The 72,089-nt window shown below is 40.0% G+C and overlaps 1 protein-coding gene across 1 annotated transcript; it reads left to right on the top strand.

Moving 5' to 3' along the window:
- Positions 1-38,914: 38,914 nt before the first annotated feature.
- TM4SF18 (transmembrane 4 L six family member 18) lies at positions 38,915-60,344 on the top strand (the record flags this gene model as incomplete). The annotated part of the gene is made up of 5 exons (XM_079704436.1): positions 38,915-39,091; positions 41,898-41,987; positions 55,000-55,142; positions 59,024-59,204; positions 60,202-60,344. The coding sequence occupies 5 exons, from the start codon at positions 38,915-38,917 to the stop codon at positions 60,214-60,216; spliced, it is 606 nt and encodes a 201-aa protein (XP_079560562.1). The 3' UTR covers positions 60,217-60,344.
- Positions 60,345-72,089: the final 11,745 nt, after the last annotated feature.

The following is a 72,089-nucleotide window of genomic DNA, read 5'->3' as shown; positions in this document are numbered from 1 at the left end:
AAGAAACATTTCAGGAGAATTAGCTGCTGCCTGTTCAATGGACAGGAACTCTGATATGTACTCTGTTCATTTCTTCTGCTCTTGAATAGGTGTGCAGGGTACCACCTTTGTAGATCTTGCTCCAATTCTATAGGAAAATATTATGTGCCCTTTCAGCAATCCAGCTCCCTATGTTTTGGGGGAGTCCTAACTTCCAATGTCACAATTTTGGAGAAAAATTTTCTATTGTAGCTGTCTTAGTCTCCAAGTGGGAGACCTCTCTGAGTAGGAGAGACAGGAGAATTTCAGAGATATAAATAACCCAATCATAAGACATTTCATCCCTCCATAATTTAGGGTCAAGCCAGTTCTCCCACCAACTCCATTTCCGAGTCCAAATGTGTTTATCACGAGGTGGGCTTGTATGTGAGTATGGGCAGTGGTATATGAAACCTACAAAGCCCTGCAAAGGTTGAAAAACAACTTCCATCTGCATTTGCCAATACTTCCCCTTGTGCATGGGTTCAGAGGTACTAGGGGAAAGGTCATGTCATGGTTGTATGACAGGCAAAGCTGGAGGCTGGAAAGAGACAGAAATGAAATGACATTATTAGTAACCAGTTTCTGCAAAGGCAAGCTCGGTGAATCAGTCTTCAGCATCCATGGCCAGAGGGTAAGGGAGCCCTTTGAGTCAGGTAAACTGTGAACTCCTGGGTGTTTCTTTGGCCCAGGGAAGCGTCACCCTAGAGGCAATGGTGAGTCTCATCTTGTATAATGAGAGAAATATTCATGTCCACATCCTCAGGGCTCCCTATGCAGGAGAGAACATGAGTTTGATGGTTTGTGGAGATGTCCCAGAAGGGAGAATGGTGCTCAGGTATAGAATGTGTAACACCAAGGGTGAATTCTAATGTAAACAATGCACTTTGGATGATTATGATGTGTCTTGTAGGTTCATCAGTTGTAACAAATGTACCACTCTGGTGGAGGATGTTGATAATGGAGGAGGCTGTATCTGCATGGGGGCAGAGGGTATATGTGAGTCAAACTCTCTGTACTTTCTGTTCAATTTTGCTAAAATTAAACCTAAAACTGCTCTAAAAAAATTAAGTGTATAAAAAAAATTGCTGTGCTTTTGAAATTCCCAGTGTCTAGGCCACCCCCCCAGATCAATTAAATCAGGACATACAGGCTTGCAATCTAGACATCAATAAAGTTTTAATACAATCCATGTAATGCCAATGTACAGTCAAGGCTGAGAACTACTGCCCTAGAAAGTGATAATCTCACTTCAGTGGATCTCAGACCTGGATGTCAATTAGAATCACTTGGCACTTAAAAAATATCAATATATAGATATCCAGGCCTCACTCCCTGAAATTGATTTATTTGGTCTAGGATGAGGCCTGGGTACCAGTATTTTTTAAAAAGCCCTTCAACTGATTCCAATATGCAGCCCAGGTTGATCTGTAGCAAGAAGGGCAACTTCCTGGAACATATGCTTTACACTCTCCAGTCCTGTCCCCATGGCAGACATCACCAATCATTCCCCATGAGCCCAGACATGGCCTTAGGATCCTTCTATACTCAGCGTATCAGGCAATCACCAATAACTGATCAGAACTGCCAACGGAATCCCCTTTGGCAGCTCTGCTTGATAGATCTATTCCCTCTCCAAACCACAGATGGCTTTGTTGGTTCTGCCTCCCCCAATTCTGCCTCTATCTCCTCCAATTCTGCCTCTATCTCCATCACGTGGAAAGTCTGACATTTTCATAGAAGAGGTCTCCAAAGCTGTGACTCCACGACAACTCTTCAGACTTTAGAACAATGTTGTACCTTCATCCTGTGCCTATAGTCTTCCAATCTCAAGGACTTTTCTGCAAACATTAACTCATTTGTTTGAAAAGGTCTGGTGCTGTGAAGACTAATGAGATAACATTTACGAAACACTCTGTGTTCCCAAGATGAAAGACAGCATGCTCTTCATGTAAAAGGCTATTCAGAGACCACTGAAAACTCTCACAGGAATTGGCAGCCTTTTGTGCTTTGCTGTGAATATCACTTAAGGTCAGGAGAGAGGCCACACCACTGCTCTTTGGAAAAGGCCTAGTGATGTGGGAGACGTAGCAGTAAGAACAGCTTCCTAGAACCCCAGCCTTTGTCGCTTTCTAGTTTTGTTACCTTAAGCAAGTTTCTTAATGTGTCTTCCCTCATATGTCCAGTGGGAGTGACAATGTCTGGCTCAGATAAAGTAAGTGAGAATGCTGATGTGGACCCTCACGTCAGCTCTTCCAAGGAGCTGGGAGCTGCCTCGGGCTGGTGTTAAAGGGCCACATATGCAGTACATTTGCACATCACAAAGAGGAAATGTACGGGACAGCGTTGATTAAGAATCCAGAAAGGAACCTTCCTTTGACTAACATAAGAATTAGGAGAACTTATGTCTTTTAGAATTTTCCCATGTAGATCTATAATTAAGAACAAGATCTGTGCTGAGTCCAGCTTTGCCCTAGAGGTCATGTTGACCTCTTTAGTAAAAACAAAACCTCTTAACGGGTGTATACTAAGTAGCTACTCCACAGAAAGCTAAATAATGGAGATGAAGAGAAAGCTTTCATTTCCCCAGTGCATGAGAAGAAATTCCTGCCTTAAAAAGCAGATGATATGTGAGATGTAAAAATAAATAAGTAAATAAATCTGAAAGTAGGTAAAACATAAATTTAAAAAAAGCAGATAACATTATCAATTCTAAGATGCACATTTTTGTTACATATACCTGAAATTGGAGCACATCTTACAAGTGAAGGCATGTCATAGTCTAACAGCATTTCTTTCCTTTCTTAATGGTTCATTGAATAAATGGGGTATCTTGAAATCAATGGCGTCTTTTTTTTTTTTTTAGAGGAACGTTTATTTATTTATTTTTGGCTGCGTTGGGTCTTTGTTGCTGAGCGCGGGCTTTCTCTAGTTGCAGGAAGCAGGGGCTACTCTTCGTTGCAGTGGACAGACTTCTCCTTGCGGTGGCTTCTCTTGTTGCGGAGCATCGGCTCTAGGCACACGAGCTTCAGTAGTTGTGGCACGCGGGTTCAGTAGTTGTGACTCACAGCCTCTAGAGCGCAGGCTCAGTAGTGACGCACGGGCTTTGCTGCTCCACGGCATGTGGGACCTTCCCAGACCAGGGCTCGAACCCTGTATTGGCAGGTGGATTCTTAACCACTGCGCCACCAGGGAAGTCCTCAATGGCATCTTAGATTCAGTGAAATATGACAATAACAATCCTTCAGGGTTGTTAAAGGCTTAAGTGGGGTATCATTGGAAAAACACCTGTATTTATTATTAACTGTTGCATAACAGATTACCCCTAAACTTAGCAGCTTAAAGCCATAAACATTTTCTTTTCCTCACGGGGCCAGGAATCCAGGAGCAGATTAGCTCAGGTTCTAGCTAAGGATCGCTCAAGAGGCTGCAGTTACAGTGTTATTGGGGTCTGTTGTCATCTGAGGCTTGACTGGGGGGAGGAGAATCCACTTTCGAGATCACTCATGTGGCTTTCAGCAGGAAGCTTCAGTCCCTTGCAATGCGGCCCTTTCCACAGAGCTGCTTGCTACAAGGCAGCTGGCTCCTCCTAGAATGAGTCATAAGAGAGAGAGAAAGAGAGAGAGAGAAAGAGAGAGAGAGAGAACATGCCCGGGATGGAGGATGGAAGCTGCAGACTTTTATACCTAATCTCGGAAGTTACATGCCATCTCTTCTGCTGTATTCTATTGGTCACACAGGCCAACCCTGGTATAAGATAGGAGGGGACAACATAGGTGGCAGGGATCACTGAAGCCATCTTGGAGACTGGCTACCACAACACCCAACACATGGAGTGATGAAAAGAAAGTAAGAAAAAAATGTTAGATTTTCCCCCTTCTATAGCACTTTCCTTTTTACCTCATATGATTTTCATTGGAAGAGATTGAATCTGCACTTATGTTTGTACCACCATCAAACTCATAGTTTCAGTTTATTCAGTGGTATATCTGGAGTGGCAAATAGAATGAAGGTGAAAGGATGTTGCAAAGAACATTTTGTGTTTGACTATTTGGTGTGGCTGGAAATGAGAATCTTTCTTTCTGGCTTCTGTGAGCAAAATGGAGAATCTTAGGATTTCAGTAATCTCTCTTTTGAAAGAAATGCATCCAAACTCTAGGGGCTAGTCACCCAAGAGAACTGGGCCACCCTAGTTCTTCTGGCCTTTGTAGAGCAGTGGTTTGGCACCAGATGGGAGCTCTACATACAGCAAGAGCTCACAGGATCTCAGACCTAGGCTCTTCTGGTTGGGCACAAGGGGACCGGCTAAGCAAATTATCATCATTCAGCATAGCGAAAAGAATAGACAGTTGCATTATAAAATTCTGGAGCCATCGAATCCTGATTTTCACAATATTATTGGAAATAGAAGCCTGCTCATTATAAGATGAATTTATGGCACCCCTGGATATAACCCCGCATATCCTGAGTATAGGATTCTCAAAGTGTGGTCCTGACCCAGCATCATTAGCATCACTTGGGAACTGGTGTTTGAAATGCAAATTCTCAGTCCTCACTCCAGATGTAGTAAATCAGCCCACATGAGAGTGGAGCCCAGTGAACCATCTGTGTTTTAATGAACACTCTAGGTGATTCTGATGCTTATTCAAGCTTGAGAACCACTGCCCTGAAAAGCTTGAGAACCATTGCCCACTGTAAAACCCTCTTCCTTGGTATAAGACATAGTCTTTCTCCAACACCCAACCCCGACCCCCAAACACACACAAAGGCAAAAATAAATTTTAGTATTTGGAGATGCACCTGGGTGATAAAGCTGTAAAGAAAAGTAAAAAAATGATTACTCTCAAGTCAGGATGATGGTTATTTTTAGGGGAGAGGGAAGGAGATGTGGGCTGTGCAGGAAGGGGCACACAGAGGACTTCTGGGATGACTTCTGGGATGGGGGTGTTACCCACTTGAAGGAGTGTGGGAGCACCCATTATGTGTCTAGCATGGGTTTCAGGAAGACACAGTGGAAATACGGTGGCTAGGGATTTGACACACTCACGCCTCTGTTCCCAGCACAGAGTAGCTATGCAGCTCTCCTCATAAAATTAGAGTCTCAAACAAACGAAACCCAGTATATGTATATTTGACAAAATATGGGGTATTTTCCAACACCAACAGTTTTCCAATTCTTTGGACACCAATCAGGTGTCAAACAATTAAATTCAATTCTGATACTAAGTCCCTGGAGTTAGTGTCAGATTCTACAGATTTAAGGGTTCAATCCCCCAAGACTGCCCCTACTTGAGATACCAGTTGCAAATCCTGGCCACTCATACTTCTGACCAAATGGCTATAAGTTGCAGGTTCTCACCATCCCCTTCTTAGGCATGATAATTTGCTAGAATGACTCACAGAACTTGGGGCAAGAATTTACTTAATGTTTGCTAGTTTACTCTTAAGATATAACTCAGGAACAGCCAGATGGGCGAAGTGCTTAGGGCAAGGTCCAGGGGATGGGCACAGCTTCCACTCTGTCTCTGGCTGGACCACCCTTCCAGTACCTTGATGTTCTCACCAACCGAGATGCTCATCAAATCTTGTTATTCAAGAGTTTTTATAAAGCTTAATGTCCAGCCTTCCTCCTACTTCCTGGAGGTCAATGGGTGGGGCTAAATCTTCTAACCTTTGAATTGCTTCATCTTTCTGGTGACCAGCTCTATCCCGAGGCTCTCTAGGGGCCTCACCCTAAGTCACTGCATCAGCACAAGCTCAGGTGTGACCAAAAGTGGTTCATTATGAATAACAAAAACATTCCTATCACTCAGGAAATTCCAAGGGTTTTAGGCGCCCAGAAATCAGGGACAAAGACCAAATATATTTCTTATTATACCACACAGAGGAAAAATCTGAAAGGGGAAATATGTTAAATGTAACAGAAACTCGACTGGGATGACAATGAGTTCAAGGGACTCTGGGCCTCCCCCAAGGCTGTCTATACATTTTGTTCTCTTCCTCTCTTCCATCTCCTATCTCTGCATCACCTGGCGTGTTGACCTCATTTATTACAGAAGACAGTGTGTGGGCAGAATGCATAGTGTCAAATAATTCCTCAATTAAATGATTTATCATCCCAGCTTAGTGATTCCAGAGGAAAGACTCATCTCTCCCAGTGTCCATAAATAAAATCCCAGGGAAGAGCCATATTGCCTTGCTTGGGTCAAAAGACCAACTTGCTGTGGCTCTGGAGTTAGGGTATTTTGACTGTCTGGTGTGGAAGGAAAATAAAAATGGAGTCAATATTGCCAAGAGAACTCTCTACCATGGAGCCAGGAAGCCATTGAAAAAGTATGACTCGTGTCTGTCTCAATCTGTATGGAATTTGACCTTTTGACCATGCACTGTCCTACTGCAGATACTTCTCAGACACTTACTCTAAAATAACTCATGATGGCCTATCTACTTATTGAACCCCTACTCTAAAATTAGTTGTGATTCCTTAAGGACAAACATTTCCTGACTTGCATCAGAGTTGATCACAATCCTCTCTGGGCAAATTTAACCACCTTGTGGTTTTCGTCTTTATAAGCCCTTGACTTTTTCTCTTCCCTAGAACACTCTTTCGGTTTCATTTGAATCTGTGTCTTCTGAATTATAATTCTGAAGACCTCAGATGAGGCTGGTTGTTCTTTTCGGCCTTGATACTGGGCGTGGGTCATGTGTTTACACAGGGGTGGTTGGGACTAGCCAAACCCACCAGAATCACATGGAATGCTAGAGGGTAGTTCCCCAAGGAGAGAGAAGAGGAATTCCAGGGGGCCAAGACAATCATACATGTTTGCTAGAAGTTTGGATGGAAACCCCACATGGCGGTACTATATGCCTGGGATAGAGAGAGGGACATAGAAAGTAGAGGGCAGGGTGAGGCTTCTCCAAAGGTCAGGTGCAGTTTGAACTCATTGGTCCCTGGAAAAAGACATGTGTGTTGAGTGGAGGGATGCAGAAAACTAGAACAGATGCTGAGGGGTCTGCCTTGACCATCTACCTTGACTCATTTCCATCTCTCATCCAGCCTCTAGGAAAATCCTTGACCGTCCCAGCCTGGGAGTATTCTCCAGAGGCAGAGATGCAGAGCTTTGTGGCAGAAAAGAGCACTGGACTAGAAGTCAGGACCTTGAGTCCCAGGTTTGCCCCTGCCTTGATCAAGTTCATTCCCTTCTCAATAAACACAACGTTAGACCAGACCATAGTTAAGCAGAATATGGTAAAAAAAACAAGGACAGGGCTGGGGCTGGGGAGAAACAGAAGGAAAAACACCTCCAAGGAGTTGGATACATTTACTATCACAAAGTTATTGTATTATAAATCTATAACGTCATTGAAAAATAAAAACGATAGAATGGAAATATATTTCGTGTTTTTTTATCTTAGCCCTGTAAAAGGAGAATGATCTTCTCTTGTATCTCTTCGTTTCTTTAGTGAGAAAAGTACAAGCTACTTTCCCTTATGGACCAGGATGGAAAATAGCTTTATGGACTCCTGGGGGGAGTTTTCATTTAAGAGGATACATATCACTTAAGCCACACCAGACACATAAGTAAAGGGTGAGTAGCCTAGACTGCCTAGGGAAAGGCAATATAAAGAGACCCTTTATGTTTGGGAAGTTGGGGGGCAGGGGGCTGCCACCTTGCCCCTTGGCCATCACTAGAGAGAAAGGATGGGAGGGAGTTCTATGAACAGTGGAGTCCATTCTGATTCAGAGCTTCAGGAACCAAATCTGGGTATACAGAAACTAAAAGAGCTCGGTTGAAAGGGCAGCCACGTTGGGGTCCCTGGCAAAACGGATTGCTGAGGGAGGGCACTGTCTTCCGTGAATTGCCCCTGTGGCTCTTTCAGGGACTGGCATCCTGAGGGCTCCTCACAGAAAGAACACATTTTAAGGTGAACCAACTGGTCTTCAAGAGTGACACCATGTGGTCGAGAGAAGTAAAGACAGCATTGGACCAATCGTCTTGCCCCTGGGGTTGAGGTTGCCTGGTGAAACTGTGCCCAAACTTGAACGACTGGAGACAGTGTGAACTTCAAAAGGGAGACACTGACCCTCTTGTTCTTGGCCAGGTGGGGCTACAGCGATTTTTTTCAGTATTGATACTTTGAGTTGTTGGAGCAATTCATACTGGTTACATACATTCTAAAACAAAGGTTATAAATAGACTTTACTTACATTTCTGAAAATCTATAACCACGTCAGTTTGACTTTTGCAGGTTTTGCTGGAGCCCTGAGCATCGCACTCCAGGCCACTGAACACAAGCTTTGTTTGGTTTCCTCTTTCACCGCATGATGTGCCAACTTGTTTTCTGAAAAGGGGGAAGAGGGAAGAGTGGAAGGACTCAATTTTTGACTTTCAAGCGGGACTCCTCTGGGGTCATTACAGTTTCCTCTAAGTTAACTTTAGTGCAAGTGTCTACATTTTTATATGGAACTGTTTAATGTTTTAAGAATCTCCTGGGAAAGTTATTCATGCTACTCACTACAGGCTTCTAGTTAAGAAATGTTTCATTTGATTTCTAGCTGAACACCACCGTATCGATTTCTCAAAGCATTTATAGATTTATTAGGAATATGACTATGTAAACTAGTCAAATGGGTATAGACCATGTGGCTTGGAATGTCATACATTCAAACAATAGGGAGCGTGTGAGCCCCACCATGTGTCAGGTGGGGCTGGGCATGGAAGTCCCACTATGTTTCGGGGCTTGGAAGATAGATTGGTACAGAGCAAAACATAGCCTCTCCATCAAGGAGCCTGCTTGGCAGGAAGCAAGCACAGGAAGAGCAGAGAGGAGGAAGATCCGAGCCAGTGTCAGTTGCCACCGCTGATTTTGAAAGGCATAGATAGACAGATGCCGACAACCAAACACAGAACTAGCCCTTGAAATCAGTCATTCACACGGGAGGCAGTGTTGCTCTGAAGTTAGGTGTGTCAAGTGCTGGATTTGAATCTCAGTTCTACCACTTAGCAGCTGTGTGATCTCGGGCATGTCACTGAGCCCCAAGTGCCTCAGCTTCCTCGCCTGTGAATTGGAGAGAATACCCACCTCCAGGGAGGTTTTAATCAGAGAATACTGGCAAAGTGTAATGACGAGTAAAACTGCTCTATAAATTGAGCTTTACTGTAATAATGATAGTGGGTCAAAAATTTGTAGACCAATCAGACCTTCGATGTATTTTCGTTATCTTCAAATCAAGAGTTGATCCATTTAATAAAGAGGTGTGGTTTTAGACCAGATTAGATTCATCATATTTCTCTAACTCTTTGGATCTCAACCTTGGCTGCATATCAGACTCACCTGGGGGCTTTTAAACCTACGGATGCTCAGACTTCAACCCCACAGAGTCTGATGCAGTTGGTCTGGAGTGTGCCTTGGGCTTCAGGATTTTCAGTCATGAATTGATGTGCATCCAGGGTTGGGACCCGCTGGTCTAACTGAATATGAAGAGTGAGCAGATCTGTCCTTGGGTCACAGACAATCAGGGAAGTTGCTGATGTCTTTCTCCTTATATATCCACATTCTGAGCTAGGAGTTGTCTTGGAAACAAGCAGTGGGAGAGGGTGCTAAAACACTGGCACTAAAAATTGACTGAGGTACCAAATAATTCTATCCCCATGGGGCATTTGTGAGTCCTTTTGGAACTAGGGCATGTTCCTCAGCCAGTGGCTCTGGGATGCGTGGAACAGCTGGAGTTAGAAAGATGGATTCCGGGGCAAGCTCTGCCATAGCCCAGCCAAGAGAGTATGGGCAAGTCAGTATGCCTGTGCCATCTTGGCTTGGTTATCTATATGTTTACGAGATGAAAACGTTCTTCTGCAAACCCCACAGAGCTGTTCTTAGGTCACTGAGATGATGTCGAGAAAATACTTTGTAAATCATAAAATACTATATGAATGAAATCAAATACACAGTAGAGATTAGACACTGCATTTTATAAGACTGTAAAAAAATTGTAAATTATGGTTTCTGCTGTCCTGAGCTAAGTTTTCCACCACACTGTAGCAAAGTTGTGATAATTGAGACCATTTTACAAAGCAATTCTATATGCAGGATTTCACAAAAGCAATACTGCAGTGCACTCTATTTTCTATCCTAATCAGTAACATCATGATAAACCTTTTGCAAAACACTATCTAGGGAGTGGGCCTGCCTGGTAAAATGATTCCTTTTTGTGCAGAAAAATAATTACTGTAATGAGTTTCTGTTATGCAAATATAAAGCACAAGAGTCCATGCAATTTAACTGAGGATGAAAAGTAACCAGCATTCAAATTAAGGGGTCTAATTTGTTATGTAAATCGAGTGGGTTTTTTGTTTTGTTTTGGTTTTGGGTTTTTATGGTGACTTTAGAAAACATTTCTTTTGTTAAAGAACAAAATGTAACTGAACACATTTTAAAGATCTTACTGGCTTTTTTCAGTGATTCATGAATCTGGCAGTATCCTATCCAGCAGATAGAAAGGATCTCCAATTAGTTGTACAGTTCAAGGGGGTTTTATAGACCAATATGAGCAGGAACAAGGAGGTTACACTGGGCAAAAGCAGATTGGTTATTGCAAGGCTATTTCCTTACAGAGAGCAAAGGGAAGCCTCCGAGCAGGGCCAGGTACCTTGTGCCGAGCAGTCGAGCAGTGATTGGATGATGTAGACCTTCCTTTTCTGGGAGAGCCCAGCATAGAAACTTTAAAGTTTTGGTTTGCTGACATGGAAGCAAACTCCACCTTGGGCCCAATCTGGTTACTTTAACACTTTCCTAAGTCTGATTGGGACTGTCTAGCGTTTGCGTGTTATCGTGTGTTCTTATGGGGTTATGTGTGTTGTACTGAACAGCTGGATGCAGAGGTGGAGTTTGTCGTTAGGGACCATAGGGGAAACCTGCAGGCTGATCTCCATCTCACGCTGCAGAAAAAAGGTTATATGAAAAAGGCAGCTGCCCGCCTAAGGAAAGGTCAAACGTATATTGAGAGGCAGGCTAGAGAGAGCACAGACTCCTTCTAGAGTCACATTGCCTTGTTTGAATCCCGGTTTGAATTCTTACCTGCTGTGTGACTTCGGGCAAGTAATTTAACCTCTCTGTGCCTCAGTTTCCTCTTCCATCAAATAGAGATAATAAAAGTACCTAAAAATCATTAAATTTTTATGAGAATTAAATGAGTTAATATTGATAAAATGCTTAAAACAGCTGGAACATTGTAAGCATCCTATAAGTGCTAAATAAAATATACTTTTTAACCCACTATTATATCATCTGTAATTTACTTTAAGATGCATCAGCATAGGCAGACTCTCTGAGTTAACTTAACTTTAACTGACAGCTTAGTGGTGAGAAATGAACTATGAAATATCCAATTTGAGAGTCCACTCTCCAAGGGAGGTTAGAGCAGAGCTTCATTATGTAAATCAGTATCAGAAGGTAAGCTGTTTGATTTAGTGTTAAGAAGAAAAAAATAGCAAATGATGACAACAGCAAACAAGCAACTTATTGAATAATGTGCTATGTACAATGTCGTTTACTTAATGCATTCATTCATTCAAAAAATATTTATTAAGAATCAACTATGTGCCAAGCACAGTGAAAGGTACTGGATATATTACATTTGTCTAAGATGGATGGGAAGCCTGCACAGTGGGCTCTAAGGTGAGACCTGAAGGATGAGATGGTGCCCATGAGCCAGGACAGGTGAGGACAGAGTTCCAGGCAGTAGGAACAGCAAGGACAGGACCTGGGGGCAGGGCACACTCTGCAGTTTAGGGCAACTGGAAGGCAGTTTGGGTGGTTGGATAGTGGAAGGCAAGAGGATGGCCAGCAAGGGGTGCTTCTCTGGGCACGTTTCACTTGACCTCTCCAAGGCACTGGACCTACTGAACCTTGAAATTGTCTCCTCTTGATTTCCATGTTGCTTCTACTCCTTGGTTTTCTCCCAGCTTAGGTGGATTGAATAGTGTCCCCGCTACCACCCCAAATTCATGTTTACCTAGAACCTCAGAATGTGATCTTACTTGGAAATAGGGTCTTTGCAGATGTAATTAGTTAAGATGGTTAATTAGATGGATTAGGATAGGCCTTAATCCAATGATTAGTATTCTTATAAGAAGTCCGTGTGAAGACACACAGAGAGCTGAAGGCCATGTGATGACAGAAGCAGAGATTACAGTGATGCAGCTCAAACCAAGGATTGCCAATGACTGGCAGCAACCACCAAAGCTGGGAGATCCGCATGGAACAGATTCTGCCTCAGAAACTCCAAAGAACCAAACCTGCTGGCACTTTGATTTTGGACCTCCGGTCTCCTGAACTGTAAGACAATAAATTTCTGTTGTTTTAAGCCACCCAGTTTGTGGTAATTTGTTATGGTGGCCTTAGGAAACTAATATGCATCTCTTCAACTGTACATTCTCAGTCCTCTTCCTGGTTTCCTCTTCCTGTGCATCCTCTTGGTGTGATCCAGGGTTTCCATCCTTGGTTGATAGGCTCTTCTTACACCCTCTCCCTGGCACCTATTGACAAAAGGCTTTATTCCCCACTCAAGGCAGATAGGAAAGAAGTCTGGGAGTTAGCCTGGACACTTTCCTCTATTCCAACTTCCATATTCAATTAGTCACCAAGTCCATGGACATGGCACCTTTATAAAAAAATTATTTTCAAGAAGAATGAGGAGTAACATTTGCATATGATTTTTAAAAACATAGCATGAAGAGCTTGTATCTGTTAATCTTATACCCCTAATTTGTCACTCCCTCCTTCCGTCTCCCCTTTGGTAACCAGAAGTTTGCTTTCCATCCATTAATATTGTAAATCAACTAAACCTCAATTTAAAAAAGTATGATATGAATAGATAGATATACAGACCAATGGAATAGACTAGACATTCAAAAATAAACCCAAATATATATGAAATTTAGTAAATGATTGAGATAGTCACTAGTGAAAATATTAACTCTTTAAAAAATGGTGTAGGGACAACTGGATAGCCATTTCAAAAATGATCAAATTAGATCCCTATCTCGTGCCACCAGAATAAATTTCAAATGGATCAGTAATGTAAATGTAAAAAAGGCAAAGCATAAGTACTAAAAGAAAACATAACTGGGTTTGGAAAGAATGTCTCAAAGCTATAAAACAAGATCCAAAAGCAACAATAGAAAATCTTGATAAGTTTTATCATGTAAAAATAAAGGTTGTTTTATTTTGTTTCATCATAAGCAAAGTCAAAAAGCAAATTACAAATTAGTGGAAAATATTTGCAACTTATATTGCAGAAAAAGGACTGATCTCTTTAATATATAAAGAGTGCCTAAAAATAAAACAGAATAAAATCCGAAACATGATAGAAAAATCATCAAAAACATAAACAGACAATTCACAGAAGGAGACATAGATTAATCTCTTACATTTTAAAAATTTTTTTAATTTTTTAATTTAATTTAATTTTTTTTTATACAGCAGGTTCTATTAGTCATCAATTTTATACACATCAGTGTATACATGTCAATCCCAATCGCCCAATTCATCACACCCCCACCCCATCCCCACCCCCACCCGCTTTCCCCCCCTTGGTGTCCATACATTTGTTCTCTACATCTGTTTCTCAATTTCTGCCCTGCAAACCGGTTCACCTGTACCATTTTTCTAGGTTCTACATATATGCGTTAATATACGATATTTGTTTTTCTCTTTCTGACTTACTTCACTCTGTATGACAGTCTCTAGGTCCATCCACATCTCAACAAATGACCCAATTTCATTCCTTTCTATGGCTAATATTCCATTGTATATATGTACCACATCCTCTTTATCCATTCGTCTGTCAATGGGCATTTAGGTTGTTTCCATGACCTGGCTATTGTAAGTAGTGTTGCAATGAACATTGGGGTGCATGTGTCTTTTTGAATTATGGTTTTCTCTGGGTATATGTCCACTAGTGGGATTGCTAGATCATATGGTAATTCTATTTTTAGCTTTTTAAGGAAACTCCATACTGTTCTCCATAGTGGCTGTATCAATTTACATTCCCACCAACAGTGCAAGAGGGTTCCCTTTTCTCCACACCCTCTCCAACATTTGTTGTTTGTAGATTTTCTGATGATGCTCATTCTAACTGGTGTGAGGTGATACCTTATTGTAGTTTTGATTTACATTTCTATAATAATTAGTGATATTGAGCAGCTTTTCATGTGCTTCTTGGCCATCTGCATGTCTTCTTTGGAGAAATGTCTATTTAGGTCTTCTGCCCATTTTTAGATTGGGTTGTTTGTTTTTTTAATATTGAGCTGCATGAGCTGTTTATATATTTTGGAGTTTACTCCATTGATTCATTTGCAAATATTTTCTCACATTCTGAGGGCTGTCTTTTCATCTTGTTTATGGTTTCCTTTGCTGTGCAAAAGCTTTGAAGTTTCATTAGGTCCCATTTATTTATTTTTGTTTTTATTTCCATTCCTCTAGGAGGTGGATCAAAAAAGATCTTGCTGTGATTTATGTCAAAGAGTGTTCTTCCGACGTTTTCCTCTAAGAGTTTTATAGTGTCCAGTCTTACATTAAGATCTAGAACCCATTCTGAGTTTATTTTTGTGTATGGTGTTAGGGAGTGTTCTAATTTCATTCTTTTACATGTAGCTGTCCAGTTTTCCCAGCACCACTTATTGAAGAGACTGTCTTTTCTCCATTGTATATCCTTACATCCTTTGTCATAGATTAGTTGTGTTTTTTCCCTGTAATTCATTTCTAATCTCATGGCGTTGTGGTCAGAAAAGATGCTTGATATGATTTTAGTTTTCTTAAATTTACTGAGGCTTGATTTGTGACCCAAGATGTGATCTATCCTGGAGAATGTTCTGTGAACACTTGCGAAGATAGTGTAATCTGCAGTTTTGGGGTGGACTGTCCTATAAATATCAGTTAAATCTATCTGGTCTATTGTGTCATTTAAAGCTTCTGTTTCCTTATTTATTTTCATTTTGGATGATCTGTCCATTGGTGTAAGTGAGGTGTTAAAGTCCCCCACTATTATTGTGTTACTGTTGATTTCCTCTTTTAGAGCTGTTAGCAGTTGCCTTATGTATTGAGGTGCTCCTGTGTTGGGTGCATATATATTTATAATTGTTATATCTTCTTCCTGGATTGATCCCTTGATCATTATGTTGTGTCCTTCCTTGTCTCTTGTAACATTCTTTATTTTAAAGTCTATTTTATCTCATATGAGAATTGCTACTCCAGCTTTCTTTTGTTTTCCATTTGCATGGAATATCTTTTTCCATCCCCTCACTTTCAGTCTGAATGTGTCCCTAGGTCTGAAGTGGGTCTGTTGTAGACAGCATAAATATGGGTCTTGTTTTTGTATCCATTCAGCAAGCCTGTGTCTTTTGGTTGGAGCCTTTAATCCATTCACATTTAAGGTAATTATCGGTATGTATGTTCCTATGACCATTTCTTAATTGTTTTGGGTTTGTTTTTGTAGGTCCTTTTCTTCTCTTGTGTTTCCCACTTAAAGAAGTTCCTTTAGCATTTGTTGTAAAGCTGGTTTGGTGGTGTTGAATTCTCTTGCTTTTGCCTGTCTGTAAAGCTTTTGATTTCTCCATCAAATCTGAATGAGATCCTTGCCAGGTAGAGTAATCTTGGTTGTAGGTTCTTCCCTTTCCTCACTTTAAGTATATCATGCCACTCCCTTCTGGCTTGTAGAGTTTCTTCTGAAAAATCAGCTGTTAACCTTATGGGAGTTCCCTTGTATGTTGTCATTTTCCCTTGCTGCTTTCAATAATTTTTCTTTGTCTTTAATTTTTGCCAATTTGATTACTATGTATCTCAGTGTGTTTCTCCTTGGGTTTATCCTGTATGGAACTCTCTGAGCTCCCTGACTTGGGTGGCTATTTCCTTTCCCATGTTAGGGAAGTTTTTGACTATAATCTCTTCAAATATTTTCTCTGGTCCTTTCTCTCTCTCTTCTCCTCTGGGACCCCTATAATGCGAATGTCGTTGTGTTTAATGTTGTCCCAGAGGTCTCTTAGGCTGTCTTCATTTCTTTTCATTCTTTTTTCTTTATTCTGTTCCGCAGCAGTGAATTCCACCATTCTGTCTTCCAGGTCACTTATCCATTCTTCTGCCTCAGTTATTCTGCTATTGATTCCTTCCAGTGTAGTTTCCTTTCATTTATTGTATTGTTCATCTCTATTTGTTTGTTCTTTAATTCTTCTAGATCTTTGTTAAACATTTCTTGCATCTTCTCAATCTTTGCCTCCATTCTTTTTCCGAGGTCCTGGATCATCTTCACTATCATTATTCTGAATTCTTTTTCTGGAAGGTTGCCTATCTCCACTTCATTTAGTTGTTTTTCTGGGGTTTTATCTTGTTCCTTCATCTGGTACATAGCCCTCCGCCTTTTCATCTTGTCTATCTTTCTGTGAATGTGCTTTTTGTTCCACAGGTTGCAGGATTGTAGTTCTTCTTGCTTTTGCTGTCTGCCCTCTGGTGGATTGGGCTATCTAAGAGGCTTATGCAAGTCTCCTGATAGGAGGGACTGGTGGTGGGTCAAGCTGACTTCTGCTCTGGTGGACAGAGCTCAGTAAAGCTTTAATCCGCTTGACTGCTGATGGGTGGGGCTGGATTCCCTCCATGTTGGTTGTTTGGCCTGAGGAAACCCAACACTGGAGCCTACCTGGGCTCTTTGGTGGTGCTAATGGTGGACTCTGGGAGGGCTCACGCCAAGGAGTACATCTCAGAACTTCTGCTGCCAGTGCCCTTGTCCCCTCGGTGAGCCACAGCCACCTCACGCCTCTGCAGGCAACCCTCCAACACTAGCAGGTAGGTCTGGTTCAGTCTTCCCTGGGGTCACTGCTCCTTCCCCTGAGTCCCAGTGTGCACACTACTTTGTGTGTGCCCTTCAAGAGTGGAGTCTCTGTTTCCCCCTGTTCTGTCAAAGTCCTGCAACCAAATCCCAGTAGCCTTCAATGTTTGATTCTCTAGAAATTCCTCCTCCCGTTGCTGGACCTCCAGGTTGGGAAGCCTGGCGTGGGGCTCAGAACCTTCACTCTAGTGGGTGGACTTCTGTGGTATAATTGTTCTCCAGTCTGTGAGTCCCCCACCGAGCAGTTATGGGATTTGATTTTACTGTGATTTTGCCCCTCCTACCTTCTCACTGTGGCTTCTCCTTTGTCTTTGGATGTGGGGTATCTTTTTTGGTGAGTTCCAGTGTCTTCCTGTCGATGACTGTCCAGCAGTTAGTTCTCACAGGAGGGAGTGAGAGCACGTCCTTCTACCCTGCCATCTTGGTTCCAATTCTCCCAATGTCATCAGCAAGCTGAGTAGTCTGAAGTAATGTCACCCGTCTTTGAACAGTCAAATTAGTTCTGCACGAACCCAGCTGCTGACGTGGAGCACAGAAGAAACTCTTAATTTGAAGTATAGTTGATTTAAAATATTTAGTTTCAGGTATATCATAGATGACTCAAACATATAAAAAGATGTTGAAATTTACTTATCATAAGATAAATGCAAATTAAAACTATACAGAGATATTATTTCTCACCTGCCAGATTGACAATAATTCAAAAATTTGTCAATGCACTCTGCCAGCAAGGCTGTGGGGAAACAAGCACTGTCAGACAATGCCAGTGACAATGCAAAATGATACGACCCCGGAGAGCCGGAGGAAGATGGCGGAAGAGTAAGACACGGAGATCACCTTCCTCCCCACAGATACATCAGAAATTCATCTACACGTGGAACAACTCCAACAGAACACCTACTGAACGCTGACAGAAGACCTCAGACCCCCCAAAAGGCAAGAAACTCCCCACATACCTGGGTAGGTCAAAAGAAAAAAAGAATAAACTGAGACAATAGGATATGGACGGGACCTGCACCAGTGGGAGGGAGCCGTGAAGGAGGGAAGGTTTCTACACACTACAAGCCCCTTCGAGGGCGGAGACTGCAGGTGGCGGAGGGGGAAAGCTTCGGAGTAGCGGAGGAGAGCACAGCAACAGGGGTGCGGAGGGCAAAGCGGAGAGATTTTGGCACAGAGGATCGGTGCCCTCAGGCACACACCAGCCCGAGAGGCTTGTCTGCTCGGCCACCGGGGCGGGCGGGGCTGGGAGCTGAGGCTCGGGTATCGGCTTTCAGTCGGAGCGCAGGGAGAGGACTGGGGCTGGCGGCAGGAAGAGAGCCTGAAGGGGTTAGTGCTAGCCCGGAGGGAGTCCGGGGAAAGGGTCTGGAGCTACCGGAGAGGCAAGAGACTTTTTTCCCTTTTGTTGCCTGGTGCGCGAGGAGAGGGCATTCCCCTCCCTCCCCTCTGCCTGAGTGAGCCAGAGCCCCCGAATCAGCGGCTCCTTTAAACCCATCCTGTCTGAGCGAAGAACGGACGCCCTCCGGCGACCTACGCGCAGAGGCGGGGCCAGGTCCAAGGCTGAGACCCGGGAGTTGTGAGAGCAGAGACAGGGAAATCTCTCTGTGCAGCCTCGGAGGCAGTGGATTAAAGCTCACGGTCCATTTGATGTGCCCTGCGTCTGTGGAGTGCATGAATGGACAGTGAATCATCCCAAATTGAGGAAGTGGACTTTGAGGACAAGATTTAAGACTTTCCCCCCTTTTTACAACGAATTATCCCAAATTAAGGAGGTGGACTTAGCAAGATTTCAGACTTCTCGCCCTTTTCCTCTTTTTACAACGAATTATCCCAAATCGAGGAGGTGGACTTGGAGAGCAAGATTTTTGATTTTTCCCCCTGCTCTCTTTTTGTGAATGTGTATGTGTAATCTTCTGTGTAAGATTCTCTCTGTATAGCTTTGCTTCCACCATATGTCCCAGGGTTCTATCGGTCCGTGGTTTTTTTTTCAATAATTACTTTTTAATTTTAATAACGCTACTATATTTCATACTTTATTCTATTTTACTTTACCTGCTCTTTCTTTTTTTCCTACCTTCCCTTCCTCCCTCCCTCCCTCCGCTCCTCCTTTCCTTCTTTCTTTTTCTTTCCTCCCTCCCTCCCTCCCACCCTTCTTCTTTCCACTTTCTTTTTCTTTCCTTCCTCCCTCCCTCCCTCCTGTCTTTCTTTCTTTCTTTCCTTCCTCCCTCCCTCCCTTCTTCCATTCACTCTTCCTTTTGCTTTCATTCCTCCCTCCCTCCTTTCTTTCCTTCTTTCTTTCCTTCTTTCTTTCCATCCTTCCTCCCTCCCTCCCTCCTTTCTTTCTTTCTTCCTTCCTTCCTTCCTTTCTTCCCTTCTTCCTTTCTTTCCCTCTCTCTTTCTTTCTTCTACTAATTCTTTCTTTCTACTTTTTCTCCCTGTTATTCTGAGCCGGGTGGATGAAAGGCTCTTGGTGCTGCAGCCAGGAGTCAGTGCTGTGCCTCTGAAGCGGGAGAGCCAACCTCAGGACACGGGTCCACAAGAGACCTCCCAGCTCCACATAATATCAAGCAGCGAAAATCTCCCAGGGATCTCCATCTCAACACCAGCACCCAGTTTCAGTCAACGACCAGCAAGCTAGAGTGCTGGTCACCCTATGCCAAGCAACTAGCAAGGCAGGAACACAACCCCACCCATTAGCAGAGAGGCTACCTAAAAACATAATAAGGCCACAGGCACCCCAAAACACACCACCAGACGTGGACCTGTCCACCAGAAAGACAAGATCGAGCCTCAACCACCAGAACACAGGCATTAGTCCCCCCCACCAGGAAGCCTACACAACCTACTGAAACAACCTTAGCCACGGGGGACAGATACCAAAAACAACGGGAACTACGAATCTGCAGCCTGCAAAAAGGAGACCCCAAACACAGTAACATAAGCAAAATGAGAAAGCAGAAAAACACACAGCAGGTGAAGGAGCAAGATAAAAACCTACCAGACCTAACAAATGAAGAGGTAATAGGCAGTCTACCTGAAAAAGAATTCAGAATAATGATAGTAAAGATGATCCAAAATCTTGGAAATAGGATAGACAAAATGCAAGAAACAGTTAACAAGGACCTAGAAGAACTAAAGATGAATCAAGCATCAATTAAAAACACAATACATGAAATGAAAAATACTCTAGATGGGATCAATAGCAGAATAACTGAGGCAGAAGAACGGATAAGTGAGGTGGAAGATAAAATAGTGGAAATAACTGATGCAGAGCAAAATAAAGAAAAAAGAATGAAAAGAATAGAGGACAGTCTCAGAGACCTCTGGGACAACATTAAACGCACCACCATTCGAATTATAGGGGTTCCAGAAGAAGAAGAGAAAAAGAAAGGGACTGAGAAAATATTTGAAGAGATTATAGTTGAAAACTTCCCTAATGTGGGAAAGGAAATAGTTAATCAAGTCCAGGAGGCACAGAGAGTCCCATACAGAATAAACCCAAGGAGAAATACGCCAAGACACATATTAATCAAACTGTCAAAAATTAAACACAAAGAAATCATATTAAAAGCAGCAAGGGAAAAACAACAAATAACACACAAGGGAATCCCCATCAGGTTAACAGCTGATCTCTCAGCAGAAACTCTACAAGCCAGAAGGGAGTGGCAGGACATAATTAAAGTGATGAAGGAGAGAAACCTGCAACCAAGATTACTCTACCCAGCAAGGATCTCATTCAGATTTGATGGAGAAATTAAAACGTTTACAGACAAGCAAAAGCTGAGAGAGTTCAGCACCACCAAACCAGCTTTACAACAAATGCTAAAGGAACTTCTCTAGGCAAGAAACACAACAGAAGGAATATACCTACAATAACTAACCCAAAGCAGTTAAGGAAATGGGAATAGAAACATACATATCAATAATTACCTTAAATGTAAATGGACTAAATGCTCCCACCAAGAGACACAGAGTGGCTGAATGGATACAAAAACAAGACCCATATATATGCTGTCTACAAGAGGCCCACTTCAGACCTAGAGACACATACAGATTGAAAGTAAGGGGATGGAAAAAGATATTCCATGCAAATGGAAATCAAAAGAAAGCTGGAGTAGCAATTCTTATATCAGACAAAATAGACTTTAAAATAAAGACTATTAGAAGAGACAAAGAAGGACACTACATAACGATAAAGGGATCGATCCAAGAAGAAGATATAACAATTGTAAATATTTATGCACCCAACATAGGAGCACCTCAATACATAAGGCAAATACTAACAGCCATAAAAGGGGAAATCGACAGTAACACAATCATAGTAGGGGACTTTAACACCCCACTTTCACCAATGGACAGATCATCCAAAATGAAAATAAATAAGGAAACACAAGCTTTAAATGATACATTAAACAAGATGGACTTAGTTGATATTTATAGGACATTCCATCCAAAAACAACAGAATACACATTTTTCTCAAGTGCTCATGGAACATTCTCCAGGATAGATCATATCTTGGGTCACAAATCAAGCCTTGGTAAATTTAAGAAAATTGAAATTGTATCAAGTATCTTTTCCGACCACAATGCTATGAGACTAGACATCAATTACAGGAAAAGATCTGTAAAAAATACAAACACATGGAGGCTAAACAATACACTACTCAATAACGAAGTGATCACTGAAGAAATCAAAGAGGAAATTAAAAAATACCTAGAAACAAATGACAATGGAGACACGACGACCCAAAACCTATGGGACGCAGCAAAAGCAGTTCTAAGGGGGAAGTTTATAGCAATACAATCCCACCTTAAGAAACAGGAAACATTTCGAGTAAACAACCTGACCCTGCACCTAAAGCAATTAGAGAAAGAAGAACAAAAAACCCCCAAAGTTAGCAGAAGGAAAGAAATCATAAAGAGCAGATCAGAAATAAATGAAAAAGAAATGAAGGAAACAATAGCAAAGATCAATAAAACTAAAAGCTGGTTCTTTGAGAAGATAAACAAAATTGACAAACCATTAGCCAGACTCATCAAGAAAAGAAGGGAGAAGACTCAAATCAATAGAATTAGAAATGAAAAAGGAGAAGTAACAACTGACACTGCAGAAATACAAAAGATCATGAGAGATTACTATAAGCAACTCTATGCCAATAAAATGGACAACCTGGAAGAAATGGACAAATTCTTAGAAATGCACAACCTACCAAGACTGACTCAGGAAGAAATAGAAAATATGAATAGACCAATCACAAGCACTGAAATTGAAACTGTGATTAAAAATCTTCCATCAAACAAAAGCCCAGGACCAGATGGCTTCACAGGCGAATTCTATCAAACATTTAGAGAAGAGCTAACACCCATCCTTCTCAAACTCTTCCAAACAATTTCAGAGGAAGGAACACTCCCAAACTCATTCTACGAGGCCACCATCACCTTGATACCAAAACCAGGCAAGGATGTCACAAAGAAAGAAAACTACAGGCCAATATCACTGATGAACATAGATGCAAAAATCCTCAACAAAATACTAGCAAACAGAATCCAACAGCACATTAAAAGGATCATACACCATGATCAAGTGGGGTTTATTCCAGGAATGCAAGGATTCTTCAATATACGCAAATCAATCAATGTGATACACCATATTAACAAGTTGAAGGAGAAAAACCATATGATCATCTCAATAGATGCAGAGAAAGCTTTCGACAAAATTCAACACCCATTTATGATAAAAACCCTGCAGAAAGTAGGCATAGAGGGAACTTTCCTCAACATAATAAAGGCCATATATGACAAACCCACAGCCAACATTGTCCTCAATGGTGAAAACTGAAACCATTTCCACTAAGATCAGGAACAAGACAAGGCTGCCCACTCTCACCACTCTTATTCAACATAGTTTTGGAAGTTTTAGCCACAGCAATCAGAGAAGAAAAGGAAATAAAAGGAATCCAAATTGGAAAAGAAGAAGTAAAGCTGTCACTGTTTGCAGATGACATGATACTATACATAGAGAATCCTAAAGATGCTACCGAAAAACTACTAGAGCTAATCAAAGAATTCGGTAAAGTAGCAGGATACAAAATTAATGCACAGAAATCTCTGGCATTCCTGTACACTAATGATGAAAAATCTGAAAATGAAATCAAGAAAACACTCCCATTTACCATTGCAACAAAAAGAATAAAATATCTAGGAATAAACCTACCTAAGGAGACAAAAGACCCGTATGCAGAAAATTATAAGACACTGATGAAAGAAATTAAAGAGGATACAAATAGATGGAGAGATATACCATGCTCCTGGATTGGAAGAATCAATATTGTGAAAATGACTCTACTACCCAAAGCAATCTACAGATTCAATGCAATCCCTATCAAACTACCACTGGCATTTTTCACAGAAGTAGAACAAAAAATTTCAAAATTTGTTTGGAAAAACAAAAGACCCCGAATAGCCAAAGCAATCTTGAGAACGAAAAACGGAGCTGGAGGAATCAGGCTCCCTGACTTCAGACTATACTACAAAGCTACAGTAATTAAGACAGTGTGGTACTGGCATAAAAACAGAAAGATAGATCAGTGGATCAGGATAGAAAGCCCAGAGATAAACCCACGCACATATGGCCAACTTATCTTTGATAAAGGAGGCAGGAATGTACAGTGGAGAAAGGACAGCCTCTTCAATAAGTGGTGCTGGGAAAACTGGACAGGGACATGTAAAAGTATGAGATTAGATCATTCCCTAACACCATACACAAAAATAAGCTCAAAATGGATTAAAGACCTAAATGTAAGGCCAGAAACTATCAAACTCTTAGAGGAAAACATAGGTAGAACACTCTATGACATAAATCACAGCAAGATCCTTTTGGACCCACCTCCTAGAGAAATGGAACTAAAAACAAAGATAAACAAATGGGACCTAATGAAACTTCAAAGCTTTTGCACAGCAAAGGAAACCATAAACAAGACCAAAAGACAACCCTCAGAATGGGAGAAAATAGTTGCAAATGAAGCAACTGACAAAGGATTAATCTCCAAAATTTATAAACAGCTCATGCAGCTCAATAGCAAAAAAACAAACAACCCAATCCAAAAATGGGCAGAAGACTTAAATAGGCATTTCTCCAAAGAAGATATACTGACTGCCAACAAACACATGAAAGAATGCTCAACATCATTAATCATTAGAGAAATGCAAATCAAAACTACAATGAGATATCATCTCACACCAGTCAGAATGGCCATCATCAAGAAATCTAGAAACAATAAATGCTGGAGAGGGTGTGGAGAAAAGGGAACACTCTTGCACTGCTGGTGGGAATGTGAATTGGTACAGCCACTATGGAGAACAGTATGGAGGTTCCTTAAAAAATTAAAAATAGAACTACCATATGACCCAGCAATACCACTACTAGGCATATACCCTGAGAAAACCATAATTCAAAAAGAGACATGTACCAAAATGTTCATTGCAGCTCTATTCACAATAGCCCGGAGCTGGAAACAACCTAAGTGTTCATCATCGGATGAATGGATAAAGAAGATGTGGCACATATATACAATGGAATATTACTCAGCCATAAAAAGGAACGAAACTGAGCTATTTGTAATGAGGTGGATAGACCTAGAGTCTGTCATACAGAGTGAAGTAAGTCAGAAAGAGAAAGACAAATACCGTATGCTAACACATATATATGGAATTAAAAAAAAAAATGTCATGAAGAACCTAGGGGTAAAACAGGAATAAAGACACAGACCTACTTGAGAACGGACTTGAGGATATGGGGAGGGTGAAGGGTAAGCTGTGACACAGCGAAAGAGAGGCATGGACATATATACAGTACCAAACGTAAGGTAGATAGATAGTGGGAAGCAGCCGCAGAGCACAGGGAGATCAGCTCGGTGCTTTGTGACCGCCTGGAGGGGTGGGATGGGGAGGGTGGGAGGGAGGGAGACGCAATAGGGAAGGGATGTGGGAACAGATGTGTATGTATGACTGATTCACTTTGTTATAAAGCAGAAACTAATAAAAAATAAAAAATAAAAAAAAAAATGATACGACCCCTGGTGAAGGGAAATGGGCAATATCTAACAATAATAATTATGTATTTACCCAGGAAAACCCCTTCTAGGAAACTATCTTGATAGTAAACCTTGACAAATATGAAAGAATGCATGTACAATGTTCTTCATTACAATATTGTCTGTAATAGTAAGATATTGAAAACAATCCAAGCAGCCACTAATAAATCAAACTGTGGTACAGCTACATGATGGAGTCTTATGCAGTCATAACAAAAAAATTTGAAAGATTTCTATAAACTGATATGGAGTGATTTCCAGGATGTATTGTTAAGCGAAAAGAAAATGAGGTGCGTATGGTATATTACCATGTAAAAACTAAGGGAACATAAGAATATGTATATATATTTGCTTGTTTTTTCAAAAAGAAAGAAAGAAAGGAACACAGGAAGGATAAAACAGAGACTAATGAAAATATCTGTTTATGAAGCTGGAGAGGTCAGAGTGGAGGAAGGATGAGAGTAACACTTCTTTGAGTATACTTTTTTATATGGCTCTGACTTTGGAACCAAGTAAAAGTTGTTCATTAAAAAAATGTAATAAAAAGATTTTAAAGAGCAAACCCTAAAATTGACTATAAAAAGAAGCAAATGCATCTCTGTACCAAATTATTATCAAGATTTTTTTTTTGCAGTCTCTTTTGACCCCAGAACATGTCTCACTAAGGATTTATAGAGGGCTGTGTTCAAAGTTACTTGAATTACTCTGCTCTGTACTAAACACAGTACCCCAGTTACACATCCTTGAGGGCCTTATATTCTAGAGAAAAGAAGGACTGCAAAATATTTAAACTCTACCTCATAGATTTATGTTCGGTAGTAATATCAGAATTGTAATTCTAAAGTTGTTTTTTATATATTGTAGAATAAAGCAAAAAAGTAAGTATGCTAATGCTGTTAGGAACTAAGATTTTCAGTGCAGTCATGTAGAATGTTTTTGGTCTTAGAAGATGCCTGTGGAAGTTTTTCCAATGAAGCTTCATGATGTCTGCAAATTTCTTTTAAATGATTGAGAGAGAGAGAAAAAAAAGAAGTACAGTGAGAAACATAAAGCAAAGGGAGCAAAACATAAGCAACTGTGAATCTAGTTGAAGGATAAACAGTGACCATTGTATAATTCTAATTTTTTCAATTTTTCTAAGTTCAAAATATTTCAAGATAAAAATTTTTAGGATAAGTAATATATCTTATTCGGCATTTTATAAAACACATTTTGCTATTTAACTCTAATCAGAAACACATCATTTATATCAGTAAAAATAAGCTAGATTTTGCCTCAGTGAGAAGCAGCATCAAAGTATCAAGGACTTAGAAAATCAAAAGTTTATTTCTTGCTCATGCTATCTAACCATTACAGTTAACACAGAGGATCTGTGCAAAAGGAGAATGGGAGTTACTGGGGCTCTCTCACAAATAATGAAATGAACACACACAACTCATTAATCACATGACCCACCCCACCCCTAAGGGGAGTCAGAGATGGGGTGTATCTGATGAATATCAGATGAGTAGTATAAAGGACTCATATCTCATTCATTATGTTTTATGCCAAAGTAAACACTGACAGACGTAGGACTTAGTCATTAAGAGCACAGTTTCTGCAGCTAGATTATCAATCACAGTTCAATCACTTGCCAGCTAATCTTGGACAAATTATTTAATCTCTTTTTGCCTCAGTTTCTTCCAGTATAAAAATTAGGTCTAATAAGAGTGACTGCTTCGGGGAAAGATTAGGTGATTTAATACAGCAAAAGCATTTGAAATAATGACTGGCACATTACCATCATCAACAGCATTCTTATTTTACGGTATGAAATTCAGTATAATGTATTAAAGAAAATTTGTGGTGCCCCTCCCGCAAATCAAGCAATAGAAAGATGTGGAGTGAAAAGTACATTTCTCTCACATCTGAGCCTGATCAACCCGTTTTTCTCCCCAGATATAATTGTTACCAGCCGTGGCATTTATGAATTTATTTCCTTTTAGACCCAAATCCCCCCTTCATTTCTCTGCTTGTGATAATGACACATCTTTCCTTTTCCAGCTGACACGATGTTAAAGTTGGCCAGTAGGGGACGCTGAAGGGACTCTGGAGGAAAAATGGGCTTCTCTTCCTGGTTTTAGTGGGCTTTCCGTTCTTCTTGCTCCTGTGGTGCTGCGCTGGTGTATGGGAGACCCAACAATGGATCTCACCCCAGAAAGTTCCGTGGGTGCCCCCACCGGTTCCCCAGGGTCAGCTCAGCGACACGTCTGTAAAGCAGCTTCTTGGCAGCTTTCCAGTGAGTCCAGCCAGCTTCCCACAAGTTCCACAGCTCTTTCCATGAGGCAGTTTCCCGTTGAGTTTCATCAGCACCCCCCCAGCTAGTGATTTCTTTCCCAGCAGCCTCAGCCTACAGTTTCCCCAGTAGAGGAATTTTCAGCTTGTCAGCCTGGTCTGTGGCTTATAGTTTGTCAACTGTGGGCCAGCTCCGACCTGAGGCAACCCAGCAAAATACTACACCATCAGAGGGGCTGTCCCCTCTCCAAGGAGGTCTGTGTCCAACCTTGAGGATCTCACTCTTCCAAGTTCATTCCTTTATTGGGTACCCTTTCTCAGACCTAGTGTATTCTTTTTTATTATTATCATTATTTTTTATTGGAGTATAGTTGATTTACAATGTTATATTAGTTTCAGGTGTACAACACAGTTGACTCCATATTTTTATAGATTATACTCCATTTAAAGTTATTATGAAATATTGGTTATATTCACTGTGCTGTACATTCATCCTTGTATCTTATTTATTTTATACATAGTAGTTTGTACCTCTTAATCCCTTCTCCCTGTCTTGCCCCCCGACACTGGTAACCACGAGTTTGTTCTCTATACCTACGAGTCTGTTTATTATTTGTTATATTCACTTGTTTGTTTTATTTTTTTAGATGCCACGTATAAGTGAAATATAAAATATCTGTCTTTCTCTGACTTACTTCCCTAGGCATAATACACTCCAGTTCCATCCACATTGCTGCAAAGATCAAAATTGCATTCTTTTTTATGACTAATATTTCATTAATATTTCATATATATATACATACACATATATATATCTTTATTCATCTGTTGATGGACACTTAGGTTGCTTCCATAGCTTGGCTGTTATATATAATACTGCTATGAACATTGGGGTACATACATCTTTTCAAATTAGTGTTTTCATTTTCTTTGGATGTATACCCAGGAATGGAATTCCTGGATCAAATGGTAGTTCTGTTTTTAATTTTTTGCAGAACTTCCATACTGTTCTCCATAGTGGCTGTCCCAATTTACATTCCCACCAACAGTGAACAAGGGTTCCCTTTTCTTCACATCCTCACCAACATTTGTTGTTTTGTGGTCTTTGTGATGATAGCCATTATGTCAGGTGTGAGGTGATATCTCATTGTGGATTTCATTTACATTTCTCTGATGATTAGTGATGTTGAGCATCCTTTCATGTGCCTATTGGCCATCTGTATGTCTTCTTTAGAAGAATGTCTACTCAGGTCTTCTGCCCATTTTTTAATTGGGTTATTCGGTTTTTTGAGTTGTATGAGCTGTTTATATATTTTGGATATTAACCCCTTATCAGACATAACATTTGCAAATATCTTCTCCCATTCAGTAGGTTGTCTTTTTATTTTGTTGGTAGTTTCCTTCACTCTGCAAAAGCTTTTAAATTTAATAAAGTTCCATTTGCTTATTTTTTCTTTTGTTTCCCTTGCCTGATGTGACAGATCCAAAAAAAAAAAAAAAATTGCTGGGGTGATCCTGGCAAGCCAAGCCTGATCACCAGGCAGTTTTCTGTCTGCTGCCTCCACGCTGTGAGCACAGTTTTCAAGAGTGGACTCTTGGTTTCTTACAGCCCTAAGGTAAACTCCACTGCTTTTCAAACCAGCTAAGTGTTCTCTGTGTCGGAAGCCCTAGGGTATTCTTCAGAATTCTTTTATTCCCATTTAGTAAATTATTAATCATTTTCCATATTAAACCTTCACTATTCAAATTATTGTGTAATTTCTGTCTCCTGAATGGATCCTGACAGATAAAACAGCTCCTGGTAGTAGACACATTCTATGCCTATATAATGTGTATGTAAAGATAGATAGATAGATAGACAGATAGGTAGATCATACCTTTTTGTTATATAAATAGCAATATTATATACAGTGTTTTTCTAACTCAGCCATCATTGCATATAGATTTACCTCATTTTTAACAGTTGTATAGTATTCCATTATTATAGACTGCCATTATATGGCATAAATTATGCCATAATTTATTTAACCAGTTTCCTATTAATAGGGAGTGAGATTATTTCCAGTCTTTTTCTTCACAAATAATACAGTAGTATTCTTACTTGATAGGTCATATCCCTATGTGCATGCATACCTTATCTGAAAAATCACTTCCTGGAAAAATTCTACCTTCTTAAATTCTCTCCAAACTATTACCATGTCCACTTCTGCCACTGTATTATAGGCATTTTTCTTTTTAAAAAATTAATATTTAGTATTTTTCATTAATTAGAACTAAGAAAGCATTTTGTATACATTTTAATTGTTTAAAGAACATGTAAAATCCGTGAAAAACATATTCCAAGGAAGAGTATCAGATGCTTTGAGACAGGCATGGGCATGCATATATAAACACACAGAAACTTGATGTGTTCCCAGAACATAAATTTCTTCTTGAGAATCCATTATATGCTTTTAAAAGTTAGTAACATTTTCCTCACACTTGTGCCAAATTGGCCCCTAAAGTAATATAAAAATGGCTGAAAATGTTTTAATATATTCTGAAATACTCCTCAATGTAACTTTATTCAGCATTTCATTCTTGCAGCAGTTAACTGGCTGCATCAGGTACCACTTCTTTTATTAATATGTCTGCTTTCTAGACCATTGAAACATATTTTGCTCTTCCTTCCCCTATTCTCTATCCAGTCAGTCCTCAGGTCATATTATTCTTTTTCTTTTCTTTTTTTTTTTTTTTTTTTTTTTTTTTTTTTGCGGTACGCGGGCCTCTCACTGTTGTGGCCTCTCCCGTTGCGGAGCACAGGCTCCGGACGCGCAGGCTCAGCAGCCATGGCTCACGGGCCCAGCCGCTCCGCGGCATGTGGGATCTTCCCGGATTGGGGCACGAACCCGTGTCCCCTGCATCGGCAGGCGGACTCTCAACCACTGCGCCACCAGGGAAGCCCTTCTTTTCTTTTTTTAAAGTGAGGCATATTGAGATATAATTGCTATATAATGAAGTTCACACTTTATACAATTTTGATAAATGTATATGACTGTGTAAACTCCACCACAATAAAAATACTATATAAAGTATTTCCATCACCCCAGAAAGCTCTATGTGCCTCTTTATAGTCAACTCCTCCCCCCACCCCAGCCCCTGGTAACCACTGATCTTATTTCTATACCAATAGCTTTGTCTTTTTCAGAATGTCCTATCAATGGAGTCATACAGGATGTAGTCTGGCTTCTTTCACCTAACATATTGCTTTTGAGATTCATCCATGATGTTGTAGTATCAGTAGTTCACTCCATTTTTATTGCATAGTATTCATTCATGAAGGTAAAATTTATTTATCCATTTACCAGTTGATGCTTCCAGGTTTTGGTGATTATGAAAAAGTTGCTGTAAACATTCCTATACATGTTTTCACTTTTCTTGAGTAAATATCTCAGAGCGAGATTGTTGGGTTGTATGGTATGTGTATATTTAATTTTGTAAGACACTGCCAATCTGTTTTCCAAAGTGGCTGTACCATTTTGCATTCCCACCAGCAACAAATGAGAATTTCTGTTGCTCCGCATCCTCACCAGCATCTGACCTTCTTTAATTCTGATGGAATTACTGCAGTAGTCTCTGGAATGACCTCTTGGTTCCATGCCTTCCAAACTCTGATCCATCCTTCAAACTGAAACCAGAACAAGCCTCTAAAATGCCCTCTATTCTTAAGTGGCTCTGACTTCCTCAGGATAAGATCCAGACTCTCCGGCCTGACATACAGCTCAGACTCTTTGAGCTCTGAGCTCCTTCTCACGCACCCTCCCAACAACATCTATCCATTGTGTTCCACTCGGGCAGCTGGACACAACCAAGCTCTACTTGCTCCGAGTTGCAGAGTGGACCACTCTCTGTCCCGCCTCAGTGCTTCTGTGCAGCCTAAGGCACTTGTTTGGGCAGAGCATTTATTTTTTACTTTGTATTCCCAAGATGAAAGCACCCTCTGAATTTTGGGTAGTGTTGGCATTTATGCAACTATCTACCAGGGAACTTTTTTTTTTCTTCCACTATTTTTTAGGAACATTTTCAAAAATTCAGGAAATTTGAAAAACTAGTGCAATGCACATCCAAATTCAGTTCAACAATTGTTACCATTTTGTTACATTTGCTTCATTTATCTGTCTACCATATATCCATCCTTCACCTCCTCCTCCCCCTTCTTCTTCTGCAAAGCTATTTCAAATTTCATATTTCTGCTAAACCACTTGCTAAGTCCATTTCAGGTGTATCTACCTCCTAAAACTGAGAACAACCTGCTTCATAACTACACCACTTCTACACCCAAAATAAAACAACTTCTAATATAATCTAACACTATCTATATGGATATTTTTCCAACTGTCCCCAAAATGTATTTCATCGTGTTGTCTTCCAAACCAAGATCCAATCGAGCTTTATACACTGCATTTATCCCCCAGTGAATATTTATCTTTGACTGAGTCTCAGTTTGCCCAGCTACAGGCTTCTGTTAAGCTCGATGACTCAGCTCTGTCCCGGCCCTTCCTAGGAATCTCCTGTGAAACCCCAGCTCCATTCAAAGTTCCTGGGACTTTTTGTACTTCCCAGAAGCCTATGCTTAAATCTATTGGAGATTCAATATTTTGTATTCCAGAGCTCTTGAACTTTTGTATTTCCCCTATCAGACTCCGAGCAGAGCATCTTGAGGGAAAGGACGGGTGTTCTTTGCCTCAGTAGTCTCCCCACTATGTAGTAATTGCTCAGTACCTATTTAAAGAATAAATGGTGGAATGTGGTTTCTCTTCACTGTGAAGAGCTGGAATAAATAAATGGACTCTGAAAGGCTGGGAGCCAGGGAGAAGAGGGTAAAGGGCAGGTACGACAAGAGTCTGAGAGGTCATTCCAAATACAGAATATTGCTCAGGGAACTTTGGATATGAATCATATATGACTTCCCATCTCTCAGGAGGCAATATGTTAGATGTTTACCGTTAGACGGAGATAAATCTAGAATCTAGCCACACTATAGACATTTTGGGCCAGATAATTCTAGAGAAAGAATTATAAACACAAAAACGAAGGAGACTGCATCCCAATGGTCCATTTTTGTTTATATAGCTATTCTACTGCTGCGTTCCTACTGTGTTTTGAAGGAAACATCCACTCCCAGTGGGTCCCTAGGTTGGACCAGGATCAGAACTTTGTGCCCACAGTGAGTGGGGGGAATCATAATGCATCCATTCTGAACTCCCAGGATGAACTTTCTTTCTGAATATCAGCCTTTTCTGCAGTTCAGCTTTTATCTTTGTGGCAAATTTTTTTCTTTGATAAACTTCTTTCGGTTACCTCCTTCTTCTCCACTTCCAACCACCTATGGAATTAATTCCAGGATGATATATTAATTCTGATTCCAGAGTGACTCTGAGACTGTACACAAGGACTATTTTAGGTGGAGTGTTTCCTCTTGAGTCACCTTGTCCCTTGGTAGCAGGCATCCTGCGGATTTCCTCAGCTCTGCTGCTGAGAACAGGAAGCCAAGGCCAAAAGCAGCCAAAAAGCAAGGCAGCCCAGTGACTCTTCCCGGTTCCTGGAGGACCAGCAAGAAAATCCTGATTTAGGAAGAATTCCTTGACAAGAAGATCGGGAATTCACTGGAGACAAATGGCTTCAGGAAGGTTTTTTTTTTTTTTTTATGAGTACACATTTTTTTTTCTTTTTTTTTTCCAGGAGGCAGGTTAAGAAAGAGTTTTCTTAGGAGTGAAATTAAGTAATTTTTAAAATTGTCCAGGGAGACTTCATTAGATGCTCTCATTAATGGGATAAGCAAAGATAAGGAAATTGCTTATCTCCCCTTTTCACAATTTTATCAAGTTTTTCAGCCAGTCATATCCTCTTCATTCACTTCTGTGACCCTTGCTGAACAGTCTTCCAATTGGTGTTTGGTCCTGCACCCCCCACCTCCAAATCTTCATAACTATCTGTGACTTGAAAGCATCATTAGAGACATCTTTTGGGGCTTGACCAAGCCTGGGATATACTAGTCATGCATGTTTCCCTTCCCTGACCCCGTCTCCACAGCAGACATCAGTCATTTTTCTGGCCTGTATGTTTCTCCCACTGAAATCAGTGTGTCTTCAAAATAACAATGTAGGCAGCCACTACCAAAGAATCCAAATATCTAAACTTGAAAACTATTTGCAGTGAAGAAGAGGGGGTTTACGCCTAGACGCGTGTCAGGCCAGGGTGAACATGGTGGAAGAGTTCAAAGAATATGTCTTAAATCCTGGGCTTAACTTCTAGTTCCTGGAAGTTTAAAAAATTTTTCTTAGATCCATTGTTTTACATGCAAAATGGAGTTAATGCCTTCAGTTTAGTGTCATTGTGAAAATTTATTTTTTGTTCGTTTTTAATGTATGTGAAAGCTTCTAGCACAGTGCCTAGCACAAAGATACTCAAGAGATGTCAATTTATCATGATTATTTTGAGGGGGGCCCTGACTGGGAGCTCACCTCACTGACACTGAAAATTCCTGGAAGCCACAACACTGATAGGTGGGAACTGCTCAAGGATTCTACCCTCTATAAATTTTAACAAAAAGTATTCTTTTTTTTTTTTTTTTGGTATCTTATTTATTTATTTATTTATTTATTTATGGCTGTGTTGGGTCTTCGTTGCGGAGCATGGGCTCTAGGTGTGTGGGCTTCAGTAGTTGTGGCACGCGGGCTCAGTAGCTGTGTCTCACAGGCTCTAGAGCTTAGGCTCAGTAGTTGTGGTGCACGGGCTTAGTTTCTCCTCGGCATGTGGGATCTTCCCGGACCACGGCTCAAATCTGTGTCCCCTGCACTGGCAGGCGGATTCTTAACCACTGTGCCACCAGGGAAGTCCCATTAACAAAAGGTATTCTTAATCACTCCTCTCCAAAGTACAAAATATTGGCAATAAAAACTTATGAAGTCTCAACTAAACCCTAATAAGTCTGTAAAACACTGTTCTTTCTGGGTTTCTTGGTAGCCAGTTACCCTCTTCAGAGATTATCCTGTTCTCCCCCTTCCTTCTTACCTTATTTCATTGCCTGTTAGAATCTCTATGACTGATGTCTCAAGGTGAGAAATACTTAAAGCCAAATTAAACATTTTCAGGTTTTTAAACATCTTTGCTTAAAAGTTGATGGGAGACGGGTGGTTAAATACTGACTGGAGAGACTGTAAATTTCAACGCTGGATGATACTGTGATCGTCTCCCACCCTCAGTTCATTCCCCCTCAAGGTTACTTCCTTTGGCTCCTTGAAGAGTTTAGCACCTGGCTCTCCAAATGCAGTCATTCTCTCCCAAACTACCATTGTTATAATAGCTGATTTTAATATTCATTGCAAGGCACCATTCCAATATCCAGCCCTCTCAGTTGCTTTCTTCCAATCCTCCTGCTTTCCACCCTGCTTAGGCCACTCACTCCCATGGTCACACCTACTAGTCTGCTAGGGATGCCATGACAAAATACCACAGAATAGGTGACTTAATCAACAGAAATATGTTTTCTCACATCGATGGAAGCTAGAAGTCCAAGATCAAGATGTTGGCAGGCTTGGTTTCTCCTGAGAACTCTCTCCTTGGCTTGCAGATGGCTGTCCTCTTGCTGTGTCCTCCTATGTCTCTGTGCACAGGCACGTCTGGTATCTCTCTGTGTGTTCAAATTTCTTCTTCTTACAAGAACACCCATCAGATTGGATTAGGGCCCACTCTACCAGCCTTGTTCTAACTAAGGCCCTCTCGGTAAATATAGTCACATTCTGAGGTTATGTGGCATCAACATATGAATTTCAGGGGAGCAAAATTCAGCCCAAAATATATCTCTAGACTGTCTCCACCAATTACTGAAACATCTTAATCTCTAATTCCAGCATCCCTTCTTCCCAATCACTGCCTTCTATCTTTCCAGGTCTTTTTTGTTTCCATTTTTTTATTGAAGTATAGTTGATTTATAATGTTGTGTTAATTTCTGCTGTATAGAAAAGTGATTCAGTTTTTTATATATATATATACATATATATATTCTTTTTTTATATTCTTTTCCATTATGGTTTATCACAGGATGCTGAATATAGTTCTCTGTGCTATACAGTAGGACCTTGTAGCTTATCCATTCCATATGTAATAGCTTACATCTGCATCTTTCCAGCTCTTTATCTCTCTGCTACTCAAAACCAGTCATTCTTCAACCACACTGGGACACACAGTCTACAAATCCACCCCCTTTTTTACTGTTCCTCATATTCTTTCATGTCCTTACTTCCCTCCTTCTTCCTTCCACAGTCCATCACGATAATCACTCTCTTATATATATTCTTGATTCCTTTGTCCCCTCCTCTCTCTTTATGATACTTGCCTGGCAAACTCCCAATCCTGGTTGATTCCAGCTTTCTTACTACTCTCTGCCCACACCTCTGCAGTTGAACTGCACTGGGAAAAGCACTTGACCCTGCTGCCTAGTCTCACTATAAATTCATGACCTCAAGAGGACCCTCAGTGCCTGCCAGCATCTGCCACATCTCTCTAGACGTTTCACCATCCTGCTTTCCTAGGCAACTGTTTCACACCTTCTCCTCTCCCTCCAAACCTGTAACACCCTCTCTCCGTCTTCATTCTCAGCTGATAAGCCTGCTTCTGGTTTTACTGAGAAAGCAGAAGCAATCAGAAGTTCCCACACCTCCAATTCCTTATGCTCTGTCTTCCTTTTTTTTACTAACACAGAGCTGCCCAGGCTGCTAGCTCAGGCCAGCTCCTCTATCTGTGCACACACTCCCACTGCTTCCCATTTACTCAAGAACACAGCTCTAGCAATTCTCCCCAGTTTCTCTCTTCCACTCCCCTCCCCTCCCCAACCCTCAACAAGAATATTCCCATCAGTATAGGAATGTGCTATAATTTTTTCCTTTAAACTTTTTCCCTGGACTCCCACTTTCCCTCCAGCTAAACTCTCCAAAAGTGTTACCTCTTCTCTCTGTTTCCAATTCCTCTTTTATCATTCTCTCACGAACCCATTCCAGTTGGACTCATGTCTGTCCCACCACTAAAGGTCCTCTTATCAAGCTCATTGATGACCTCCACACTGCTAAGTCCAATAGCCATTTCTCAGTCCTCCCACATTACTCACTCTATAGGCAGCCTTAACTCTAATTGATCACTTCTTTCTCAACTAGGAACTCGACTTCCAGGATAAGCTCTTGGTTCTTCTAACTCACTGGCCACTTCTCAGTCTCCTTTGCTGACTCCCCGTCTTGTTCCCAAACTCAATTCACTGGACTTCCCAGGACCTAGTCCTTGGGTCTCTTTCCTAACTACACTCATTCGTGCATAGTGTTTCATGTCTTCCAATACCATGTATACACTGACAGCTCTCACACACTCCATCCCAGACCTCTTACCTGAACTTCATATTTGTGTATCCAACAGCCTAATTGGCATCTCCACTTGGATTTCTTTTTCTTTTTTTTTTTTTTTGCGGTACGCAAGCCTCTCACTGTTGTGGCCTCTCCCATTGTGGAGCACAGGCTCTGGACACGCAGGCTCAGCGACCAAGGCTCACGGGTCCAGCCGTTCCGCAGCATGTGGGATCTTCCCGGACCGGGGCACGAACCCATGTCCCCTGCATCGGCAGGCGGACTCTCAACCACTGCGCCACCAGGGAAGCCCCAAGTAACTCAATTTTTAAAAAAATATAAGTATAATACAATTTAAAAGTATTCATATAAAAATAAGTTTTTATTCTCTTGAATTAAAAGCAGTTATGTTATGGAGTGTTAATACTTTCTGGAGGATAATACAAATTAAATATAAATACTTCTAGGGTTAAGATTTTCAGGGTTCATGATACAAAACTCTTGAGTACTGAGATGAATAAATAAGCAGACTTTACTTCTGATCTCTGTACCATTTGGACCATTATGTTCCTATAACTGCTTTTTTATTATTAATGACAGCTCCCATTTACTGCCTGCTCCTTCTCTATCACCTGATACCGTGTTTTGCACACATAATCCTGTTAACCCACACATTAGCTTTGTGGGGAAGGTACTGTTTTTTAATCCCCATTTCACAACTTAGGAAGTTGAGACTTGAGAAAGTTAAGTCAAGCAGGGTTCTGAGGTTACCAGCAGAAAGTGGCAATGAGGTCAGGCAACCCTTGAATTCTTTTGTTTTGTTTTGTTTCAGTTTTGGCTGTGGCATGCAGCTTCCGGGACTTAGTTCCCAACCAGGGACTGAACCCGGGCCCTCGGTAGTGAAATCACAGAGTCCTAACCACTGGAATGCCAGGAAATTCCCAACCCTTGAATTCTTTTTTTTTTTAAATTAATTTTTATTGGAGTATAGTTGCTTTCCAACCCTTGAATTCTTTACACCACTGTCTACGTTATCTTTAACATGTTAGTGCCAAGATTGCTTCCCACAATCCTCTCCTTACGTCATCAGAACTACAGGGATCTGTGGCTCTTTAAATTTAGGGCAATAATTTGGAAGGGAGTAGAGAATGGACTTGAGGACACGGGGAGGAGGAAGGGTAAGCTAGGACGAAGTGAGAGGGTGGCAGGGACATATATACACTACCAAATGTAAAATAACTAGTGGGAAGCAGCCGCATAGCACAGGGAGATCAGCTTGGTGCTCTGTGACCACCTAGAGGGGTGGGATAGGGTGGGAGGGAGGCGCAAGAAGGAGGAGATATGGGGATACATGTATACATATAGCTGATTCACTCTGTTATACAGCAGAAACTAACACACCATTGTGAAGCAATTATACTCCAATAAAGATGTTTAAAAAATAATACTAATTTGGAAGGGAGAATTCCTAAATTCACTTCAAGCTTATTACTCATATAGCCTTAATCAAATTACCCAAGTTCTTTTACCTCTTTTTCCTAGGCAGTAAGAGATATGAATTTATTCCTGTTATTATTTTATTGCGAGGTAGAGGTAATAGATGTGAACTCTTTAGAGGAAAGCTGTACCAGTCTTATAACAATAAACTCATCAACTGTGATGTCTTGTTTTCCTAACTCACCAGTCTTTCCCTTTCTTTGTCCTTTTTGTGCCCCCTGCAGTTTAAACAGTGCTTGGTGAATAGTGAGCATACAATAAAGAACACTGAATAAAAGACAGATACATAAAGTCAGAATATTTGAGCAAACCGCACATCCGGTGCCAGTAGAAGATCCCTTGGTAGTTTTCTCTTTAACCCCCCTGTCCACTGTGGGGTGAAATTTGCCAGACTCCATTCCAACCGCCCCCCTCCAACTTCCTTCTGCAAACATGCCCAGGATTCAGTCTTGAGTGCTCTAATCCAGAGGAAAATGACTTATTTTAAAAAGCAGTAAAAACACCACATTCCTTTGGCACAGGATGAAGACCAGCTCAGCTTTTCAGCCGTTGATCTTTGTCTATTGTTCTCCAAACAGTAAACCACTATTTCCACACCGACAGATTGCAGGCTGCAGTTGTGTCTGAGTCCTGGACTCCTCATGAATATGAACTGAAGGGCTCTGACCCAGAAAGTGGTAGGTAATCTCGGGGAGGGGGCAGGGGGGAGACAGGTAAGGAAAAAAAAACAGGCTTGATGTAATTCTACACTCTTGAAATCTCCTGCAGGTTCTGAGCAGGGTAACATGGGGTCTTGGAAATGTGGAAGCTGCCTGAGTAGTCTGCTGATTCCTCTTGCACTTTGGAGTATAATTGTAAACATATTATTGTATTTCCCCAATGGGCAAGCTTCCTATGCATCCAGCAATAAACTCACCAACTACGTCTGGTATTTTGAAGGAATCTGTTTCTCAGGTATTATGGTAAGTGTGACTTTGGAGACTTGGGATTGCAGAAGGGGGAGTTTTTACTAAGCATTAACTTGTTCCTAGTGAAAATGATGAATCATGGAAAAATCATTCTTCTAATCCTTGGTTTGGGTTTGGAAGATGGATGGGGGTAAAGAGGCAGGTAGTCCATGAGGACTTGGAGGGTAGCTTTGTTTTCAGTAAGCTGCTTATTTATGTAGCTCCAGCAATGCAGGAAATTAGTCCTAATGAAAGTTGGTGGGACACTGGCCTATAGAAATATTATATCCTCATGAAAGCTGTGTGTCAACTTATGCTATTTAATCTCCAGTGGCCTTGCTTCTTCCTAGAACGGATTTTCTGTCTGTACTCAGGATTTCTCTAGCTTGGAGTGGTATTAAGACAGTGGGAAAAGCAGAGATTTGAAGATTCAGACAAACTTGAGTTCCAGGCTAAGCTCTGTCATTTGTGTCATGGGACCTTAAAGCAAATTACTCAATGTCTTTGGGTGGGTGTTTTTGAAAACTAAATCAAAGTATCCACAGTAAGAATCCATGGATGTTTATCTGATGACTTTGTGCTCTTTAAAAACAAACTGATAGTAAATCATGTTGGCAACTCAGAGGAAAAGAAGTTTTTCCTGATCATATCATTTCTAAAAAAAACCCACACTGTGCACTGCAAGCTTTCTATACCAACAAGAATGCAAAAAAAAAAAAAAATCCATTATAATCTATCTCTACATCTTGGTGGGTGTTTAATTATTATAATATTTGAATAAATATGTTGGAAAGCAGTTTCATTTATTTGTTATTTTGCACGTTAAATTAATAAACTTTGAAATATTAATACACAGTGCTACTGAAGGTGCTATGTGCTAGGTACATAATGACGGTTGGTGGTGGTACTATGAATAAATGCAAGCCTTTGGGAGAAATTTTTCATATGATATATTAAGATCCATGAAATGCTTATGTCTTTTGACTTGGTAATCCTAAATCTGAGCATTCATTCTGAGGAAATAATCCAAAATAAGAGAAGAAATTTATACATAGATGTTGGTGGCAGCGTTATTTATAATAGCAAAAAACTAGAAGCATTCTAGCATAGACATGGCAAAATAGATTATAGTCCATTCACCTTATAAAGGATGAAAATTGTAGTTATGAACATGTAGCAACATGGAAAACACATGTTATTTTATATTAAGTGAAAAAAGATATAACAAAATTGTGAATACATTATGATTGAAATTATGTAAAATATACACATGTGGGAGGACATACTTAAAAACATGTGAGAGTAGTGGTATTTGGGGTAATTTTCCTCCATTATTCTTGAGCCCTCTGTATTGCAGCTATATTTTATAACAAAAAGAGAAAGAAGTTTCTCTTTAAACACAGGCTATGCCTGTGTTTCTCCTTTGGCACAGGACTCTAGGGTCTAGGTCTAATTATTTCTAACAATATTGTAATGAAGCTGGTTACTGCACCTGGTTTATTGTGGCTTATCTTGTCATTGTTTCTCTCAATATATAATTGTAATAAGTGGAAGATTTGCAAGACATTACTAAAGTTAAACCAGAATCTCTTTAAAATTGTATTAATTAATGGTGTTGAAAGGAGGAGAATGTAGGACTGTTTGCTTATATTCCATGTAAAATTTTAAACTGTAAAAAGAACCTATTCTCTATTTTTCACTGTCTAGGAATTCTTTTTTTTTTTTTATTAGTTTCTGCTTTATAACAAAGTGAATCAGTCATACATATACATCTGTTCCCACATCCCTTCCCTCATGCATCTCCCTCCCTCCCACCCTCCCCATAGGAATTCTTGAAAAATATTCTTTCAAGATCAAATCCTTTTTGGAGAAAGGAGAGGAATATAGATAAATAATTAAATGGATAGATAAATAAATGACGGCTGAAGGAATTTGGAAACTGGAAATATTCACTACAAGGAATAAAATAACAATGAACTCAACTACAAGATTCAGTACTGAAGAGTACAAGGAAAGGATAGGTGGAGAATTTGCCAGAAGCAATTCACGGTCCACACCTGCCCAAACCAAGGACTATAATCTTGGGTTGAACAAAAAGATAGTTCGGGTTTTTCTGTACCTGAACGAACTTTTTGGCCAACCCAATCGTAAAGAAATCCATGTTCTTTCCGGAACTTGAGCCCTTTGTCTAACATACCAAGAAAGGGAAGTAGAATACACTGAATTCTCCCAATTTGTTGGCTTCATACAGACAAAACCCACTGGAAAATCTGAATCTAAGATGATCTGAATACTCGGGGAAATTGAATTTACTTTACTTTGGATTAAGAGATTTAGGTTCAGAGTAACCATACCTTCCACCTGCATTCCCAGAGGGCAGTAAGTAGAAAGAGGCTGGCAAATGGCAACGTCTGGTGAATGGTTTTCCTTTGTCCTCCACAAGTGAGTCAGTGAGAAGTGTATGTTTGCTGTAGAGGGTGGTATTCTCATGTCCATACCATTTACCCCTCCTTAATCATTAGCTTTTGATAACTGATAACTATAATAACAGCTAACATTTATCAATCACATGTTATGAATCAAGCACACTATTCAAAATTTTACATGCAATAGCTCATAACAACCCAAAGAGGTGAGTTCTCAGCACCATTTTATAGGAAAGGACTCTGGAGTTCATACAGTTATTAAGTGGCAGAACTGGGATTTGAACCCAGAGCTATCTGATCCCAGAGTCTATGCTCTGAAGCACTGTGCTCTGATTATGAGCATGAATGCAAACTAGTATTCTATTTCTGATATTTTTTTCTCTTCCCTACTATAGATGCTTATAGTAGCAGCAATTCTTCTTGTACTGGAGAATGATAACAACTATAAATGTTGCCAGAGTGAAAACTGCAGCAAAAAATACATGGTAAGAACAATAGTATTTTGAGGATGGTTGAGTGTGCTCTGGCTTTCTTTCCTCTCACTTGGAAATGTGAAAATATTGACACTTTTGTACCCTCTCCATCGTCCTTTCAGTTCAGAGCCCAAGAGTTTCCTCCAAATATTATCTATTTTGTCTACAGTTTTCCTCCACTTTTGTTCTGCTGATATTCTTCTAGCAATTCAAGATTTAAAGATACATGAAATTAGAAAATAATATTACCTTTTCCAAACTGGGTTTCTGTGAGTCTATTTTTTCCCTTATCAACTTTATTGAAGACTAATTTACATATAATAAATGCCATCCATTAAAAGTGTAAAATTCCATGAGTTTTGACAGTTAACTCCACCCATGAAACTACCATCATAGTCAAGATATGGAACATTTTCATCACCCCCAAAAGATAATCGTTGATCTCTTTTTGTCATTATAGATTAGTTTGTATTTTATATAAATAGAGTCATACAGTATTGGTCTTCTGTATCTGGCTTCTTTCACACAGCATTAGATTTATCTCAGAGTTGGGTATATATGATGGACATTTTTAAAGCTAGAACTTTAAAGATAATTAAAATAGAGTCAAGGGCTTCCCTGGTGGCGCAGTGGTTGAGAATCCGCCTGCCGATGCAAGGGACACGGGTTCGTGCCCCGGTCCGGGAAGATCCCACGTGCCGTGGAGCGGCTGGGCCCGTGAGCCATGGCCGCTGAGCCTGCGTGTCAGGAGCCTGTGCTCCGCAGCGGGAGGGGCCACAGCAGTGAGAGGCCCGTGTATTGCAAAAAAAAAAAAAAAAAAGAGTCAAGAGAGAACAACACAACCACAGTTTCTAAGCCTATACTCAACACATAGGCACTGGGTTCCTGTATTTCCACCATCATCCACCTCCCCCTCCTCATGTCATCATCATTTATTCATATTTGCATAGCACTTCATAGTTTGTTCACATTTACCCAGTGAATTATATCATTGCTACTCCTGCTTTATAGATGAGTCACCTGTGACTCAAAGAGAATATGATTCATTAACTAGAAGGAGCTTTGCCAAAGGTCTGGGAGGCATTCTTTGCAGCAGTGGTTCCGCATGTTGTCTGCACATTTTAGTGATCTGGGAGCTTGGCCTTAGAATCCCACCCCCAGAGACTCTGACTTAGTTGGTCTGAGGTGCAATTACATTTAAATATGCAGCCAAGATGGTATGGCTTACTTTCTTTGACTGTTGCTTTTGGAAGATTAAATTAGTTGTTTAATTGTGCCCCTAGTGGGGAAGAATTAGAAGACCAAAATACTCTCCCTCTGTGTGTGTGTGTGTGTGTGTGTGTGTGTGTGAGTCTACTTTCTTAACCAATTGAATCAAACATTCCCCAGTAACTGTTGGTATTATACTACAGAAAAGCTTTCAAAATGGTCTAGGTGAAGCAATGGATTCAGGTAAATTTTAACCTATGTACTCAGGGAATTTCTAGAAAAGAAATGTTTGTACCATTAAGTATCTAATAAAAATCCATGTGTTCAATTTGCCTTAACTCATTATTAGCATCTCCAGCACAAATGTGTGCTAGGAATAGTGTAGAGTCTGGACACTGTCTTATAATCAACATTGGATGAGATGACTGGCATCTCAGTGGGAAGAGCAGGAGGAAGGGAGAGAGGATCCCTGGATTTTCTGCTTGGTTCTTTCAAAGTAAGCTCTAGGATAGGGGTCCTAACTGATATGCCCCCAGATGCCGAATACCTGATGGCAGTGAAATATGTAGACATTAGAGCAAATTTTCTATTTAAGGAAGAGAGGGAGCTGCTACTCAGGTCCAGCCAATTGCTACCACTACAATATTGGGCAATAATTCTCAATTTTCAATAGGAAGTAGAAATATGGAGTTTCAAGTAAAACTTCACAATTATAAAATGTTGGCAATTAATTCTCATTTAAACTAAATAAAACACATCTTGCAGGCCAAATTTGAGTCTGCACCAGTTTGTAACTTCTGAAGCTCTAGAATGGAAATTTAGGTCATCTAAGATTCATCTTGTAGAGGAGAAAAAAAGTTTCCTCAACCCTCTTTGGGTCCCTGGTTGGGTCTGAAAATTAATCTGATGACAGGTTAACATGAGAAAAGCATACAAATTTTATTGAATTTTTACATGTAATACATGTGCGATTTCACAAGAGAATGAGGACCCGAAGATGTGACTAGAGCAGGAAGCATCTAAACTTTTTAGATAAAGAAATAATAACTGTGAAGAATTGACAAGACAGAGAGATTTGGGTTAGGGATAGAAAAACGTGAAGAAGTAACTAGGAAGATAAGGTTTAGTTAAACAACATTTGTTTATACAGAGTTCTTGGCCCCAAATTTTAGTCTCTGGTAATAAGAATGTCTTCCTTCCTCCTGGTACAGGGAGGGTATCTTTCACCTGGGAGTTTTATGACCTGTTTCAGGGAAGAAGGGTGAGAAGGTGGGGGAGGTCAGAGTGAACTTCCTGCCTCTGCCATTTCCTCAAACCCCTTCAGCTTAAGATATTAATATGCCAAGGTGCTGTATTTTGGGGTAGTGTGTCTTGAACCCCATCATTCTTCTGTCTGAAACTTCCCTCAAGAAGTTTCACAGTCCAGAAACTGAAGGAGTAGATTGTCCCATAACCCAATGAACCAGTCCCTCAGCCCTGGACATTTGTATGAAAACAAACAAACAAACAAACAAACACAAGTTAATGGTTAGAACAAACTATAAACTCAGTTTTTGAGTCTAGAGGGCAGCCAGTTGAGAAGATTTCTAGATGTTGGAACTCTAAGCATCTTCAGATGGAGTGAGAACAGGAAAAGGTAGTCTGACACTTCCCTGGTTCATAGTTTGAATGTCTCTGGAGATGTCATCAGGTGTTCTGGTGAACTCTCTGAGAGACCTACACAGCGACAGGCACAAAGATTGTCTAGTATGAGCTATGGCAGTACTTTCTCTGAAGTTTATATCAAGTTGTCCAGCTTTAGCTTTGTCCAGTTTTGGGAAAAGGGCAGTTTTAGTTCTCAATGATTCCAAATCAGAAGGATGGGTGAAAAACTGGAAACATTAATTTGGGGAATTGTAGCCAGATATTGGAGAAAAGTAAAAGAATTTAGGACTCAGTCCAGTGTATAGGTAGATAACAAAAACTCAAAGACAATGAATAGGACTAGAATCTGGTATCCATGAGGGTGTGTTATGACTTTCCAATGAAACATATTTTTTTCTCTACAGTCACCCTCATTTCTATCAGAAATAACCAAAGTAAGACTAATTTGTTTGTGAAATAAATCTAGTCTCATTAAACTTGGCCTGATTATTTACATAAGTACAGCAAGAATAGTGATAACCATATAGGCTCTTTTAATGTCTACTTTGCTGGAACTTTTCATAAAGAAGCTCAGATCAGACTTTTAAAATCCTCTCCAGGCTAAGAAGACAAGCCAAGAACTTGCCATCAGACTTTATATAAAATTCCTATAGATTTGGGTTAATTTCTCTCTTTAGGTCCCCCAAATATCCTGAGATTTCTGGGCCTGCCAGGAAGTGACTTTCACCTGGTAAAGCTGCTGGAAACCCTGTAAACAAGGTACCAGGCCACTTTTTCCAAGGAACTTCATTGGCTCCATAAAGTCAACCTTAGATCCTTAAAGTTGTCTGCTCATATCTGATTCTATAAACATTCACAAATATGACATTCTAGTCAAAGCCTTGGTAATATAACCAATGTTTCCAACTGCGTCCTTTTGCAAGGAGAACAGATTTTTATTGAACTTATGCAAATAATTATATTGCCATAAACCTAAGAATAACCACTAAGGGTTTTCAAATTTTGGAGGGATCAGGTAGGGAGAAAAAGTAATTGTTTCATCTTTGTTCATAAAGGTATGCTTTACAAAATTGCTCTAAGTCATAGATAGCTGAAGAGAAAAAACAGTTTTCTTAAATATGGAAAGCAAAACATTAAGGAACCAGCAAAGTTTTAAAGAGAAAGTAATAAAGAATTTTAACTCATCAATTTATTCAGTCCCATGTAATTAATTTTTCTTCTGCTTGGTTTTGTGTTAGCCATTTTATGAATCCATCAGTTTCTCCATTAGAGTTTTGGAAATTTTTACTCAGTTCAGTGATATGATCTTAACGTTATCAGAAACCTATACTTGTTAGAGTTCTTTCCATGAATCACCTTGAAGACAAGCACTTTTGCAAAAGCATCAGAGTAAAACAATAACTCTCTGTAAGTGACAAAAGACTTTAAAATGGCCATGGTTAAACATCTGATGAGAGTTTATTATAATGCAAAAGACAATAAAATTTGGTTATTTCTGAGACATAAGACATTTTAAGATAATAACTAGAATTATGACTGATAATGTTATACCAGGATATAGATTTATAGGAATGCCATATAATTTCTGGAACACTTATATAATAACATGTACCCATACAAATATAGCCTAAAAAGGTTAAAAAAATCACTTCTTATTTGACAAAGCTTCCCATGTAATTTAACACATCAAGTGAACCTAATTAGTTTGGTATCTCTCTCTCTCTCTTAAAAGACAGAGAACAAATTACTGAGATATTCCAGGGGCCCTCTGGAAAATCCCAAAGTTAGTTTAAGGTCAAGAAGACTTCATTTAGAATTTAATTTGGGGGAAAATTTGTCAAAAATATCAAATAGGATCATGTCACTGTGAAACAATACGTAGTGATCCATTTAACTCAAGTTAAACAATTTCAAAGGTAAATACAGAAAGTTACATAGTTGTAAAAAAAAAAACTTGACACTTTAAGTAGAGAAGACTCAGTTGTCTTAAGTAATCAAAGATGTGGGAAAAACAAACAATTCCCTAAAGTCCAGGGAATTATTTTGATAAAACACAAAATCTTTGCTTTTTGGGTAGATTACCCAAAAGGTTAAAAGCCTTTCATGATTTCTTATCAAGAGGAGACCAATAGTCCAATAAAATGTGTCCTTTTAGGGGTGATAAGACCCAATTCTAGTTTTACATCAGTGTACTTTTTTAAAAAAACATCTTTATTGGAGTATAATTGCTTTACAATGGTGTGTTAGTTTCTGCTTTATAACAAAGTGAATCAGCTATACATATACATATATCCCCGTATCTCCTCCCTCTTGCGTCTCCCTCCCACACTCCCTATCACACCCCTCTAGGTGGACACAAAGCACCAAGCTGATCTCCCTGTGCTATGCAGCTGCTTCCCACTAGGTATCTATTTTACATTTGGTAGTGTATATGTCCCTGCCACTCTCTCACTTCGTCCCAGCTTACCCTTCCCCCTCCCTATGTCAAGTCCATTCTCTACATCTGCATTTTTATTCCTGCCCTGCCCCTAGGTTCTTCAGAACTTTTTTTTTTTTTTTTTAGATTCCATATATATGTGTTAGCATATGGTATTTGTCTTTCTCTTTCTGACTTACTTCACTCTGCATCAGTGTACTTTTGATATTAAGGCCAACTTGACCACATAAGATTTCCTCTCTCTCTTTTCTCAGCTCTCTATATTCATTCAATTTGTCCTTTTTTTCTCTTTCTGAACAAACAACATTTTTACTTCAGGACAAAATTACTGTTTTCCCTTAACAAAAACACATCTCCATAATTCATACCTTTAACCAAAAGCACATTGTACTTTTCTTGCATACAGAGTCATTCCCTTATTACTTCCAGTAGCTTTAATTATATATATTAGAATTCTTAACTCTTAGAAATTTTAATTTCTAGTGAAAACTAAGAAGCAAGCAATTGTGAACTGTCTGTTACATATGAACATTCTGTTGATTGGAAAATTTATGAAGATATTATTTCATAATTTCTGGAAGTATACATTTCCTCATAGTACAATTTTTCAGTGTGGCACAAGACATGTTTACTAACAAATTCAAATATCTTTAGTTCCTCTGTGACAGGAAGAAAAAAGTAGGTAAAGTTATGTTCAGTAATTAATGTTTTAGTATTTTATATTATTCAGAAATGATCTAGATATCCAATGAATTTCTATCACTTAACTTAGTATAAATTTAAGGTTTCAACTTACCAAAAAGATTTTAGAAGCTTTTTTTCTTTTGCTGTATTTCTCACCTGTGACTCATTAATTTTTTAACTGGAAGTTTGTACTTTTTAATCTCCCTCATCTGTTTGGTGAGAAAGTTATTTTAAATTAGACATATTTTATAAAACATAATTATTGTTGAAAAGTTCATTTATAAACTTTTATCACACATTTATTTAATTCACTTGTTCTTAATTACGTTTAGATTACTCATGAACATTTTATGAGACACTAGACAAGGTTAGCTGTTATCTTGTTATTTTTCTGGTTGACAAACGTCATAACATATATATATATATATATATATTAAACAAGCATAAATGTCATAGAAACAAAGAATCTAAAAATTAAACATACAGCTTCTCTCTTTTTTAACTACTGTGCTTGGCAGACATTAAACAATGTATTTTTAATGTATGTTTTATTTTTAGATTGAATTTATGGTTTTTATCATCTTAAACATCTAGTAGAGATAATATGTTTTTTTCACTAGTAAACCTAGGTAGAAAAAAATTGTATGACTGCATTATATTTAATGCTGACAACTCTAAAGTTATGCCTTTTTTTTCAACAATTTAAAAACTAGCTTTATTTACCAAAGATTATTCCAGATCATGTGAATGAAGCTTTGAATTAGTTTTTATATTTCTGAGAGTTTTAGGAATACTTAAGTTATGTGAGTGCTCATTTATATTTACACTAATTTGAATAGAACTCCTTTGAGAGATTTGATAAATTAATTTGGTGATAACATTGGGAGGTAGGAAAATATCTCATATCTATAACATACATATATTGACACAAATAAACATATAGACAGATGCAAACAGAGATCTTATAGCTTTGGTTTTAAAATTTTAACCATGTGTCAGGTACATTAATACAAAACTCATTAGTTTATAGAGAATCCAAATTGGGAGACAGAACAAATTATGGTTTTCCATCCATATGGCTAAAACTTTTTACTGATATTTGTGGAGATGACTTTTTTTTTTTTTTTTTTTTTTTTAGTTTCTGCTTTATAACAAAGTGAATCAGTCATACATATACATCTGTTCCCACATCCCCTCCCTCATGCATCTCCCTCCCTCCCACCCTCCCCATCCCACCCCTCCAGGCGGTCACAAAGCACCGTGTGGAGATGACTTTTAAGATTTGTATCTGTCCTTGACAAGTAAACTTATGGAGGCTGTGGACTAGATTTTGAGTAAGGAAGCTTTTATAGTTTTTTTTTTTTTTCAAAGCCTCTTTTCCTTTTTTTCCCCTCACTCTCAGGTGGTTGTGAACAGTGTTTTAGCTATCTCCTGGGATGTTTACATTTCAAAAACATTGTAAGAGTTACATCTCTGAGGGACAGAGAAAAGATATAGGTTTTCTCTTAGATGGAGTTTTAGGACATATCTTTCTATTATCAGAAATCTAGGGTAATCACTACTTAAAATTTTTCATCTTTTTCTTGAATACAGGACAGTTCTGTTTCCAACATCCTGATCTTTTACAATATCTGCCAACATTTTGTGTTAATATCAATAGAAGAGGTTTGGGGATTGGTAAGGTTTAGTGGACTTTTGCTTTTACAGCTGCATTTATGGTTTTGTGAAGCTTCAATTCATAAGACAAGGACAGCTGTATTTTAATTCCTCAAAGAACTGGTTTGCAGCCTGAATGATATCAAGGGGCTGACCTGCCTATCCAACTACATTATCTTCAAGTTGCTTCCTTATATCAGGTGGAAGATTTCCAACTAAGATGGAAATGGAAAGATTTCTATGTTCTAGATTTAGAGCTGTGTGTCTTTGGAATGTTTTCATAAATCATTCCACAAAGCCTTCGCGTGTTTTCTTTTCCTGTGAGTACAGAGCTCCATTTCTGCTTAGGAGAGGAGGACTTCACAAAAAATGTTCCTATCAAAAAAAAGTTTCAAATATTTAAACCAAAGGTATACTTTATCAAGTGACTCAAAGCCAATACTTAACCATGGATGAAGAGGTGTCCCCAAAGAGGGTGCAAGAGATGCAGCCTCCTGAAGATCCAAAACCACTTCCAGAGATAATTGTTGGGCTGCACTCTACAGGCCTACAAGGCCTGTGTTTGTCCAGCTTCAAGACTAAAGAAAGAGCCTGGAGTCAACAACAGAGACATCAATGGTTTAAGGGATGGGGGAGCTTATGCGTCTGAAACAAGGTCCTGGAGCGATACCCCACTGTGTGCAGCGGATGGAGGGCAGGATGTGGTGGCAGTCTTTGCTCGAGGGGGGTGAGGGGTAGATTGCCAACCATAGGGGGAATTATGTCAGGTTGGCTCATCAGTTTCCAGGGAAACCAGCAGAGGGGCAAGCCCTTCACTGCCCCTTTGATAAGAACAGTCTTTAAGTGGGGCCTGGGGCATGTACGTAGGAAAGTCAGTCTTGAGAGTAACTTGTAGGTGAAGCAGGCACTGGTGAGCAGGGGATGCACAGAGAGCAAGAAAGCAACCATCTTGAGTGGCCTGACCATACAGTAGCCAAAAGAAAGGAAACTTGGACAACCCCTCCGCAGAACTGGTAACAGCCAGGAGGATGCTAGCCACAAATGGGGCGCAACTACATTTCTGTACAGCCATGCCGGGGAGGCTTGCCATCTGACAGTTGGCCGCCTGCAGAAGCAAGAACTGACACTTGCATGCCCTGATGGGCAGAAAGCCAAGCCAAAATCTCAGGACACAAAGCAAGAGACAAACAGGAAGGCAATAGCCGTCCCTGGGAGGGAAAAGATCAATAACCAGTGGGTACCCCGAAACCAAATTGGAATCAGAGTCACAATCTCAAGAACTAATTCTTGCAAATGTTTTTCTCCTGCCAATCTGAATTGGGAAAGGAAAGGACCCTTATCATCTTCACCCGACTGGTCCCCCAAGGCAGAGGTTGAAGAGATAACTTGCCAAGAATTCTTCTGCCAGCTTTTGTCAGAGGTCTAGGATCTCTGACTGCAGCTTCCAGATTGAGCAAGGTGCTCCCCAGGAGATGGCGCCCCACGGTGGGTCCCAGAAATGTAGGGGAGAAAAAAGTTTTCCTGAACCTTTCTAGGGTCCCTAACTGCGTCTGAAAATTAACCTGACAAAGACAGATTGAGAAACACATACACATTTTATTGAATTTTTCCATGTACACAGGAGTCTTCACAAAAGAATGAAGACCCGAAGACGCAACCAGAGCAGGAAGTTTCCACACCTTTTAGACAAAGAAACAACAATAAATTTGTAAAGAATTGGCAAGTCAGAGGGGTTTGGACTAGGAGTACTAAATGGTGAAGAAGTAACTAGGAAGGTAAGGTTTAGCTTAACAAGGTTTGTTTATACAGATTTCTTGGCCCCAAATTTCCAGTCTCTGGTAGTAAGAATGTTTTCCTTCCTCCAGGTGCAGGGAGGGTATGTTTCACATGGGAGTTTTATGACCTGTTTCAGGGAAGAAGGGTGAGAAGGTGGGGGAAGTCAGAGTGAACTTCCTGCCTCTGCCATTTCCACAAACTCCTTCGGCTTAAGATATTCATATGCCAAGATGCCATGTTTTGGAGCAGCATGACCTGAACCCCATGAATTTCTTGGCTGCTATCCATTCCTCTGTGGTGTCGCATCTTCTGCCAACATTCTGTGGGTTGTTATCCCTGGAAAACAAATACTGGCCAAATAAGGGCACTTGAAATAGTAGATAATATTTTGATTATGCTTTTCACTTTTCAAATAATTTTTATATGCATTGTATCCTTTAATTTTTGAAACAGCCCTATTATGTAGGCGCTGTAACCATCTACATCATCTACATTTTACGGACAATGACACTGTGACTCAGAGAGATTCTTATTCCCACTTTATTTTGAGGCTTACTTCGATTGTGCAAATGTATCCACTCATTAGATTGTAATTTACACATGTATATATATATATATATATATATATATTATGCTATGGTTGTAAATTCACCAAATGAAGAAAATCTTCACTGATCTTTCCAGCAAACTGCTTAAGGCCATTTGGTAAATAAGGAGCTCAATCTTTTGAAAACGTCCTTCCTTTTTCAAAGATGACATTGGAGAATAGGTAAATATTTTTTACAAAGTATAACTAACAGAAATCTACTGTAAAAAAAACCTATTTATCTCATCCCATGACAAGGCAAAACTCTATTAACAATCAATATGAAAATATAACTTGAAAGAGCTTTCTATCAAATATGAAGTTGCCAATGAGATTACTAGTATCAAGTAGGAAAAGAGCATAATTGTTCTTTCCTTCTTTGTGTGTGTGTTTTTTTTTTTTTTTTTGCGGTACGTGGGCCTCTCACCATTGTGGCCTCTCCCATTGAGGAGCACAGGCTCTGGACGTGCAGGCTCAGCGGCCATGGCTCACGGGCCCGGCCGCTCCGCGGCACGTGGGATCTTCCCGGACCGGGGCACGAACCTGTGTCCCCTGCACCAGCAGGCGGACTCTCAACCCCTGCGCCACCAGGGAAGCCCCCCTTCTTTGTGTTTTTAAAATACTTTTTTTCTGATTTTCCATAATGATCATGTATTGATGTTACATTTACAAAATAACTCCAAGCAAAGAAATATAATTTGATATAAACTTTGTTCCAAAAATTGCAGGTTTTTTGTTCTTTCCCTGGTCTCAGCTTTTGAATTTATCAACTGGCTACTGCATGCTTCTGTTTGTTCATCCTACTCTCACTTGAAATCAACATTTTTTAAACTAAATTAAATTTTCTCCCAAACAATACTGCTTTTCTTGGCATCCCTATTTCTGTCTCCTTTTCACTCAAGTCCCAAACTCTGGAATTTTTTTCAGCCCATCTCCAGCTACTCACTTCCTCCTCAATGTCTTTTTGTCCAGTGCGTGTCTTTGTTGCCACAACTTGACAATTTCTCCACATGGAATTCTTATTTAGGGGCTCTCTCACTTCTGGTTGGTATGCCACCACTGCCGAAGTAATTTTCCAAAATCATTTATTGGTTCATGTCACTTCCTTGCTCAAAAATTAATTCCATGACTTGTTAGAAAAACAGCTATTCCAGGTCTAAGGCAGCATAAATTCAAACTGATCTTGGGACATCTTGTGCCAGGAAGCAAGGAAGTGTTCAAAGAATGATAGGGGTATGTTGAAGGGTACAGGAATTGACTTGAAGGGATGTTCCCACTGGTCATATTTGAACCATTTGAGCATCGAAAGGAATAATAACAATTATAAGTTATAACATAATGAATTAGAAAATCCGTGCATCCACAATAATACAGAAAGAGAGGGGCAGAGGAGAGAAACGGGACATAGAAGTTCTTCTGTGCAGAAAAATGATAACTTACAAATGCAGGAGAAATGAAAAATTAGAAAAGCAGTACATTACAACCGCTTATTGTGATAATCGGTGATCAGTGAACATGAGGATCATCAGTAGATGCTAAATCCATCTGTTGAAATGTCTTTAGGGAACAAGATATGACACTGTCTCAAAATATTACCTCACAAATTACTTCCTAATTGCAAAGTAGAAAATGTAAATTTGTAGATCTGAAGGACAACACTTTAACCAAGAGATCAAATTTAGCATCATCAGTAGCAGTGAGAGGCCCATAATGTACCCACGCCAATCACATGTTCTTGCCAAAGTGTTTAATCCAAGTCCAATTGTGAGGAAACAATTGAGAAAGCTCTGAATGTGGGACTTTCTACAAGACAACTGGCTGGGATTCTTTGAAAACAATTTAATATCCTGAAAGAAAAAAGGCAGCAAGACTAGTGTAGATTAAAGGAAACTAAAGAGATGTAACCTTGTGCATAAACCTTCATTGGATCCTGTACAAAAAAGGAGAAACAATTGCAGAATAATAGAATATCTTTATTCTTGGGACATAAGTGCTGGTGTGTTTAGGGGTGAGATATCCCAATGTCTGCAACATACTTTCAAATGGTTAAGTAACAAAAATGTAAATAAATATATGTGTTTGTCAATGAACATATACATACCGAGAGAGAGGGAGAGAGAGCAAGCAAAAATGGTAAAATAGTCACAAAAGTTGAGTCTAAGAAAAAGGTACTATACTTTCAACTTTTTTGTAGATTTGAAAAAAATTTTTAATAAAAGGCTGTGGGAGAAAAATCCACTTACCCTGAAGGATGAAGTCCAGTCTCCTTGATCCAGCATCCAAGGCCACCTTCTGCCTGGATCTCCCAAGTTACACTCACGTTATAAGTGATATAAGGGCTGGATTGTGGCTTATCAGCCCTGCTTTCTCAGTTTTAGCACCATGCCAAGCTTCTCCCCTCTACTCATCTGTAGGAATCCCTTTTAGATCAGATCAATCTACTTAGTCTCACAACTTAGCTTGTATGGATCTGTCAGTGAACATTGCTCATTCTTTCTACTCAAATGAAAATACCCTCCTCCTCATCAATCCCATGCTCACTTGAGTATAAACATGACCATCTAGGCTATCACATGATATTTCCCCACATATTCCTGTGTGCGAACATATTCAAATATCATCTTCATAAGAGAAAAACAAGGATCGTAGCTTTTGATTCTTAGAGAACCCACCCTACCTAGAAAATAATATGTCTTCAATAAAGAAGTATAGATTGATTGATCACATCCTTTCATTGCATTTATGTATGAGTTGATCATTATTTTGATATCAAAGCTCCAGAAAAAAAGGGGAGAAATTTAGTAAATTAACTAATTTTCTCTATGGAATGCCAAAGAAAAAAATCATTTAAAAACTTATTTTTAAGATCAAGTGGGTTTGGATTAAATGTTTCCTTTTTTTCTGTGGACATTTGTTATTACACAGGCTGCGGTAGGCTTGGATGACTAGGGGAAGTTACCTATCTGATCACTTATTCACAATATCCCCTTGTCTCATTCTATGGTGCTAACCTCCTTCTATGTTTAATTTAGACACTGCTGTCGATGATCTTTTCTGCCCTTGGAATTGCTTTCTCTGGATACTGCCTGGTCATATCTGCTTTGGGCCTTCTTCAGGGCCCTTACTGCCGCACCCTTGATGGCTGGGAGTACGCCTTTGAAGGCACTGCAGGACGGTAAGGAATAATTCCCTGATTTGGGAGGAGGTCTAAAAGTCAGAAACACCTGGCTTCATGCCCATACTCATTTTCCATGATCACTTGGCAGTTCTGTGTGTCTACCTTAGTCCAGAATGTTTCTAATAGTTTACTAATGTCCAGACCAATTTGTTCCTACACAGAACTCTGTTTAGATCTTTTTTTTTTTTGGTACGCGGGCCTCTCACTGTTGAGCCTCCGGATGCGCAGGCTCAGCGGCCATGGCTCACGGGCCCAGCCGCTCTGTGGCATGTGGGATCTTCCCGGACCGGGACACGAACCCGTGTACCCTGCATCGGCAGGCGGACTCTCAACCACTGTGCCACCAGGGAAGCCCCTGTTTAGATCTTTTTTTCTCCAGTCTTTTAATGTCACATGCATTCACTATTTTAAGGCTGTCGTGGACATTTCCGAATGAAAGGCATGTTTCTGCCATACTGCAGAACAGGGCTTCGTCGTTATTGGGGTCTGGCAATTGCTGGAGCTTGGGGCTTGGGTGGCTCTGGGAAGTGAGTCTTGTTTTGTGGCCAGGTTGGACATGGAGTCTGTTACAGATGTGAAAGGGCTTGGCTGGGAGAGAATCACAGTGCCCTTGGATGGTGCCATCTGGAGCTATACCATTAGGGGCCACACGGAGGTAGAACCAGGCAAGGTGAGCACCCAAGTGAGATCCAGGGACATGAGTAGGCGCAGGAGTTTGTGGAAGGAGCCAAGAGCTTATCGAGCATGTACTGAAGAAGAGTCCAAGGGGTAGCCTTGCTCCGAAGGCTGGTAGTGCAGTCAAGTGTTGAGGGACCCAGTCCTGGATCACAGAATGCCTCACACTGGCATTGTGCTGGCTCAGGGCCCTACCAGCTCGGGAGGGAGCAGGGCCCAGACAGAGATACAAGAAGATCTGCGCAATCTCTCCCTGTCTTGTACTGCACAGACAATTCCAATGGAATAAAATGAGGGAGTGTCAGTACCATTCCCTGGGGAAGTTGCACTTTCTTCTCAAATCCCCATGGCTGGCTCTATTGTTCAAAGCCCACATCCATTTGAGGTTTTACCTGCTCACCTCAGCCTGCACAGCACAACTGCTCCTGTGCCCATAGCTGCCTTTATTCTAATGTGTCCACGAGGTGCCCCATGCTGTGAGCAGAGCTCTCCCTCAGGTCAGGAGAACCTAGAAAATTACTCCAGGTCTTTCTGAACACTTGGAGGAGACACTCCTTTGGGATTGAAAGGGCTCAGGAAAGGGGACCCTAATGTAGAAAGTGCCACTGGGTACAAAGAGTGGTTCTTTATGCCACCATCCCCTGAACTTTTCCCCACCCCCAAAACAAGTAAGCCTCCAATTTCAATGCAGGAATCTCAGGCTGCCCACATGCCTCTTCATTCCTCCTTTAAAGTTGCCCTTGATATTTGTATTCACCCGATTCCAGCTCTATAAAAGTGTTTAGAGGTGAAAAATTGGAGGCCATGAAGGGAAACTAAGTTTCTGGGCCCCTAAAGAAGTTTCCAAGGCTTGGTGAATGCAAGGTGGAACAGCTGTTAATGTTGAACACATCAGCTGAAAGTTGCCCAAATCACCTCTTCATGTGTACATTTATTCAACAAATATTTATTAAGCACGTACTATGTCCCTGTCTTGGATTAGGTGCTAGACAATCAAAGATAAATTACACAGGTTCACTTCCCTCTAGAAACTCACGCATATCTGACAGAACATTCTGCTGAGATGGAAGCCTTGGAATGAACATTGCCCTTAGAGCACAGAGCTTCAGTGCTTGTAGATCTGGGTTGAAGTCTCCCGTCTCCTACTTACAAACTGTATGGCCTTAGACAAATATCTGGATATCTCTGAGCCTCCGTAAACTGAGACAATAATCATTCCTACCTCACAGAACTGAAAATTAAACAGAAGTAAAGCACAGCTTAGATTTAATAAATTCTCGACATGCCAGATTTTATTATTAAAATCATTACCTTGCATAACCTTCTATACCACATGATGGTCTTCCATCTGCCAAGTGGACAGCAAGTTCAGCCATTAAGTTCAGCCACTGGCATGGTGACCAGCGAGCATCCTGAATCAGTTTCATTCAACAAGCATTTGTTGATCTTTGCAATGCCCCCAGGCACTGCCTTAGGCCTTAGACATGGCCATTTAGACATGCATAAATCACAACAGTGTTCTCACAGTACACTGTGAAGTGAGGAACTAGATATACAGATATAGCTATAGATAGAATTATAACATAACAAAGTACCTGTTGTGTTAGAACGGTGTATGGAAATTGTGGAGAGAATGAGTATCAGGGCAAATTTCTCTATTCCTTCCAGACCCTGATAGTGCACTTATGACTCATTCCGTTTATACAAGAAGAATAAATAGCACTGTATCCTAGGAGAAAAAGAGAAGTCCTGCAAGGCCTCTTGCTTTAAAGTGTTGGATGATCTGTGCAGAGTATACACTGGGAACAGTCTAGAGTAAGGATCTTGAAGGGATTAGCTTCCCTGGTGTCTGAGACTGAGTTAGGAGTAGGAGTGTGTATGAAGTGGGTCTAGGGACATGATAACAGGAAATTACATCTGTATTGTGCTTTATAGGTTCCAAAGCATTTTTACATACATCTCATCAAATATTCACAATAACCCTAGGGTTAGATATTTTATACCCATTGTCCAGATCAAAGAGGTAAAATCCCTGGCCCAAGATCCTACAGATCCAGGAGTTCTGACTCCATATTCAGTGTTTACCCCTTGAGACCTAAGGTCCATGAACAATACCAAGAAATTCTCAGAGTGCCTCTGAATGTCCCAGAGCATAGAGAAAGGGAAGAAAGAGAGTTAAGGACCACTTGGCTGGCACCAGGGTTGCTCGAATTGCTGTTTTGAAAAAAGGCATCTTGCTATCAACAAGATATTTACAAACAGCTCTGCCCTGTAACTGGGCTTCATTGTTTTTGTTGCGGGGATTTTTTTTTTTTTTTTTGAGGAAACCAGTTTTTAATTTCAATTTAGTTCAACAAAGAGAGTGTCACTCTTGGAGAAATGCTAATGGCCATAGCTGACCTGGAAGTGGGCAAAAGACAGGATAATTCAGCACGGTTTTAAGACTATCTTAAACGTGGAGGTGGTTTAATTCTCAAAATCCTGTGCTACGCTAGACTGATTGAACCATTCAGTCTTTTGCTTTTCCACCTCATAATGTCAATCTTTTTAAGAGCTGCAGAACACACAGTGGACCCCAGACCAACAGCATCAACATCACCTGGGAACATAGAAACCCAAAGTCTCCACCCCATCCAGACCTTCTGAATCTGAAACTCTAGGCTGAGACCCAGCAATCTGCATTTTCACAAGCTTTCCAGATAATCTTGATGTATGCTCAAATTTGAGAACCATTGTTCTAAAAGGCTTTGGGACAGAATCTAAGAATAATAGCATCATTTCTCTTTGCTCTTTTACTAACCGTGTGATTTTATATCCAGTGCTAGCTCAGCCCTGTCCCTGACAGCCTAGGCTAACTTTGGACTCCTAGGAAATGGGCAAATCTCTACCTCTCTTGGTATTGACATGTGTGGCCTTTCATTGCTGTTGAACTCTTCAGTATGCATCTTGCCTTCTAAGTGAATTAGAATTGTCTGAGGCAGGCACCATGTTCATAATAAGCATAGCCCTGTGCTATGCATACTATGTGTTCAATTATGTATCTGAATAATTTTATATATTCATTCACATTTAATAATATTGTTCTTTAATCATATATCAGTATCTTAATTTCCCAAACATATGAAACTTGTAGCCTTCTTCCTTGGACCAAGTCTTTAGGCTTGGCCATGCATCATGTTGACCATTTCCTTCCTCTCTCTCAGTTTCCTTACAGATTCTAGCATATGGATTCAGTGCCTGGAACCAGCACATGTAGTGGAGTGGAACATCATCTTATTTTCTATTCTCATAGCTCTCAGTGGTCTTCAAGTGATTGTCTGCCTCATCAGAGTAGTCATTCAGTTGTCCAGGATACTGTGTGGAACCTATTCAGTCATCATCCAGGTAACAGAACCCCACTGGCACCTGTACCTCTTCCATTTTACCCCCACTGTCCAGGACTCAATGGATCTTGTTAGAAGGATTTTAGAATTCCATCATTTTCTTTCCATTCCTACTGCCGTCATGTTTACTCAACCTCTAATACCTCAATTTTTTCTAATATTCCAATGTGTCTGTTGGCTTATCTAAATGGATTGAATCGGTGGAATAACTATAAAATCATATTCCGTGTTGTATGGTGAAAACACCACAGGTGTTTTATTTATTTATTTATTTATTTTGCGGTATGCGGACCTCTCACTGCTGTGGCCTCTCCTGTTGCGGAGCACAGGCTCCGGATGCGCAGGCTCAGCGGCCATGGCTCACAGGCCCAGCCGCTCTGCGGCATGTGGGATCCTCCTGGTCCAGGGCTTGAACCCGTGTCCCCTGTATCGGCAGGCAGACTCCCAACCACTGCGCCACCAGGGAAGCCCACCACAGGTGTTTTAAATGAGCAATGTTCTATGTAGAAATAACTCAAAGCTCAAAGAAATGTTACCATTTATTGAGAATGTCCCTGTTCATAAAATAGTCGAAGGCTCACAACCTAATCCCAGTGATATAATTTCTCTTTTGAATGCTGCTACATTCAAATAATCCTTCTTTATATTGAGTCATTAGTGAGTGGTTTTGAAGAAGAGAAATACGTCTTTATCCTGTTGAAACTACTTCTGCTTCATCTGCTAAAATATTAACGTTAATTTAATTATGGTGGAAACTGCTAAACCTATCCAGCAAGTCCAGGGTAAAGAGAAATCACGAATGAGACATCTTGTATCTTGTTTAACAACATGTAATGTATAATACCTTTCCTAGTAGTTTCAAATAGATATTTTCCTATTCTATCATGTTTTGCATATAAACTATAAGTTTAAGTTGCTACTTGGATTATGGATTATTAATCAAGTCAAGTTTACTCACTTTGTTTCTCTTTCTTTCTTTCTTTCTTTTTTTTTTATAGCCTGGAATCATTTGAATAAGAACAACAATGTTTTTCTTTCTCAAGATATGGTCATCTACCTGTGTCAATTGTTTGGACTTGAGGGCCATATTCAGATGATGGCTTTTTTCTCCAGTTGGTGTTTATTGTCCTCATTGGAAGTGCCTTCCATTTAGAATTTTTTTCTAAGCTGTATGTGTCAGGATCTTCAGAAATGTTCATACCCTTTGATCAAATAAATCCAATTTCTATAGCCTATACTATGAAAATAAATAAGAATATAAAATAAAGCTTTATGCAACTACATATATTTGAAAATTATTTAATATTCTGGAAAATTAGAAATACCCAGAAAGTCTAACTTTAGGGGAAGGATTAAATAAAATATGGTACATTAGTTGTAATATTATGTAAAATGATGATTTAAAGATTATGAGTAGTACTATGTGAAAAAGCAGTTTACAAATTTATGTTTACAGTATAAGCATAACTATCCAAAACAAACAAAACAAAACCAAATAACCAAAGTACAGGATAAAAACTAAATCTAGATGGATTTACACAAAAATGTCAGCTGTGGTTGATTTGGGTCATAGGTGACCCTTCCTACTTGTCTATATTTTCCAAGTTTTTTTTATTATGTTTTACTATTAAAATACTTTTTGGGGGGACTTCCCTGGTGGCGCAGTGGTTGAGAATCTGCCTGCTAATGCAGGGGACACGGGTTCGAGCCCTGGTCTGGGAGGATCCCACATGTCGCGGAACAACTAGGCCCGTGAGCCACAAGTACTGAGCCTGCGTGTCTGGAGCCTGTGCTCCACAACAAGAGAGGCCGTGACAGTGAGAGGCCCACGCACCGCGATGAAGAGTGGCCCCCACTTGCCACAACTAGAGAAAGCCCTCGCACAGAAACGAAGACCCAACACAGCAAAAATAAAATAAATAAATTAATAGAACTCCTATCCCCAACAACAACAAAAAAAACCCTTTTTTAAAAAAAACATATTTTTACTATTAAAAGGTTTGCTATTTTTCCAACCTTTAAAGGAATACACTTTTTCCAAATGTTTTCCAACATTGACCATCTGTAAACATCACAGAATAACACTTCAATCAATGTTCAGTGGGGAAAGCAGTGAGATAGATAAGCCACAAAATGTTGTACACAAATTTATATAATCTAATTGAGCTCTTGGCATTATTTTTTTATTTTTATTTTTTTAACATCTTTATTTGCGTATAATTGCTTTACAATGGTGTGTTAATTTCTGCTTTATAACAAAGTGTATCAGTTATACATATACGTATGTTCCCATATCTCTTCCCTCTTGCGTCTCCCTCCCTCCCACCCTCCCTGTCCCACCCCTCTAGGTGGTCACAAACCACCGAGCTGATCTCCCTGTGCTAATTGGCCTTATTTTTTTACTTCTGGTGGTGAGTATGATGAGCTACAAGAAGTAGACTTGAAATGAATGAGCAGTCGAGGACATGCTCAGTGGGTTATAGAAAGTGACCAGTGACCAGTTGATACCTGTTTCATGGGGAGTTACCACTAAATATTTATTTAAAAAATTTTTTTTAAGTAAAATATTTATGAACTTTCTACTTATACTTGGCATGACCTTCTGGAGGACAGCAGTCATGTTTTATATTTTTCCATCATCCGTAGGGCCTAGCCCAAAGCAGATATAGGAGACACTCAATGTTGGACATTCCTGCCAGGCTCTTCTGCTCCTCATGGCTGCTCTGCTGAGTACCCGTCTCCATCATGGACCCATTGGGCCTTAACACTTCCACCACTTCCCCATTGCCCTCCTCCATGGACACTGTCAACATTGCTCTACCAACACCTGCCTGGCAATGGTAGCCAGTAGTCTGGAGAATGCCTCTCTCCTTGGTGCCTGCTCAACCTATAGCCTCCTTTAAGATACCTGCCCTTGGGCTTCCCTGGTGGCGCAGTGGTTGAGAGTCCGCCTGCTGATGCAGGGGACACGGGTTCGTGCCCCGGTCCGGGAAGATCCCACATGCCGCGGAGTGGCTGGGCCCGTGAGCCATGACCGCTGAGCCTGCGCGTCCGGAGCCTGTGCTCCACAACGGGAGAGGCCACAAGAGTGAGAGGCCTGCGTACCCTGAAAAAAAAAAAAAAGATAGCTGCCCTGTCCATAGCCTTTGCTGAAGTGAGCATCTTGAAAGCAAGCCATGTTGGGTACCACAAGACCCCCATGACCAGGACTTAGCTGACAGAACTGGGACCAGCACCCAAGCCATGGGCAACCTATTGTGACTCTAGTGGCCAATGATTTAGCCTAAAGTGAAACACTGTCCAAATGAGATTGGTGGTTATTCTTGCTTGAAAATTTGAATTATGAAACCAAAACTGAAGCAACGCGGACATTGCTGCCAGGAAAACAATTAAAGAATGAGGAAGAAAGCCAGCCAGAGAGTATCTGATTACTCTATCAAGCCCACAAGCTTGTCATATCCAGCATCCTCTTTCTCCAAAAGGCTCCTCAGTCCTCTTGTAAATGAACTTCTGGCAGGTCAACCCCACCAGTTTGTCATTAAGACTGTCTCCATTGTGTTTAGATTCATTATGGTACCATACATTGAGTGGACCATGAACAGATGTCAGCTGAATGACTCCACCACAGAACTGGAAACAATGTCTAACAACAGGGGCACAGTCAAATTCATTACAGTATCTCTATCAGTAAATCAAATGTTAACACAGCCACCCAAATTTTGTATTTAAAGAGTATATGCTGATGATGCAATTTTAAGTAAAAACTGTATGTAAATCTTTGTGCGCAGTGTGAACCCAAATTTTAAAATAACCATACAATTACATGTAGACGTATATAAACATTCAGATACATAGAAAAATGACTGGAAAATACCTAAATGTTAACGTACTATCCTTTGAACCTCAGGACAGGAAGTCTGGCTGCGATTTTTATCTGTATTTGGTTTGGCTTAACCATGTGCTGATGCTGTTCCTGCCCTCCTTTCTGTTCTCCACTGTTTGGATCTCCTAAGGGCACTCACTTCACTCCTGAGAGGTGGAGGGGGGCCATGGAGCCAGACCGTGACCCGGAGACTTTCAGCTTATCTTCTCCCAGGAACGTTCATCCAAGGGTGGCACAGTCGCCTCTCTGAATACACACTAGTTTATGCTCGCTATTGTTTTTTCTTCAAAAATAAACAACAGGGGGGACTTGGCAGTCCAGTGGTTAAGCCTTCGCCTTCCAACCCAGGGGGTGTGGGTTCAATCCCTGGTCAGGGAGCTAAGATCCCACAAGCCTTGTGGCCAAAAAACTAGAACATAAAACAGAAGCAATACTGTAACAAATTCAATAAAGATTTAAAAAATGGTCCACATAAAAAAAATCTTTAAAAAATAAAAAATAAAGAAACAACAGGGACTTCCCTGATGGTCCAGTGGTTAAGATTTCCTCTTCTAATGCAGGGGGTGCTGGTTCGATCCCTGGTTGGGGAGCGAAGATCCCACATGCCTCGCAGCCACAAATCCAAAACATAAAACAGAAGTAATATTGTAACAAATTCAACAAAGACTTTAACAATGGTCTACATCAAAAAAAACTTTAAAAAAACTTTTTAAAAACCCAGCATACTTTTTAGGGATAGATACCCATGTAAAATCTTAAAATGATACAGAATAAAACAATTTACTTTCCAGGGGGTGAGCTGTGTTCACCAAGGTAGATTCTAGTGTCACCCTGGCAGTTGGTTCCTGGATCTTTAACAATCAGCTGTGGATTTCATACAAAATGTTTTATTGAAAGTCTTGGGAAATTCTAGCTCAAGAAAACCCCCAAGCACAGCAACCCAGACACATTAATATTGAGGTCTTTATCTCATTCTCCAAAATTCATCAGCCAGCTTCTCTGTAACCCAGATCTGGTCCTGCAGTTCCCTCCATGGCTTCGGATGTTTGAGCTCTGGTGGTGGTAAAGTTCATAACTTGTCACTCTAGGCACTAAGGTTAATATATATGAGCAATGCTAAAGATGTTTAGAGAAATTTATTTTTATCTGTAGACCAACTCGGGGGCAAGCAACTTCTGGACTCCCCCTCCACCCTTTTATCTTCAATGAGACTCTGGTTCTCTACTTGTAGAACCACTGCATCTAATGTAGGGATACAGCAGAAGGCACGGAATGGAAGTTGGAGCTCCGTTAGGCTGAGAGCTGAGGATTCCTTTGTAGATGAAGAACACAGAACCCTGCTGATTGAGTACCACTGAGCTCTCTTGGCATCAGATCATGAGGCCTCAAGGGTCATAAAGTTATTACTGAAAGACCAGAAAAAAGGCCCTAGAAATAAGCCTGAGAAATGAGCAAGATGTGGGATTCTCTGCCTCAGGGGACAGGATGAGGTACACTGGCTGACCCTGCAGCCCTAGGGAATCCATCAGGTCTACCATGGTAGGAACCTCTAGAAGTACAGATGCTGCCTGTCATGGAGGGGTCTTTCATCAGCCTTTCTGAACTGGAAAATGAGGTTCCTTTTGGTGTTCTTGGATATGACAGAGCAAGTTTCTGCTCTGCCTCTGAGCTCTGGGCTTCCTCTTCACCTACTCTAGCAGAGGCAGATAGACCCAGCCCTAAGGGTAAGGGCAGAGAGATTGACAGGAAACATTTGCAAGAATCCTAGAGGCAGTTCCTGGTGTCTTGGGTCAGCTTCTGCAATACCATAAAAAACCCTAAGGATGAGTTCTTTTGGACCGGATGTCTAAGAAGATAGCCAGGGGGAAGGACTGAGGCAGACTAAAAGAGTCCAGGGGCCCAGCTGAGGTTAACTGTCACTACTTATAGGTTTTTGGAGTTCAGTGATCAGAAATAGGGTTTGATCCCTTATTTTAATGAATGATGAATAAATAATACTAAACTCATCTAGTGAAAGTATGTTTGGGGAATAAGATATGTATTCAATCTCAAAGCATCACCTTTGAAATTACTAATTTAAAAGGGGAAAGGTACCTTTCTAATGGAGAGATCTGGCAGGCATCACCTTCTTCAAGTGACCAAACTGACTAGAGCAGACACGTCAATGCCTACTGCATTTCCCCTTGGTTCACCCAGTAGGGCTTCTGCAGACAGTTCCAGGGCAGGCAGATGACTTTCTGCATCTCTCTACCGGAAGATATTCTCCAGGTGAAGGAGCACACTTGCACAGCTCACAGGGCAGGCCAGAAGTACTTGGGGGTTAACACCACATAATGACCTTCAACCACTGAGAGTTGGTAGATAAATTCCATAACTTCCTTGCCTTTCATTAGGATAATTCTGATGGGGCGTATTGTTCAGTCTCTCAAAAATCCACAGCCGGAATGAGCCCTGGTTACCTAGAGCATTAACTCACTCACTTATTGGCTTTTCCTCCCTTCCCTGTCTCACTTCCTTACTCTCTCATTGTGCTTCCTGGGGTCACATCTCAAATAAAGTACTTGTACCCAAATTCTTATCTCAGGGTCTACTTTTAGGAGAGCCCAAACTAAGGTGTGTAACATTACCAATAACAGTGCACACTGACACAATGGTAAGTACATGATATTACACTATGTTCTTGCCAAAAAAAGTTTAAAAATAAATTATGTTTAAATAATTTTATGTTATTAATTTTAAGTTGAAAAAAATTTAAATGGTTTTAAGAAAAAAAGGAAATCATTAGCCTGAATCCAATAATGAGGAAACAATCAGACAAATCCCGATTGTGGAACATTCCACAAAACAGCTGCCTAGTGATCTTCAAAAATGTAAATATAATAAAGGGCCAAAAAAAGTCAAGAAATTGTTCTAGAATAGTGAAGACTTAAGAGGCCTGACAACCAATTGCAAATATGTTCCTTGATTGGCTCCTGGGTCAGGAAAAGGAAGAAAAAAGAAGCTATAAGGGACATTATTGAGATAGTTGGGGAAATTTGATAATGGACTGTATATTAGTCAAGTTTTTGGTATCAATGTTAAATTGGGTGTGATAATGATATTATGATGATATACGAGAATTCCTTGTTCTTAGGAGATGCATGCTGAAGTATTAGGAGTGATAAATTACTTTTAAAGGATTCAGAGAAAAAATAAATATATAGAAAGAGATAAAGCAAATGTAGCAAAAGGTTAACTATTGATGAATCCAGGTAAAGGGAATACACGTGTTCATTGCATTAATTATTCCTTCAACTTTTCTGTAGTTTGAAATTTCAAACTAAAAAGTGGGAGGGGGGCAAACAAAGAGTCTGTAAAACACAAAAATGAATAGAATACATGTGTATCAAAGGGCTTAAAAATGTGACTGTTAAAAGTGCCAGAACAGCTATTATTATGGTTTATATGTTTTAAGTATCTTGAAAGATGAATTCCAAGGAGAATAAATCCATGTTTTTCAAATGAATCATTTATAAGAAAGAATTGATTCTGTTAACCCCTGAAGTCAGATACCCAGCTTGTATATAAAGTCCTTGAAAGGGCTCTTTCAGAATCATTATTTCTTTTTCTCTAATTAAACTTTTTCATAAAAGAGCCAACATTGTCTTCTACCATATTTATTGTAAGTATGAACCCAGTGATTGTTTAAAGTGACCTTTTATTTTATTTTATTTTAATTTTTATTATTTATTTATTTATTTATGCTGTGTTGGGTCTTCGTTTCTGTGTGAGGGCTTTCTCTAGTTGAGGCGAGCGGGGGCCACTCTTCATCGAGGTGCACGAGTCTCTCACTGTCACGGCCTCTCTTGTTGTGGAGCACAGGCTCCAGACGCGCAGGCCCAGTAGTTGTGGCTCACGGGCTCAGTTGCTCCGCGGCATGTGGAATCTTCCCGGACCAGGGCTCGAACCCATGTCCCCTGCATTGGCAGGCAGATTCTCAACCACTGCGCCACCAGGGAAGCCCTAAAGTGACCTTTTATGATATCACTATCTATTTAAACATTTCTTCCCATATGACACAAATATCTTTCCGAATCCATTGTGTCAATATATCTGTTATTCCGTGCTATAAATAGAATGCTAATCAAATGTAAATAATGCAGGATTTGAAAGTCACTAAAAGTAATGGGGAGCTACCCAAATCACACACAAGGTTCTGACAAATAAGGATCTGGCAGAGTTATGATAGGAAACATTTAAAGAAAAAGTCAAAAAGTATGATAACAGGTTATGATATCTAAAGAATGATTTGACTATTATAGATTAAGAGATTCCCTTAGATGCCCTCTAATATTTAGGCAAAATAACCCTACTTGTGAAAGTGCTGCAAAAATCAAAAGTGAAATGAAGGACTCCATATTGTGCTCTCTTAAAGTTTTGTCAATAAAAATGAAAGTATTTGGATCTAAACAACATCTTGATTTATTTTTGGTTGATTCTAAGATTTGGTGCAGACTTACAAGACAAATTAAAATTGTGTTAAATATTAGATTGAACCATGTGGAACTGTCATTTTCATAAATCAAAAAAGTAGGGTTTAAACTAATAGAAGATAAAATAAGCTTATTAATTGGTTTGCATTTCTAACAATAAAATTCTAGTAAAATATTTTGTTTCCAGTTCCAAATGAATTCACTTTAAGTGGTTAATTTTTGGTAACAATTATTGTTGGTTATCTACATTTGGGGTTACAGTGGCATTTGGAGGGCAGAGGTAGAATCCACCCACTCCTCGGAACATTGTTTCAGTGGGAGAAAAGTCATCCTGGGGTCCAAATAATGAATTAAAAACTAATTTTTGCAAGCAACCCATTTTTTAACTGATAATATGCTGAAGAATTATGAATGTGACTTTGTTTTAATAAGATACACATCCAAATGTGCATATCCAAGTGAGTGTCAATATTTTCAAAGCCATCACCATGGGAGCTTTCACAGACATTTTCATGATAGGGTCAAGGTTACAAACAGTTCTGTGGTCTTATCCTCTGGAATCTCCCTGAAATTCTGTGACAATAATTCCTTTTACTGTCTTTCGAGATGGTGAATAGTCATCCACTGAAGATGGGTTGGTTTTTTAGTAATGCAATAAGTAAACAAACTGGGCAATATATTTGAGGGCACACATAAGAAATGATGTTTATGTTCTTGTCTGGCCATATTTTACTTCTGGCTGTACCGTCACCCACAGGACCTCTTCAGTCATTATACTGCCCGATTTTTATAATGCCATTACCCCCTGAGCAACTGGAAAAGGCAAGGCATGTAGAAACTCTCCATAACTATTTGCTGAACGTTGAATACATGAATGAAGCTATGACTTCTTATATATGAGTTTCATTCACATACATAGTGAAGTAGAAATGGCTCACAGTTGGTAAATAAAGAAGACAAAAAACTTTTTTTCCAGTACAGTTTTCTTTATTGATCTTGCTGTTTTATATCTCAGTATTTCTGGGCAGTTGAGTACCTCTGAGCTGTATCAAGCTCCCCCAGTTCCTCTCCCACAAGAGAGCTCCCCCAGTTCCTCTCCCACAAGAGTCCCGATCCACTTCTAACAGCAGGAGTTAAGGCTCTGCTAGTTTAGATTAATCTAGTGGTTTAAAATTGTTCTGTTTTCTTTGAAGTACATTGATTTGCAAAATCACTGTTTGCTCATCCTTAAAGGTACAGGGAACCTTGATAGGCAGGACTAGTCAGCACTGTATTGTTATGAAAAAAAAAGATTTCTCATGCTGAATTGTGCATATTTGTATCTGAAAATAGGAAGTAGGAACATTAGAAAGGATCTGCAAAATGATGCCCACAGAGCCACTGGGTCCTGGTTCCACCAAGACATTGACTGATAACAATCTGAAAGCCATCAGCAAAGTTAGTAAAATAGTGAAGCAGAGTGACAATTTTGTGGATGCAAAAGAATCCAGCCCAAAACAACAAATGCTGGAGAGGGTGTGGAGAAAAGGGAACCCTTTTGCACTGTTGGTGGGAATGTAAATTGATACAGCCACTATGGAGAACAGTATGGAGGTTCCTTAAAAAGCTAAAAATAGAATTACCACATGACACAGCAATCCCACTACTGGGCGTATACCCAGAGAAAACCATAATTCAAAAAGACACATGCACCCCAATGTTCATTGCAACACTATTTACAATAGCCAGGACATGGAAGCAACCTAAATGCCCATTGACAGATGAATGGATAAAGAAGATGTGGTACATATATACAATGGAATATTACTCAGCCATAAAAAGGAACGAAATTGGGTCATTTGTAGAGACGTGGATTGATCTAGAGACTGTCATACAGAGTGAAGTAAGTCAGAAAGAGAAAAATAAATATCGTATATTAACATATGTATGTGGAACCTAGAAAAATGGTACAGATTAACCAGTTTGCAGGGCAGAAATGAGACACAGATGTAGAGAAAAAACATATGGACACCAAGGGGGAAAAGTGGCAGGGGTGGTGGTGATGGTGGGATGAATTGGGAGATTGGGATTGACATATATACACTAATATGTATAAAATAGATAACTAATAAGAACCTGCTGTATAAAACAAATAAATAAAATTCTAAAATTAAAAAAAAGAAAAGTAATCCAGCCTAAAAACTCATAATAAAGAGGAAAATGCCTGAGGTGTAGAGAGAATAATCTGCTATCCCAACACAGCACGTGGATTAAGAACATGGGCTTTGGAGCCAGAAATGCCTTGGTGTTCAAATCCTGGTTCTGTCTCCAGCCAACTATGTCACCTGGGCTGAGTCTTTCCTCCCTCTGTTTTAATTGCCTCACTCTTGAGGTTGTCAAGATTAACTGTATTAAACTCATAAAGTGCTTAACACAAAGAAAGCACCTCCCAAATTGTTGTTATTATCATTATTGTTGCTGCTGTTGTTTTCCTAGGCCACAAAGCCAGTTTCAGGGTATACTACAGTACATTCATCCAATAAATATCTATTAGGCACATGCTTTGTTCCAAACACTGTTCTAGGTGCTGTAGATACATCAACAAACAAAACCAATAAAATCCCTTCCCTTATGGAGCTTTCATTTTAGTAAGGACAGACAGGCAATAACCTATAAACCTGGTAAAGGAGAAAGTTTTACAGTAAATTAGAAGATGATATGTACTATTAACAACAAAATAAAAAAGCAGGGGGGTGCTTCCCTGGTGGTGCAGTGGTTAAGAATCTGCCTGCCAATGCAGGGGACAGGGGTTCGAGCCCTGGTCCGGGAAGATCCCACATGTCACGGAGCAACTAACCATGTGCCACAATGACTGAGCCTGTGCTCTAGAGCCCACGAGCTACAACTACTGAGCCTGTGTGCCACAACTACTGAAGCCCGTGTGCCTAGAGTCTACGCTCCACAACAAGAGAAGCCATTGCAATGAGAAGCCCGCGCACTGCAATGAAGAGTAAACCCCACTTGTCGCAACTAGAGAAAGCCCATGTACAGCAATGAAGACCCAACACAGCCAGAAATAAATAAATAAATAAATAAATTTTAAAAATTAAATTAAAAACAGTAGGGGGATCCAAGCACTGGGGAGAGGAGAAGTGGAGCAGGTGGCAATATTAAATCAGGTGGTCAAGATAGACCTCACTTGGAGTGTGACATTTAAGACTGGAGAGAGGCAAAGAAGGGAGCCATCAGGATATCTGAGGGAATAGCAATCAGGCAGAGGGAAGATAGCTCAAGGGCCTTATGTTACGAGTGGCTGGTATGTTCAAGGAACAACAAGGAGGTAAGCCTGGCTGGAGCAGAGTAAGCAAAGGAGAGGAAAGTAGAGGTGAAAGGAAAGAGGTAATGGGAGCTGAGATCCTTAAGAAGCTTTGAGAGCCATAGAAAGGACTATGGATTTTACTCTGCAAGAAATAAGGAGCCATTGCAAGACTTTGAGTGGAGGAGTGACCTGATGGGATTTATATTTTTAAAGGAGCACTCAGGGTTCTGCTTTCTGGGTTATAATCCTCAGTTTGGCTCAAATGAAATTTTCTTTGTTCTCCTAAAAAGAAGAGTATCACTCAGGCTGCTGTATTAAGAATAGACTGAGGGGAGGCAATGGTTGAAGTAGAGAAACTATTTAGGAGACTTTAGAGCACCCCAGAGGGGCATAATGGTGGCTTGGACCAGGGAAGTATATCAGTAGAGGTGGTGAGAAGTGGCTACATTTTAAACATAGTTTGCACAGGTGACAGACAGGATGTGAAATGTGAGAAAGAAAGAAGCTATGAATGAATCCTAGCTTTTTGGCCTGGGTTGTTGGAATACTGAAGGTGTCAGTAACTGAGATGAAGAAGGAAATGACTGGAATGGCTTTTGGGGGGATGAGCAAGATCAGTTCGTTTTCATAATTCTTATCCTTGTTTCTCTGTAGGTAAGATATTTCCCCTTTCTGGCTTCTTCCAAGATTTTCTCTTTATCTTTAGTTTTCTGCAGTTTGAATATATGTTTAGGTATAGGTTTTTGGTGTTGGTATTTTTTTTCCTTTGGTATTTATTCTGGTCTTTGGTGTTCTCTGAGCTTCCTCCTGGATCTGTAGTTTGTGTCTGTCATTAATTGTGGAAAGTTCTTGACCATTATGACTTCAAACATCTATTTTACTCCATTTCTTTCTTCTCCTTCTGGCATTCCAATTTTCTCTATGTTACATCTTTTGAAACTTTCCTACAATTCTTGGATATTCTGTTTTGTTTGTGTGTCTGTGTGTGTGTGTCTTATTGAGGTATAATTGACATATAATACTATGTTAATTCCAGGTGTACAACATAATGTGTTTTTTGTTTGTTTTTTTGTTTGTTTTCACTCTTTTTTTTCTCTTTGCATTTCAGTTTTGGAAGTTTCTATTGACTAGTCTTTAAGCTCACTGATTCTCTCCTTGGCTGTGTCCAGTCTAATAAAGCATCAAAAGCATTCTTCATTTCTGTTACAACGTTTTTGATTTCTAGAATTTTCC

This window comes from Hyperoodon ampullatus, assembly GCF_949752795.1.
Source record: "Hyperoodon ampullatus genome assembly, chromosome: 5".
Taxonomy (NCBI): domain Eukaryota; kingdom Metazoa; phylum Chordata; class Mammalia; order Artiodactyla; family Ziphiidae; genus Hyperoodon; species Hyperoodon ampullatus.
The sequence above is the reverse complement of the archived record's forward strand: the minus strand, read 5'-3'. Positions and strand labels throughout refer to the sequence as shown.